Consider the following 60,948-nt stretch of genomic DNA (forward strand, 5'->3'; position numbering starts at 1 on the left):
ACGGAAGACTGGTCACAGCAGAATGTAACCAGTGGTACACAGAGGAAATTCTGCTTCAGTCTGCTTGAATGGACACGCCTGTAAGTGAGGCTTACTGTCATAGTTACAGTGTTCTTCTGCCACAATCTAATAAAATTCTGTAATACCTATGTTACTCTTTAGAGAGCCGTTTAGCTTTATGGGACACGGATACTGTTTACTTGTCATATCAAGGTGTGACAGATGAAACCGCCAGTTGATTGTTGATACGGTTGCTCCCTGCAACTACATGACCAGGTAGAATTAAAGTAATATAACGTTGTATTATTTTAGCCATTTTAGATTTTTGAACTATTTGTATTGTCCTTTTAAAACACTGCTTGCATGCTTATCTACATACATGTGCTTATCCACATACAATTTGCTTATCCATGTAGATTAGAGTTAATGTCATTTCTTACAAAAAAAGCCAATCTATCTGTAGTGGATTTAATAATTTAGGGGTCTGTAATAAATCACCTTCAGAGGTCCTTTGGAGGCCGGGGGCACTTCTAATTTCAAATGGGTGAAATATATCTAGCTGCTCCATAGCAACCAGTCAACCCAGCAGAACCAATGATGTTCTAGCAATCATCTTCTGGCCCACGTGGGTGGCATTTTAAAGAGTCTACCATCACAAAGGTAGGAGGGTACTGGTGAAAGAGGAAACTCTAATGTGGCTCAAAGCAAATGGAGCTCTGACGTAGGGGAGTGTCTGTGAGTCCCCAACTTACCTTTGGTCGTCCTTGAAAGACTGCTGTTGTCAATTCCCCTCCCACCCAACATATTTTCTCTTTGCTCAACTCCCACCTACTTAACACACTCTCACTCCATCTGTCTCACACACACACCCACACACAGCTGTGTTTTCGTGAAATGTCTGGACTTTTTGGAGTGTACAAATGTTTTCACCATTAAAAAATATATTTTCCCTAAACCTAGCTGTCACGCCCTGGCTCTGGGACTCTGTTATGTTGAGCCAGGGTGTGTTGTTTCTTTGTGTTTTGTGTGCTAGGGTGATATTTTAGTGCTTGTGTTTCTATGTTGGCCGGGGTGGTTCTCAATCAGAGGCAACGTGAATCAGCTGTTGCTTGTTGTCTCTGATTGGGAACCAAACCAGTGGTGCGCTTCGTCAGCCCGGTTCGGCCCGTCCCTGCTCCCCGCACCAAGCCAATGGTGCGCGTCGTCAGCCCGGTCCGGCCTGTTCCTGCTTCCCGCACCAAGCCAGTGGTGCGCTTCGTCAGCCCGGTTCGGCCCGTCCCTGCTCCCCGCACCAAGCCAATGGTACGCGTCGTCAGCCCGGTCCGGCCTGTTCCTGCTTCCCGCACCAAGCCAGTGGTGCGCTTCGTCTGCCCGGTTCGGCCCGTCCCTGCTCCCCGCACCAAACCAGTGGTGCGCTTCGTCAGCCCGGTTCGGCCCGTCCCTGCTCCCAGCACCAAACCAGTGGTGCGCTTCGTCAGCCCGGTTCGGCCCGTCCCTGCTCCCCGCACCAAGCCAGTGGTGCGCTTCGTCAGCCCGGTTCGGCCCGTCCCTGCTCCCCGCACCAAACCAGTGGTGCGCTTCGTCAGCCCGGTTCGGCCCATCCCTGCTCCCCGCACCAAGCCAATGGTGCGCGTCGTCAGCCCGGTCCGGCCTGTTCCTGCTCCCCGCACCAAACCAGTGGTGCGCTTCGTCAGCCCGGTTCGGCCCGTCCCTGCTCCCCGCACCAAGCCAATGGTGCGGCGTCGTCAGCCCGGTCCGGCCTGTTCCTGCTCCCCGCACCAAACCAGTGGTGCGCTCGTCAGCCCGGTTCGGCCCGTCCCTGCTCCCGCACCAAGCCAATGGTGCGCCGTCCAGCCCGGTTCGGCCCGTCCCTGCTCCCCGCACCAAGCCAATGGTGCGCGTCGTCAGCCCGGTCCGGCCCGTCCCTGCTCCCCGCACCAAGCCTGTGGTGCGCGTCGTCAGTCCGGCACAGTCCGGATTGCCGGACCGGCACAGACCGGCACAGTCCGGATCGTCAGTCCGGCACAGTCCGGATTGCTCCACTCCGGAGCTAGAGCAATCCGCTCCACCAGTGTTCAGTCCAGCTCCGGCCAGCAGGGCCAGACCGGACCAGGGGCGCTTTGGGGGGTTAGAGAGGGAGTGGGGGTCATGCCCGGAGCCGGAACCACCTCCGAGGAGGAATGTCCACCCGGCCCTCCCCTGTTCGGTTTATGTTTGGCGCGGTCGCAGTCCGCGCCTTTGGGGGGGGGGGGGGTACTGTCATGCCCTGGCTCTGGGACTCTGTTATGTTGAGCCAGGGTGTGTTGTTTCTTTTTGTTTTGTGTGCTAGGGTGATATTTTAGTGCTTATGTTTCTATGTTGGCCGGGGTGGTTCTCAATCAGAGGCAACGTGAATCAGCTGTTGCTTGTTGTCTCTGATTGGGACCATACTTAGGCAGCCGTTTGGGCATTGTCATGTGTGGGATCTTGTTCAGTATGGTTTGTATTGTAACCAAGGACTTCACGTTTCGTATCGTTTGTTGTTTAGTTCGTGTGGTGTTCTCTAAATAATAAAGTATGTTCACATTCCACGCTGCGCATTGGTCCTCTCTTCCCGACGATCGTGACACTAGCCCTAACTCTAAACCTAACCCTAAACCTAACCCCAAAACCCTAAACTTAAAATAGCATTTGAACAAATTCAGGACCAGAAAAAAGTCCATACTTTTCATATAAGTTCTTGTTTTCCTACCTTTTGTCACGCCCTGGCTCTGGGGACTCTGTTATGTTGAGCCAGGGTGTGTAGAGTCTATGTTTTGTGTTTCTATGTTCAGGATCTAGTTGATGTGTTTCTATGTTGGCCGGGGTGGTTCTCAATCAGAGGCAACGTGAATCAGTTGTTGCTTGTTGTCTCTGATTGGGAACCATACTTAGGTAGTCGTTTGGCATTTGTGTGGTGTAGTATCTTGTTCCGTGTTGGTTTGTTTGTTAAACCGAGGACTTCACGTTTCGTTTTGTCGTTTTGTTCGTTGTGTAAGTACTCTAATAAAAGATGTACGCATTCCACGCTGCGCCTTGGCCCGTTTCTTCAAATGACGAGCGTGACAGAAGATACCACCTCGACTGGGTCAAGCAGCGTGAAGAGGAGAGAGGTTGGACTTGGGAGCAGAGGATGGAGAGTCTGGCGAGAGCCATGGAGGCCATATCCACGGGGGAGAGGCACCCCCAAGAAATATTTAGGGGGGGGGGCACATGGCATGGGCGACGGGGCTGCTGGAGGCAGATAAAGGGCGAGTTGGTGGACGAGGAGAGAAGGCCACCGGGTTACGGGAGCCATTGGTGATTAGAGGGAGGGAAAGTGTAGAGGCACGGCGAGAGGTACTGAATTGTGTTGCCAGTCCGGTCCGGCCCGTTCCTGATCCCCGTATAAGGCCAGTGGTGTGTGTTCCCAGTGCGGTCCGGCCTGTTCCTGTCCCTCGCACCAAGCCTGTGATGCGCGTTGCCAGCCCGGCCCGGCCGGTTCCTGCTCCTCGCACCAAGCCAATGGTGCGCGTCGTCAGCCCGGTCCGGCCTGTTCCTGCCTCTCGCACCAAGCCAATGGTGCGCGTCGCCAGCCCGGTCCGGCCTGTTCCTGTCCCTCGCACCAAGCCAGTGGTGCGCGTCGCCAGCCCGGCCCGGCCTGTTCCTGCTCCCCGCACCAAGCCTGTGGGGAGCATCGTCAGTCCGGTCCGGCCTGTTCCTACTCCCCGCACCAAGCCTGTGGTGCGCGTCGCCAGCCCGGTCCGGCCCGTTCCTGCTCCCCGCACCAAGTCTATGGTGCACGTCGTCAGCCCGGCCCGGCCCGTTCCTGCTCCCCGCACCAAGCCAATGGTGCGCGTCGCCAGCCCGGTCCGGCCCATTCCTGCTCCCCGCACCAAGCCAATGGTGCGCGTCATCAGTCCGGTCCGGCCTGTTCCTGCTCCCCGCACCAAGCCTGTGGTGCGCGTTGCCAGCCCGGTCCGGCCCATTCCTGCTTCCCGCACCAAGTCTATGGTGCGCGTCGTCAGTCTGGCACAGCCCGTGCCCGTTTCACCGGTGCCTGGTCAGGTACCGGTCAGCTGCTCCACACCGGAGCCTAAGCAATCCGCTCCACCGATGTCCAGTCCAGCTCCAGCCAGCGGGGCCAGACCAGACCAGGGGCGCTACGGGGGTAGTTGTTAGAGGGTGGTGGTCAAGCCCGGAGCCGGATCCGCCTCCAAGGAGGAATGCCCACCCGGCCCTCCCCTGTTCGGTTTATGTTTGGCGCGGTCGCAGTCCGCGCCTTTGGGGGGGGGTACTGTCACGCCCTGGCTCTGGGGACTCTGTTATGTTGAGCCAGGGTGTGTAGAGTCTATGTTTTGTGTTTCTATGTTCAGGATCTAGTTGATGTGTTTCTATGTTGGCCGGGGTGGTTCTCAATCAGAGGCAACGTGAATCAGCTGTTGCTTGTTGTCTCTGATTGGGAACCATACTTAGGTAGTCGTTTGGCATTTGTGTGGTGTGGTATCTTGTTCCGTGTTGGTTTGTTTGTTAAACCGAGGACTTCACGTTTCGTTTTGTCATTTGGGTCCTGCTAATGTAGGAAAACAAGTACACACACACGTGTAAAGGACATCACGCTGCTTGCTTAGCGAGTACCACCTCCTCCTGATTCAGCTCACACTGAGGCTCGAATCCAGGAACTCTGCCTTGCTAGCACACGTCACCGCCCTCCTGAAGTGTCTTACCGGTCGGAGCCACCTCAGGCTGAGGAGTAAGCTTCACACATCCCCATATGCTACATTCACCTTTCAAACTTACTCAACAGTGACTCCAGCGTTGAGCAGTGCGCAACTGTAAATCTGGGTCACGGCACCACTGTAAAGGACGTCACGCTGCTTGCTTAGCGAGTACCACTTCGTCCTGATTCATCCATGCGCACACACACACAATCTTGTTATTTTCTTCATGGGGCATTAGACCTTTGCTCATAATTATCCACATGATGATTACAGTCAAAATTACCAACACACTTATTTCATCACTTTCCTTTGGAATGTGTTGCTGTGATGAATGCAACAATTACACTGAGGCGTTGTGTCCTTAACACTTTGACATCTGGCATAATATGTGTCTGTATATCCACAGCTTCATTTCATCCAGTTCAATATGGAGATTGCGGCTGTGTTGCTTGGAGGTCGGGATAAAATGACCCATGCAATTTCTATTTGTGCATCCGTATTCACAGATGCACTATTAATTATTGTAACATTTGTGATTATACGTCTGGCACTCATATACAGTATACACATAAAAGTCTGCACATTGTAATTTCATGATAACATTTTTAATTTAACACATTTATGGTATGAAAACATTGGTCTGTTCAGTTGTAGTTCCTAACACCCCCAGATTGAGAGCCACGCAGAGCTGTCCATGCTGCTGAATGCTTTGTAAAGCCGTACAATGATTTTCTTTATTTCTCTTGATTTAAGTGTTTTTTACAAGCTTATTGTATAGGAAATAAAACAAAATGAATAACACATAAATACATGTACCTACAACATTACATATTGTATTACTGCTATTGAGCCGTAAAGTCTGACCTTCAAATCTAACCCCAAGTTGCCACCCTATTCCAACAGTCCTGTCTGCGTGCTAGCCCAGGCATTCCAACCTGATCTGCTGGGTTGAGGCAGTTCCACTCTGGTGACACTATAGCTACTGAGAATGGGTCTGTGCCCATGCTCCCTCTGTCTCTTGTAGAAGACTTAAAGGACACTTGGAAGGAATCAACCAGGGGATCGGGGCAATACCTTACAGCCCTTTGGCCATCCTGTAGATAACACAGCTCATCCACAGCCATTATCTGATGGATCAGATTGGCCATCAGATGTTCACAGGGCCTCATAAATCTACAGGCCCCTTGATCCCTCTGGTATCCATGGTAATGACTGAGAGAGGAACACAGTTGGCCTGTTCTTTTTCCAACCATTTGAGGAAGAGAACACAACTGGAAGAGAGGTATCTAACCTGAAATACTGTACGGTTTTTCTATAGTGGCCCTGGGTTGGATATTGAAGAACAATCTCATTAACATATTCCTGGTGCATGTAGGCTATGGTATATAGATTCCTACAGGGCCCCCAAATATCTAATATGTGCAGGGAAATAGGGGAAGCTGTTGAATGACTGTCTCATACATTGTGCACTGCAGGGATGCTTCTCCATTATTCCATTACCTTCAGCCCAATTCCCAACTTCTCCTCCCAATATCGGCTCACGACACCACCAGGTTAGGAATTCTACTCTAGCCCCAATACTCCTACACCTCCAATATCAGCAGGACGTGAAGGGATTGGGAGTCATTCTAGCTCTCTCTCTCCCTGTGGTACATGGGTATGCCATCTGCATGACAAAGCATTGCTGGGTCTGCCTCCTCTATTTCACCACTGCATGGTTCAGTGGGTGCAGTTATAGGTGATAAATTATTTATTTTGCTCTTCGTTCACCATAGTTGCTCTACTCGATCTGGGCCGTTTCCTCTCATAACACAATGTGATTTGAATGGGACCTTTCAAGTCCCTAACATTGAGCTTCAGCTGCATAGGCCAGAGCGAACCAAGATTCAGATGCATATGCAATATTATTGAATATACTTTGCTGGGGTTATTAGAATCAGTAATATAGCTGAAAATGGTTTGCTTCTGTGCTTTCATTGGAGAACTACCCAAAGCTAAGAATACTTTCTTTTTACTTCCTGACAAAATCTTGACCTTTTAGGGGTGGTTCATCATGAGATGTATATTCATTAAATGCAGAAGAATTAATGAAGCAATCTACATAACAAGAACCGAACTCAGAACATAATTTCTAAATTGAAAACATATAATGTTCACTGGTGACATAGGGCAACCCTTTACACTGATTAGGAGCCATTCTTACTATTGTCTTTGTGCCAGAACTTCCTCAACATAAAATATCAGACAGAACCGTAATGGATTCAGAAAGTAAAAGGAGTCACGCTTCTATTTAATTAGGCATGGTCTCTATTTAATTAGGCTAGTTCATGGCATAAGGATTTGATAGAATGGATCTTAAATTGTATTACCCTTTCACTGTCATGCAATTTTTGTTCATTGAATGAGTTGGCAGGGACAGTAGTCCTTCAAAGTAATTTAAGCGTAATTAGAAAAATAGCACTGCACAACTACTAAAAAAGAACAATTTACAAAGCTACGTTTCAAAGCTGGAATGGCTGAGAATGCTTTTGTCTTTTATCTTTTCAATATAAATCATGACTCTTTCCTTTCATATTGGTGTCACACCAAGATATATGTTATTACTCTGCAATTGAGGAAAGATAATTACAAATAGCCATTTTCTCAGAACCGTAGAATGTTATTTTTTTACCCAGGCTATACTGCCGCATGGAATATAACTTCAAGAAAGTATTTCAAAATGTTCACACTGAGAGTAACCTATACACTCTAAGAAAAAAGGGTTCTAAAAGCGTTTTTGCGACTGTCCCCATAGGAGAACCCTTTTTGGTTCCAGGTAGAACCCTTTTTGGTTCCAGGTAGAACTCTTTTGGGTTCCATGTAGAACCCTCTGTGGAAAGGGTTCTACGTGGAACCCAAAAGGGTTCTACCTGGAACCAAAAGGGTTCTACCTGGAACCAAAAGGGTTCTACCTGGAACCAAAAGGGGTTATTCAAAGGGTTGTCCTATGTGGACAGTCGAAGAACCCTTTTTGGTTCTAGATAGCACCTTTTTTTCTAACAGTGTAGGCCCCAATAATGAGAGGTTCTGAATACCCGTATTCCTCTCATGACTGGAACCAAAAAGTGTAGCCCCTCAACCCACTACTCAACACCTACTGAAAGTTCAGTGTGCAATAACTTCAGCTATGTCCTCCAACCCTCGAGACATCCTCTGTATGTGCTTTCCTTTGTTAGTGGGCGGCATTCATTTATATTATATTTCTCTCATAACAATAATAACCATCTTCCCACCTTGGACATTTCTGTCTCACAGTAGGATGACAGTGGAGTTTTATGTGAACATCTGAAAATCTAATTCCTGTCACCATCACTGTCTCTGTGACAGGCCAGGGGACCAGTCCCCCTCCTCATTATGCCTGACCTCTTCCTGTTTGTGCCCAGCTGTCCTTGCATCCTGCCCGCCACTGTCTGTTACGCACCATAATCATATTCAGCCAGTGGAAATCACATGACATATTAACTGCTACTGCGGAGGAGCCTGGTCAGTGACTGGATCAGCCTAATGAATGAATCAACCATGAAAATGACAGTAATAATGACATGAAAAGAGAGCCCAAAGATATCCCTGTCCTCTCCTCCACCTGTCCCTGTCCCCTCATAACCCCTCAATGCACCAAGTGGAGAACACAGTCACACACACGTCTTATGTTCCTATACGAAGTGAAAGAAACAGCACAAATACATTGTGGTGAAAGAGATCAATGAAGTCAAGAAGTGGAGGATGTGTCTTCTCAGCCGATGTAGAGGGAGGGAAGGAGAAGAGAGAGCAGGGGAAGGGTGAGTCTGACAGGGTCATGTGATAACTAAAGGGAAGGAGAAGAGAGCAGGGGAAGGATGAGTCTGATAGGGTCATGTGATAACTAAAGGGAAGGAGAAGAGAGAGCAGGGGAAGGGTGAGTCTGACAGGGTCATGTGATAACTAAAGGGAAGGAGAAGAGAGAGCAGGGGGAAGGGTGAGTCTGACAGGGTCATGTGATAACTAAAGGGAAGGAGAAGAGAGAGCAGGGGAAGGGTGAGTCTGCCAGGGTCATGTGATAACTAAAGGGAAGGAGAAGAGAGAGCAGGGGGAAGGGTGAGTCTGACAGGGTCATGTGATAACTAAAGGGAAGGAGAAGAGAGAGCAGGGGAAGGGTGAGTCTGACAGGGTCATGTGATAACTAAAGGGAAGGAGAAGAGAGAGCAGAGAAAGGGTGAGTCTGACAGGGTTAATATGATAACTAAAGGGAAGCTCATATCACCCAGACGCTCCGAAGCCTGGTGAATATTCATTAAATCTCCACAATAAGAGAGAATTTAATCTGCCAATTTAATTACGAGGCCGGCGCACAGGAACGCTTTGGTCTAGATTCCGTTTCCCCAGGAGATTCACTCTCTATCCCTCCTCACTCCCACGATGAGCACGAGAGGAGCCATTTGACCAGCAATGAAGGGAGGCTTGGCCTCACAGCTGCCTCGCCACAGAGGGGAAGATAATGAGTGAAGGATGAGGGAGGGAGAGAAGAATGGAACAATAGAGGAGTGTGGCCATTACTTCTCCATGTGTCCCATTATCCAGAGAAAACAAGCAATATCCAGCAGCACAAATTGGGACACTAGAGAAACAAAGATTTATTGGTGAGAGGAAATGGTCTGCCTGTGCAGGAGGACTCAGAGTCTGTAATAGCTTTAGAAAATACTTTTTAACACTGTTATTCCGACATTCTTCCTAGCTCTCTAGGTCCTGGGCCTTGAATGAATGATGGGGGTATAGTATGCTGGTTCTCAGGTCAATTAAGTAAGGCAAGCCAAGAGGGACTACCTATACGCTGGCAAACTGCTTTAGAAAATGTTGAACACAGAAAACAACTTTCACAATGGTCTCCTAACGGTTTGCGAAGATATACAACCTGACACAGTGAGTGGAAACATATCATTTCTTTGCAAGTAGCTATACATGGTCTAATGGGTGTTATGTTGCTGATACTGTAAATATTGCACCGTTAATGTAGCAATTCAGCTCCAATTTCCATTTCTCCTCACAGCAGTCAATGGAATATTAGCAATCTTATACTAAATAGTTTCATTACAAAAGATTTAAATCCATCTGATTTTAAAACTCATTAAAGAGTAATTCACAAAAATAATGAACATAAAGCCATTCTTTCTCAGATAAATTTGATTTCTCTCCTTTATGTAACTGAGAGTGCTTTGCAGAGAGAGACAAATTGACTAAGAGAGTCATCTAAGAGAGTCATCTCTGGAGGAGCAGAAAGTTACAAGTTCCAGTAACTGCATTTCATAATAAAGAAAGCATGTCTCAGCTACTTGCCCCCATATCATGACATCCAATTAGAAAAGGGTAATGCAGCTTTGCCTCCCTACATGAATTTCACCACCAAGAAAATCACACTCATGAAACATGTCCATCAAATTACTTCTACTGGAAATAGCGGATCCTCCTAATCTTGTCAACTCTAACATCTAACTTCAAACATACATAATAACATAGTCATAATGGACGACTAATACTGTACAGCAAAAGGGAGCTGGTAATTGTAAAATATGCATTGAGAATAGTTGCTGAGGTGATTGAGTTTAGTATGCTGCAGTTCGATCCTTGAGTAGGGCTAGTGTGGTACTCCTGCTGCACCTGGTTCACTGCAGTCTACTCTCCTGTGATGAGAGAGACAGGAGCCCTGCTGTAGTCTAGGTACCCTCTAATCACTAACCTACTCTGCTCTGCCTTGCCCATCCACACTAAGGATATGACTAGGGCTACAGCAGGAGATGGGTGTCCACCACAGGAGCTTGGTGGCACTTTAATTGGGGAGGACGGGTAGTGTGGTAATGGCTGGAGCTGAATCAGTGGAATGGTATCAAATACATCAAACACATGGTTTCCATGTGTTTGATGCCATTCCATTTACTCCGTTCCAGCCATTATGATGAGCCGTCCTCCCCTCAGCAGCCTCCACTGGACTGTCTACATACAGTTTCTGTCCTGTCCACGTTTTGAATCCAGGTAGATTATGAAGCTGATTGCCACTAATAGGAAGTAATACCAGACAGTAAATGGGATTCTAAAGCTGACATGCTCTACAGGCACTTATGGTTATACCTGCACTGTGATATGTAATTTTGTTTGCCAGGATAGATTATTTTCAGGACAGCTCTCCTGTTATTTTGGGAGTTAAGAGATTATCAGTGTAGAGAAGTTAACAGCATGTCAGTTTCACACAGGTCTTTACCATTGCAGCAGAGTATACGGGGATAAAATAAACTTCAGATCCCAAGATGCATTGCATCAAACAGTGGGAAAATCAGCATGACATAGTGTTGAGGCTGTTGTGCCTGCTTCTGCCAGGGTTGTCATCTCTTGATTGGTTTGCAATTGATGGCATTCTATTGTGCTGGAGGAATTAACTAATTGTAATCTACCGTTGTGACATCAAATGTAAAGAGATTATTATATGCAGAGCTACCCTGGCGCCTTTAGTAATGGAAATGTCAAGCTTTGTACCTGAGGAAAATGAATGGCCTTGGATAAGCTCAAGTCCAATGGGTCTTCCCCTCATTGCAAAAGACCTGACATACATTATTAAAATATGAATCAATACAGTCTGCTTTTTTTAGATCTTTATTCTGATCTCTAGCCCAGATGGATGTAGGCAGGGAGGCGAGGTGGCTGGAGGCCTGCTCTGGTCCACCCGTTGACCTGCTGTGTGTCCACTAGCCTCCTCCACAGATTACACTGTGAATTTCTCCGGCTTGTCTGTGTTTTTCCTCCCCAACAGTGGGACACCTGTTTCTGTTGCCGGCAGCCCTAGACGGGTCATCTAAAGACGATTATGTCAGGCGGCGGAGAGATAAACTGACTCTGCAGGGGAGAAGTGCGACTGACAGTCAAGATCATTTATTTCTCCCTCCATCTAGCTCATCTCTCTTTCATGTTTTTTTATTATTCCCGTTTCTTTTGAGTGGAGAATATGGGATGTATCCCTCCAGGGGATCAAAGATATTCTGAGCCAAAGTCAAGAAAGAGAGTAAAAACAACAACTGAAAATATAACTGAATATAATAGAAGATTCCATTTGGATTATGACCGGGAGCCAATGAAGCATAATGATCATATTTACACTGTAGGCTATGGGTGCTGGTGATGTAATTTAATTAAATGCTGTATAACCTTTTATATACCCTCCAGTCAGGAAATAGTAAATATTCAAGGAGGAATATAGAATTTCAATTGCAGCTTTCACACCTAGCTCCTCTTTATTGCACCCGAAAGGAGTACAACTACTGTCTGCAGGTATCACTAACAAAAGTGATTATAAACTCTCTTTTGCAAGCAAACAATCTTTTACAAGTATTCAAATTACCTAATTATCCAAAGTGCCAAACATTTGAAAGTGGTTTTGTGTGTATTCCAATTCCACCAACATCGAAGGTTTCTTCTTGCCCCTGAGAAAATCAGAGGAGGAATTTGAAAGCCCATTTTCAAGACCTGCTGATACAAAGTGCATCTGAGGCAATTGACAGGCTGTAAGGACAACCTGCTAATCTGCTGAGAAATATAGTGACAAGGTTGATCAGAGAATTGATTTGGCACAGTTTCGCAATTATTGGGCAGTGCAAATGGCAAGGGCTCAAAGCTTAAGGAATCTTGCATTGTGTTAAAGAAACTCTTCATGCTTCATTTTATAGGAAAATTGTTGGTTTAATATAGTAGTTTATTACTTTAAAGGTCCAATGCAGACATTTTTATCTCAATATCAAATAATTTCTGGGTAGTAATTAAGTACCTTGATTTCAATTCAATTCAGCGTGATTGATTTCAATTCAAATGGTCAAAAAGAAACAAAAATAGCTTCTTAGCTAAATGCAATTTCTCAACCAAAAATGTAGCTAGGACTGTCTGGGAGTGGTCTGAGAGAGAGGCCTAATGGGAGGAGCCTAATGAGAGGGATGTGTAACCTGAAAACGAACTGTTGGCAGAGAGGAGGCTAAACTCTCTTTGTTACTGGTCTATTAACTTTTACCACATGGTGACGTCACCAGGCAGTCCAAAATCCCCAAACATGCTAACATTTCAGGAGGTCTTTTCAAATAGCTCTTACCCCAAAAATGGCATTATCATAATTTTCTCAATTTCACAGCATTATTCCAACCTCATAGTGTGGAAATATATATAAAACACAGGAAACTCACATTTTTGACTTCACTGCCCCTTTAAATGTAAACAGAACATAGAGCATTATCATTATTCTTTGTGTTACTTCTGTGGTGCACAAAATGTCCATATGTTTTTTTGAAATACTTTTTTCTCATCAGCTTCAATTTGAACAGAATTCTTTAGAATCCATAGAAAACCACCAGACCAATTTAAGGCCACATGGCAAACAATAATGCAGGTACTAAGATGGGGGTGTGAGCATGCGGGTCTGGGCAGATGAGATGGAGTCGTTTGTGTGCGTCTGTAAGTTGTTGTTCGTATGTGTATGTTTGTATTTGGTGTGAGAAAAAAAAAAGAAGAAAATAAAAGAAAACCACCAGTCCATCAAATATTTTCTGACTAACATCCAGAATTAATAACACACTTCTAAGACCTGTCGTTCATAGCCATATGTCAGGAACGCTCTGCACTTTAGCGGTATTGTCCATTATGCTCTGGTTTACACTAAGTGATGGGGCATTCCTCAATCATTTACATTTCCTTGAAATATTTCATTATGGTCCCAAAAATAGAATGAGCAATTAAGCCACATTAACAAGCAATGGTTCGGCTATTGTCTCTGACGTCAGCTATTAAGGTTACGATTAAGGTTTGCCTCTCTACTCTCATTTGAGACAGTTAATGGCTTTCTGCGTCTCTGGCAGTAATGTGATTTATATGCTAGGCCATTTTCCTCACTATTAGCAAAGTGCTAGTGAATATACATCAATTCTGTTTTTCCCTGTCAAAGACTCATCACCCTTGGTATTAAGTTATACTTTCCATCAATGGTACAGCTAAAGCCAGTAGCTTGTGTTTTCATCTAATCAGCAATTATATATATATATATTTTTAAATCATGCACTTGCTCCTATTTTGGCCCCATATTTCTAAAAACTGTGTGTTGCATTAGTGAAAAACATTGTTTTCATCTAGGCTTAATGGTTCTCAGCATGACTGAGTCAAGTCAGGGCCTTAGTGAAATCAGTGGTTTCCCAATATAAAAAGTGCCTGCTATAACTCCAGTCCTGGGAAAGTATTTGAGCTGACAGTAAATCAAAACCAAGGACACACTTCCACAGCACCGGGGGACTTAGGAGAGATTGAGATGATATCACCATACAGTACAACGATAATAAGCCTGCACACATTCATCACCCCAGCCAGAAAGCCTTACCTCAGCTAAAGGCTCCATTCATTTCCACTGAATAGCCACAGTCTAACTTCACTATTATTTCTGATGTCCTAATCTTGGAGTTGGCCTGCTACTGGCTTCTTGTTCCTTTGAGAAGTGCTCACTAGCTATTATATTTTCAAACTACCATCATTTCTTTCTCTGCAGAAACAAACAGCTATATTGTTTGTACTTTGTTTCACTTGCAAATATGATCTGTCTTGTGCTGTTATAAAAACATTACCATATGCTGCAATGCCAGTACATGATTTTGTTGATATTGTATTGAGCAGTCTGTGAAGACAGAGGAATTTACATAGAGCTGAGCATGGCTATTCAGACGGAATACAAGTGAAGGTTACTGTCATAAGAATGACTTTGCAAATGTGCTCCTGTACTTTCTCTATGATGATTCATCATTTAATAACTAATGCACAAAATAATGCTAGGATTGCAAATGTGTATCATTTTCTCAGATACCCTTGGTCTGCGTTAGGCATACTAATAATCTGAATAGATATTGTCCTGAATAGTTTCTTCCTAAGGATCATCTCTGGGTCATAAGTTGTTTAACATTGCAATGAGAATCACAATGTATTTTCAAGAAGACAATGCTTCAGAATGTGCTGCACATAAAAAAGGTAATTGTGTAGATAGGCATTATCTTCCATCAGATAGCGCGTTGATTCCGCCTGCAGGGACAAGCGTCGCGTAGGAGTGACGCCATCTGACGTAAGACAATGGTAGCTAGTTTGCCTTCATTTTCATGACCAAGCAGCTTGTCAACTATAAACAGACAGATGCATTCCTTCTTCATCACAATTGAAACATGCTGTTCATCACATGGTCAGCTTGAGGGTGGAACAGAGATTAGGCTCAGAATGTTGGGGTGTATGTGTCTCAAGTTCACAAATGAAAGAATTCTGGAAGTGGAAGAGGCACTGAATTCAGGCTTAATTATCCCAGAACTTCTTAAATCAACCTTTCACATGATGCCAGTGTTTGGGTAGGTAAGACAGATCCATCTTTGTCTACCCCTGGCTGTCTTCCTTCCTCAGGAGCAAGCTTATCTCTTCACACTATCTCTGGACAGATGCCACACCATCTTGTGATTGGCTCCCACTCATTCTGGTGTTTACCATTGAGGGGAAAATATGCATGGGCAATGTAGCAACACATTTTGGCAATGTATCATACAGTATTATATCCACAGTTGAGGAGTAACGGATTACCTGTAAACAGTTGCATGTAATCTGATTACCTTATTATTATTTATTTTGTACTGTAATCAGTTACGTTACCAGCAAAAATATTGTAATCAGATTTCAGATACTTTTGAAAAACTAGATGATTACTTCTTGGATTACTTTTAAATTCAGAAAGGATGTTTGCAAAATAATACGCTATGAAACCTTTCTGTTCTCAATGACATTTCTCCCGAGTGGCGCAGTGGTCTAAGGCACTGTATCGCAGTGCTAGCTGTGCCACTAGAGATCCTGGTTCGAATCCAGGCTCTGTCGTAGCCGGCCGTGACCGGGAGACCCATGGGGCGGCGCACAATTGGCCCAGCGTCGTCCAGGGTAGGGGAGGGAATGGCCGGCAGGGATGTAGCTCAGTTGGTAGAGCATGGTGTTTGCAACGCCAGGGTTGTGGGTTCGATTCCCACGGGGGGCCAGTATGAAAAAATATATATATAATGTATGCACTCACTAACTGTAAGTCGCTCTGGATAAGAGCGTCTGCTAAATGACTAAAAAATGTAAAAAATGTAAAATTAAATTCAGCGTTGAAAAGAGGTGCAAGTTTAAGTTTGTTCCAGCTGAGCTAGTCTTGACCACAAGTCAGAGACCACTATGATGACACCAAATGTGTTTGATCCTTTTAGTCTTCTTCTAAAGCCTCTTAAAGGGAAAGTAATCCGATTACATTACTGAGTTTGGGTAATCCAAGAATTACATTACTGATTACAATTTTGGACAGGTAACTAGTAACTGTAACAGATTACATTTAGAAAGTAACCTACCCAACCCTGATTATATTATAATGAATATACCTGTACATTTCATCATCTTTGTGTAACACCAATTCATCTTGATTCATCTGAACCAAACCAATTCATGATTCATATATTTTTGCTTGAGGAAAAGCTTTTGCTTGAAATTTAAACATTTTTTAGCTGGGTAACAAGACGTCAAAACTTGCAGCCGTGAGTGAGATCATAATGAAGTATGACAGTTTCCTCTTCCCAGTTCCAGGTAGACAGTGTGTGAAGACAAGAGCAAGGACAGCTGTGTCAACTTGAATAGCCTCAGGGGCCCACGCATGTGTCAGGGCTACATGTGGGCCCACAGGGAAATCAAAGCAGGGGAGGGGGACGTGCGAGCGGAAGGCTAGTGAGCTCTAAGTGCTGAGATCTGACACAATGAGATCTGTAGTGCCGGACCACCTGCAGTAATTGTGCCGAAGAAGAGATAGGAGACACTCGTTTGATCTGCTGGATAGAACTTTATGGCTACACTCTTAGAAAAAAGCCCTTTTTGGTTCCAGGTAGAACTGTTTTGGGTTCCATGTAGAACCTTCTGGGGTTCTACATGGAACCCAATAGGGGGAACAAATTCAGTAGAACAACTAGCAGTCTTTAGGAGTTACATTATCTCAGCTTTAAGTGTATGTGCATGTACTAATGTATATGCATGTGATACAGTTATGTGTGTGTTTGCGTCAGGTGCTATCTAGAACCCTTTGAATAACACTTTTTGGTAGAACCTTGAACCAAAAGGGTTATATCTGGAACCAAAAAGGGTTCTTCAAAGGGTTCCCCTATGGTGACAGCTGAAGAACCCTTTTAGGTTCTAGATAGCACCTTTTTTTTCTAAGAGTGTAGCTGTCTGTCCCACAACCACCAGTGAGAGTTCAGCATGCTTACACTACCAGCATGGTACAGCTTATGCTATTTTAGCTGGAGTTGTGTGTATTCTCAGGAAACCCTATTGGACCCAGGTCTGACGCAAACACACACATAACTGTATCACATGCATATAGTACATGCACATAAACTTTAAGCAGAGATAATGTAACTCGTAAAGACTGCCAGTTGTTCTACTGAATCTGTCCCCTCTTTAACTGTTTTTCAGATAAACTCCCCCAGACGTGTCTTCAAATGAGCACTGCTACTACATCTAGAATTAGATCTCCATTCCACAATGTGACACAAATTAACCACTGGTCTTAACACAGAATGCATTGTAAGGCGTTTTCTATGATTCAATATGTATGCCTCTTTCTCCTCTTGAGACTAAACTGTTAGAATCATGCTTTCCTTTTATTAAACAGAAATTAGCCACCTCTCAATAGATTATATGCAGCACACATCCAGACAGACTCAGCATGTGGTAAATCTCCAGTTCAATAGTTGGCATTGAGTGTTGGCCACACATTCTACGAGTCTTCTCCTTCTCCTCTCTCTCGCTCTCTCCTTCTCTCGCTCTCTCGCTCCTTCTCTCTCTCTCTCTTTTTCAATCTCAGCATGAGTCTTTTCATTTTATTTTAGCCCAACAAGCTGTTTTTAAAACAACTTTGCAAGACAGGCAATTTACTGTTAAAGAACTGATACACAGTTCTTCACTGGTGAATCTGGTATTGGCCTGCCGGTATGAAGAGGAAAGATGGATAACGAGGTGTTTTCACAGCATGTAGTCAAAAAACACAAGGCTCTCCCAGGTCATGGCAAGGGTGCAAAAGTGTAGTGCACAAATATGCCTTCTGAATATGCGAGTACCTTATTACACTGTCTTGGAGGCTGGAAGACATATAAAGCAATTAATCATTCAAAAATGAATATGATAAGTTGACAACGGTTTCAGGGTAACCCAAAAAGGTAATGATATCCATGATACTGTAGCAACAGATCCGAGACGAGACTGTGTGTTCTTCCAATAGTTACTGTCCATTATTCATGTCATAATGAATCAATAAACTATGCAAGAGCATAGACCATCAATTTCTGTTAAGTGTCTCTGTAGGCGCGGCACTAATTTATGTGCTGTCTGTCACCAAATGGTCCAACAAAACACAAAAGACAATGCCCAAGGACTAGTCAGCCCTTCCCCTTCTGAGGTGCCAAAATGTGTCTCTCTGTTACAGTTTACAGAGGACTGACTATTGAAATGTGTGTTAGTGATGCTATTGCTTCCATGTCTGGTATCTATCTAAAACTTGTCCCCTGAGGAGAACTCTGATGCTATCTATATGGATATATGATCTCTGCGGTACTCTAACTGCTCTATGCAAAGGGTTTTTAATGTCTTTAGCAATTCTGCCTTATCTGCACTGTCTCATCCCCCACACAAGCCTTTAGATGCTATGACATCCTGTGGAGATTGGGTCTGGGTGATCAGGTTACTGTAACTTGTTATCGTTGAATTGGTCAAAGGTGGTTGGTTTTGGTTTGAAAGAGTCACACCTTCAAATGTTATAAATAGAATTAAATGCATTTGTTCTGCCTCTTATCCTGTATCCTGCACATGGAATAAGGTTGTCTGAAATGCTTCTCTTGAAAGCTACCCAGGCCTTCGGCTTGAGTAGGCCTGTTATGTTCATGCTTTGCTTTGTAACTCTAGGATCTTCATGCCTAGAATAATGCCTTGTAATGCTTGTTAATGCTTTGTAACTTAAGCTTATGCCTTGTATAATGTAATCATTCATTTAAAAATGTTAAATAAATCTATTTGCCTTTGAAAGACAATTCTTAGACCTTTCTTGATTGCCTATTACTGTAACTCAACTATAGTTTGGTGCATATTTCTAAATCATCTTTATGGAGTCTGATAAATACATTGAATAGTCTTATTATGGGTTGCATGTGAGGTGTATATATAATATACACATATCCAATATTACCCCACTACACCTCTCTTACCATTAGGTAGGCATGAGAAATGCATCACAATCACAGTGTGAAAGTATTATCAGGATTATCACTAGCAAGAGAGCCCTCGCTACACTACAGTGTCAACAACGAACTATATCATGTTACAAAACGACACTCAAATATTGATGTAAAACTGGACTGACTGGTATTATTACTGAACAGAGAGGAAGTTTACTTTTGAAGGGCACATTGAAACTTTATCAGGACATTTTGAAAATAGGATTTTATACAGTGGTTATTCACCAAGCATCAACTGAAGTCCATGGCAATGTCATTAGGGACAGAGTGATATGCTGCTGCTTAAGGGATCACTCAAATAGTGAGAAAGCAAGTCAACGTCGGAGCAGCATTAAAAGCTTTCCACTCAATGCAGTGTTTTTGGTTAAAAGCAAAGGATTTGCAAAAAAGTATTAGGCCCCCTTGCAAGATCATTCAAATTAGGCGTCTTTGAATTTCGAAACAATGTTGACAGAGAGAGAGAGAGAAGTGGGAGGAAGGGGGAGAGAGAAAGAGGGAAGGAGGAGAGAGGGAGACAGAATTCAGCCACACAAGGTCTGAATTTTTCTATTTAAAAAACGTAAGTGGCCTCATCTGATCTCTCTGGTCTTTTAATTCATAAAGCTAAAATAAAGTGGAATTTTGGCAAAGGATTTAATAAGTAAATTAAGCGCATGATTTTATTGACTTGTTCAGAATACAGCGTACATTGATAGAAATACATCCTCCATCACTACGTACTGTAATGAACCATTGGTAAAAAGGGGTCGTACCACATGTACTTAGTAACATTCAATTATTCACTTCTCTGCTCTCACTGTTGGCTGATGGCCATTCTTTCATCATATATTCCAAACAGTCTTGGGTTTGAATAAGAAATCAATGCTATAGTCCATCCACCTAAACCCTCTATGGCAGTCAGTCATTTCATGCAAATGTGCTCTCTAAATCTGAAACTTTGTCAAGCCAGCACATCCCCAATCCCATCCTGTCTCTTTAATCTCCTGTGTCTTGCATTTATGCGGCAGGTGCTTTTTGTTGGGCTACTGCTGGTGAATGTAAGAGCACCCCGTCGCTCGTGGCTGCTTGGGAGAATCCAATTTCATTCACGTGCAGGGCCAGGTAAGCACCAGCATTGTTCAAGTCTCCTGAGGTTTCTCCTACAGACAGTCTGTTAATGCAGCTTCGTTGTGAGGAAGACAGGCTGACCCTGGCCCTGCCACGTGGAATACTAATGCCCTCTGTCGTGCAGAGACCCCTTTTACACACCTTCTTTCTCTTGTCTTTTCTTTATGTAGCATTACCAAGTCTAAAGTTCTATGTTCACCATGTTGCAAAGTTATCAAAGATCTGGCTTGGAACTCTGATCTCAATTTCACAGCCTCCCCCTCTCTCTTTCTTCCTTGTAGGGGAGGGTTTTGGATAGGTCCAGGTTGGATCTTCCTCAGGCGTTAGGTTCGACGGAGTAGGACGGAGGGTAATAGATGGATGACAGAGGATGAGGGGTGGGGATGAAGAGCTCGATATGAGGTGACGGCTGAGTGACAGTCATGTGGGGGTCTCAGGCGAGTCGCCAGGGATGGCCGTCTGCCCACAATTACTGACCTGTCCAGGTGAGCCGTGATGAGTTGGCCAGAACTGTAACCTCCAATTGGAGCGGTTCAAAGTCCCGGTCCCACTTCAGTCATCGAATTTCACAGAAGTCCCCTCAGATTATCTCACACTTTGATTCCTTCTGGAGGAGAATAGGGCCCCTCTTTGAATCAGCAGCCAGGCAGAAAATGTGAAGAGAGCAGAGCAGGCTGCATAATTGACTTTGGACTGAGGCGAAATTCAAGTCTGCAGAGGTGTATCTGATTGGAGGCTGCCCCCCTGCCCCGTTCTGTTTACTTCTGCAGTCTCCCCTCCCAGACAAAATAAATGATGACAAACATTAACAATGAAGTGCCTCCCTGTTTGACGATGTTATATTTTAATGACATTCTCTTTATCTATGGCTATGTTGGGTAGATAGTCTCAAGACAAGATAGTTGAATGCAGAGGTGATGGAGAGGCTTCTTTCCTTTATTAGACTTCATTTAGAAAGTATCCCTTGAGGGCCCACATCCACAAATAACCACTATGAAAAAGAAAGGCAAACACAGGACACCTGCCAAAGAAATAACATGCAAATGCTTCTCTCAGAGAAAGCCCAAACTACTTGTGTGGTGAGGGTCAATACCAAAGCCAAACTGGCCCACTTGGGGGCTTTGTCCCTCTAAAATACCTAAATGTACAGACTTATTCAGCCAGACAGAAACAGCCAGACTAGCAAATGAATGATACAATTAAAACTGAAGCTTCATACTGTGTTTTAAATATATGTGCAATGAATGTGAATGTTGACAGCAGATACAGTACTTCTTCACGGTCACTTTCTGTCTGATGAATGCTAGTCACAATAAAAGCTGTGAGAGATTTAGCCTACTCTCTGCCCCACTGCTTGTGATTTAGGTGCCCCCAGATAGATTGGGCCATTGTCACTAGAATGGACACTAATGGACTGGACCTGGAAGCTGTGAGTCTTCAACAGACTGCTTCACACTCCAGAAAATAGGGTAATCACCTGTCCGTTGAGCCCACTAAGCCCAGAAAAACTCTCACGTTACATTCAACTGAGAGTTAAAGAATTTGTCTTATCTACAAAAGGAAGGAGTCTTATTGGTATGTATGCCACACCCTTAGCCATTCAGCAATGCCTTTTATGTTGCTTTTTCAGGAAATGCTGATGGAAAACCTGATAGAAACGTATTGGGAGTACAATTAACAGACACCTATACCAGATTTTCATCTAGAACCTGTTTATTCATCATTCAAAGCCCAAATAATATTCTGATGGAAATCCATGTGATAGAAGGTTGTGTTGGAACAGGTCTACAGTATTCCAACATTGTGTGCCTCTGATATGACATATTGCACAGGGCTAAGTATCCTCTGTTTCCTGTGAGATGTAGGCTACAGTAAGCCTCAGAAGTCCAAAGCTCCCGTTTCAGTTCTCTCTCCAGGTAGACCTTGTCATGTCTCACTTCGGTAACACACACAGACATACTATACTGGGGCTGTGTCATAGGGGGATAACACCGACGGCCTGAAATAGCCTCCTTAAAAACATGAGACAAAATGTATACACACGTCTTATTCAGTAAAGACTTGCATTACAGAGATAGGGTGGCAGGTAGCCTAGCAGTTAAGAGCGTTGGGCCAGTAACCGAAAGGTTGCTGGTTCGAATCCCCGAGCCGACTAGGTGAAAAATCTGTCCATGTGCCCTTGAATAAGGTGCTTAACCCTAACTGCTCCTGTAAGTCTGTCTTGATAGAAGTGTCTGCTAAATAGCTCAAATGTAAATACTAGCTTTCTGGAACCCTAATGACAGACTATTCTGGCTCACCACTGCATCATGTCTGCTATACATAGTGCATCAGAACCTAATGATTTTAGGAGTGTTTTGTAATTATGTGCCATTGGCCCCTCTCATGGGTGAATTCCCTGAGCCTATATGTGCCATTACCTTGTGTTGAGTAGATTTTCATGGTTACCGCTCCCTCAAGCGGTAAATGGAAATAATGACTACATCAATTCAGGCTCGCTCTCACGATGCCACTGCAGGATTAGAGCAGACATTCAACTGCAATGACTTGCAAGTCATATTGGCATTGTGAAGTGAGAGATTCGCCGCAAGACAATTTTGCTACTTCAGTGAAGCACAGGTTAGGAAATCTCATATCCACTCGTATTTTGGGAAGGAGAGTAAAGATGTCATTGTGTAGAGTCTTAAGCGCATAGTATTATACCTCTTCATACAGATTCAGAAATCCAATACTTCAAATGAGCTCAAAATGATATCACAGAGATATTGACTAAGTTCTTACTCCCAGAGTATATTTGATACATCAGTTTTCTAGTTTCGTTAAAAAAGTTCATATGGGGAGACACTACTCTGAGTCATGCCGCATAATGCATCATGATACCAAATACCAATCACCTCAAAGCAATGCCATGAAAGTGAGGTAACAGACTTTGGGCAGTTCCAACATCATGAATTATCACTGGCCCTTCAAATGGCAACACAACAACAAGTCTGTGAGATAACCACCTAGTGCTGGATCTAGTCCTCTAGATGGAGAACGATCAATGTGGAAAGATCAACACCCCATTGAAATGCAAATGTTACCCAATGGACATGCAGACAAAGTGGCTGGCTCTAGGCTAATAACCCTGCCAGCACTGGACTGGACAGCGGATCACGACTGGCCTCAGCTGTTCTCTTTAGGGGTTTTAGTAAACCAATGCACATTCAACCTCTCTCAGTAAACTCTGAAAATATTCACACCAAAGAGCCGGCATTACACTAGTGTTTACAATAGTTATTAGACTGGTTTACCAAAAAGTCTAACAGAAAACAGGAAGAGAACGTACACATTCCTCATAGTTTATGTATTTAGTGTAGGCAGATGATCTCATCCAGAGTGGATTACAGTCAACACTTCATGTCATTTGAGAGACTGGCCAGTAAACGGTCTTTGAAATGGAAGGTGGTGAGGCTGTGGCCCTTCCTCTCTCAGACAGCTTCCAGAAGGTCATCTCTGGCCCATCTAAAGTATAATAAAACAATGACAGCTCACTACAGCCACCATGTGGAGGGACAGTACTGCATCAAAGTAGAGTACAGGCTACTGTGCTCTCTGGTGTAGACAAAGAGCTGTGATAAAGGCATTCAGTTATCCATCAATCTTTGTCCACACTGTATAGGGATCAGAGGCAACTGATGGGAGGAGCTATAGGAGGACAGGCTCATTGTAATGGCTGGAAAGGAATAAATGGAATGGAGCCAAACATGTGGTTTCCATATGTTTGATAGTATTCCATTCCAGCCATTACAATGAGCCCATCCTCCTATAGCTCCTTCCACCAGATCCATTTAGAGTGAACTGTCAGCTGCAAACTCCACCTATCAGTAAAGTTGCAGTAGCCCCATTAATTTGTATTTTAGCTGTCCTAACTTTATTCTGATGACTGCAATAAATATTACATCAAATCAGAGTTCTCACACAGAGAGAGCATGCTGCTGGCACAGTGCTTTAGGGGGTCTTGTCTCATGGAAAGATCAGAGGATTCTTTTTGATGGATATCATTATCAAACAGGAAATACATTGTTTAATTTTTCAGGGCTACATCAATAGCACATAGTGTATTATATAAATTATTTACAAAATAAAACATTGTTCATCTGGTTTAATATCAGAGACAGTGAAATGCATGTGAAGCTTTATATCATATTCATACCATCACAGAGCACTCCTAGACCAGAATCTATGATGAAATGCAACCTCAACTTTTGCCAATACCTGTTATGCAACAAGTGCCCATGGTGCTGTATGACTATTACTTTGTTGAATAAAATACATCTATCAGTTCAATGTAATACTACTCATCTATATGTGACAACTTTACTAAATTAATTTGTTTGGATGCAACTTTTAAAGGTGTAGTTTAATAGGACATAAACTTTATATGAGTTGTTCTTCACAATATGTTGCTGGAAAACAACAGGCCAATACCATGGAGCATGATTGACTTTCCTTTACTTTTAAATGCAAAATCAAAGACCATGTTAATTACATGTTCTATACACACAGCAATGGTAATGACAGGAAAAATAGATATGCTTTATTCACATGCGATGAAGGCAGCCAGTTCAGCCAAATGAAAAACTCTTATTTTACAGTGTATCCCTCATGCAAGTTTGTCAAGTAATTAATTTAAATAAAGCAAACTCAGATTTGTTTCAGTAAAAGAACAGTCATTTTATTTCCACTAATCTCTGGTGTAACCCAAAGCTATGGTCAGGGTCTTAGTTTGTTTTGAGTCTCTTACTTCCCACGTCCTGTGTTGGGTCCTCTGGCTCTCGTTTGGCACCTTTGCCCGTCTTGCCTGCATTGGGTGTTCTCTGCTCTTCGTTGCTTTCAGCAATGACTCCTTTCATCTGTTTAAGCTCCCTCCTCCCTCTCCTCTCCTCCATCTCTCCGATCTCCTCGGCAAACAGGGCTTTGAGGGGCGGGATAAGTCTGGGGAGGATTCTAAAGTCTCCAAACCGGATCTGAGGAGAGACAGGGAAGAGAGATCACCAGGGCTGCCTGAAAACGGTCCCTCACTCACTCAAGAGTGGGTCTTTCAAAATACCCAGCCTCCTCTGAGGCAGCTGGAGATGTATCTCTAATGGGAGTCTAACACATTCTGAATGTTACCTTAAAATGGTACATCTAGATTTAAATCGAAGTTGTCCGAGGCATTTTGTCCGAGAGTATTCTACCTGGACTAGGGGCACTGGTCTGCTCATACTGTAGTGAATAATGGTCCTAATTCATTCTGAGGTTACACATATACATTTCAGATGTGCAGAACCCGCATAATCATTTCAATGTTGCTATGCATAACAAGTGGACTAAAGTACATAATTCAACACTCACTTACCCTCATGTGGTCAAAAGATATCCCCACTCTGTCGTTGAAGTCCTCACTGAAGAGGGGGATCTTGGCATAGCGCTGGCTGAAGTGGTTCAGCATGATGAACTCGGCATTCATCTTCATGCCAATACCAATGGCCTGGGAGGTGGTACTGTCATTTTGGGAGGCAAGCAGAGAAGCATGATGCTACTCTGCTACTATTTTAACAGTGATTACCAGACTTAACCCCATGGTAAGCTATACAGAGTTCGTTCAGTTCAATAGTTCAGCTCAATTACTTTCTCTAAAGTCATTCTTTCTTTCAAGTAGTTTTCAATGTGAGAGGGAGCTCTTTAACCAAAGTCACTGAAATTCCAGCTAGAAGGCAGTAGCACCCATTGCCTCCAATAAAGAGTTCCAAAAACCAATGCCAATCTCAGAGAAGAATGCAGCCAGTTACAATGCCCTCTAAAAATGACTGGCTTTTCAAGAGCTCATTGAGTTTCTTTGTCAGTAGAAAAATGGCACTTGTCTATTTCTGTTTACCTCCTTCAATGCATGTCATATTTCCACACTTCGGGCTGGATTCAATCCATATCACAGAAGATATGCATTATATCTCGATTGAAATTTAAAGGCAATATCTCCATGTTCGCGGAGACTGCATTCATGGTAAACGCTGCATATGTCGGCTCAATCGGAAATTACCTTTACATTTTTTACGCGGATCTTCCGCGATACGGATTGAATCCAGCCCAAGAAAGCTAGTTTCCTAATAGAATAACGAAGGACACCTCTGAAGAGAAGCACCGTACTAGATCCATCTACTAACCTATGTCTCTTCTCCACAGCCTCGTCCTCCAATCCGTCTTCCAACGTCGCTTCATGAATAAGTAAAGTTGCGTTCTTTCCTTTGAAAACACAATGACAAACATGAATCGCGCAGCACTTCCAGCCTCTCTTCCTCTCCCAGAGGAAATCAATCACACAGCTCTGTGTAATAAACCATCAGCCAGCCCTGTTTGTCTGGCACACCCAGGCCTCTATAATGAACAGGCATGGGATATACCCCGGCTCTCTCTGGGAAGCTTCAACTGGATCATATCAAGTCGAACAATTTAAAAAGAGTCAATGAAGTGGGAGACCTTGTGATTCATAGCGAACTTTGGAACCGATCGATAACATTAAGAAATATCTGGTAAATGATGCCAGACAGCTAGTGCGGAATACAGCATGGATGACAGGTTCAGATCAGACTGGCTACTGTAGATGGACCCATTAACACTGATCTATATGTATATCATACCACCAGCAACTGTGTAGAAGTTATAGAATACATTCTGGGTCCAAAATTCCAGCATGGTTCTGTGGAATGCACGTAACGGCAAATCAAATAGCATTTGTGAGCATTTACCATTTGATCCGGACGTCACAAGTGTGGTTCACAGAGTGTGTAAATCTTTTCACATCACACAAATTCTGGGAGCTGTACAAACATCACAATTGGAGTCGAGAACTGTTGGTACTAACCCATATGTGCGAGGGCATCGCAGGGCATTGTGTCCCCAGAGAAGACCAGCTGCCAGCCAGACTGGTGAGTGATGCTGCAGGCAAAGGCATTCTTACAGTGACGCACCGGACAAGTCTGGAACTATGAGAGAAACAGAATATACAGTATGTATTTAAGCTTTGATGACAGCCTCAATAAACAGTCATTGAACCTAACAAGAGTGTTTTGAGTCTTATTGAACCACGAAGCAGCCTGTTCAAGTCTCTACATACCTTTTCTAAATCAGATTTCTTCAGCAGTGCTTGGATGAATGACTTGGTTTTGAACTTGGACACCTCAGCCCCCTCACACATGACTTTGCTAGGGACAATGCTGAAACATAGTAAAGAATACATCAATATTAGAGACAATGGACATCATATCATCAAGTCTGAAAGCATCAATTCAATAGAGTAAGACGTGTCTTTCCTGACATACTTGACATGGCTGAGGATCTCCTCACAGTGGTCATGGTACTGGTTGAGCCAGGTCATCATCTGGACAGGGGCTACCAGATAGATGGGGCTGAAGGCTTTCCCAAGAGTTGTCTGAACAGTAAAGAGATAAGGACAGATATTCATTAAAGTATTCCATTTTGCATGACTCATCTTAAAATCTGAAAAAGGGAAACTCTTTACTGACCAAGGCTCTCTCCCTTTGAAACAGCAAACTCAACAATCCCTGGAAAATAAAGTGAAATTATTATTAAATTCTTTGAAAATAAAATGAATGCCAGAATATATGCTATAACTCTATAATAAACATACACTGCTCAAAAAAATAAAGGGAACACTTAAACAACACAATGTAACTCCAAGTCAATCACACTTCTGTGAAATCAATCTGTCCACTTAGGAAGCAACACTGATTGACAATACATTTCTGGCTGATGTTTTGGTCACTTTTGAATGCTGGCGGTGCTTTCACTCTAGTGGTAGCATGAGACGGAATCTACAACCCACACAAGTGGCTCAGGTAGTGCAGCTCATCCAGGATGGCACATCAATGCGAGCTGTGGCAAGAAGGTTTGTTGTGTCTGTCAGCGTAGTGTCCACAGCATGGAGGCGCTACCAGGAGACAGGCCAGTACATCAGGAGACGTGGAGGAGGCCGTAGGAGGGCAAAAACCCACCAGCAGGACTGCTACCTCCGCCTTTGTGCAAGGAGGAGCAGGAGGAGCACTGCCAGAGCCCTGCAAAATGACCTCCAGCAGGCCACAAATGTGCTTGTGTCTGCTCAAACGGTCAGAAACAGACTCCATGAGGGTGGTATGAGGGCCCGACGTCCACAGGTGGGGGTTGTGCTTACAGCCCAACACAGTGCAGGACGTTTGGCATTTGCCAGAGAACACCAAGATTGGCAAATTCGCCACTGGCGCACTGTGCTCTTCACAGATGAAAGCAGGTTCACACTGAGCACGTGACAGATGTGACAGAGTCTGGAGACGCCGTGGAGAACGTTCTGCTGCCTGCAACATCCTCCAGCATGACCGGTTTGGCGGTGGGTCAGTCATGGTGTGGGGTGGCATTTATTTGGGGGGACGCACAGCCCTCCATGTGCTCGCCAGAGGTAGCCTGACTGCCATTAGGTACCGAGATGAGATCCTCAGACCCCTTGTGAGACAATATGCTGGTGCGGTTGGCCCTGGGTTCCTCCTAATGCAAGACAATGCTAGACCTCATGTGGCTGGAGTATGTCAGCAGTTCCTGCAAGAGGAAGGCATTGATGCTATGGACTGGCCCGCCCGTTCCCCAGACCTGATTCCAATTGAGCACATCTGGGACATCATGTCTCGCTCCATCCACCAACGCCACGTTGCACCACAGACTGTCCAGGAGTTGGCGGATGCTTTAGTCCAGGTCTGGGAGGAGATCCTTCAGGAGACCATCCGTCACCTCATCAGGAACATGCCCAGGCGTTGTAGGGAGGTCATACAGGCACGTGGAGGCCACACACACTACTGAGCCTCATTTTGACTTGTTTTAAGGACATTACATCAAAGTTGGATCAGCCTGTAGCGTGGTTTTCCACTTTAATTTTGAGGGTGACTCCAAATCCAGACCTCCATGGGTTGATAAATTTGATTTCCATTGATAATTTTTGTGTGATTTTGTTGTCAGCACATTCAACTATGTAAAGAAAAAAGTATTTAATAAGATTATTTCATTCATTCAGATCTAGGATGTGTTATTTTAGTGTTCCCTTTATTTTTTTGAGCAGTGTATATTTCTGGGAAAAATAACCCTTACTGTGTGATGGTCCGCGTGCATGTGAGAGATGAAGACTGTTGAGATCTTTGCAAGAGTCTCGTCCACACTGTCCCCATAGTGTCGGCACAGCTGGCCAAAGGTGCCCTCTCCACAGTCCAGCAGCACTGACTGAGTAGCACTGAAGGAAATGGGATATATCATAAACACAGAGACAGACAGACAGTTATACTGGCTACCTCACACAGAAATATCTTTAAGGGAATTATTTTATTTTTATATGAGCCTAACTGAGGGCCATTACCTAATGTTGACCAAGTTGCCACTGACATTCCTGATCTTCATTGGAAGAGCCGATCCAGTTCCTAAAAAGACCACCTCTGGGTATTTTTCTGCCCGCCCTGCAAGAAACAACACATTATCATACTGTACAACATAATTTTTCTATGCCACTGAAATTTGAGATGTAAAACTATGATACTCTATAAGACAAAAGTACTACAAGAAACTAAACTCAGTTACTTTTTTTTTTTTTTTTTTAAACGCCCAGTGTGAAATGTTTGCAACTCCTCTCAAGAGGAGTAAAGAGAAATCGATGGAGCTTTGTTGGACTGAGTAACATCTCCTCCTGGGCTTCTAGTCTGACCTGTCCCAGAGCAGGGCTCACCAGACAGCACTGCAGCATCAGTCGCACGGAACCGCTTGCACTCCTCCACTTCTTGGAGGAAGTTAGGGGCCTCCGCAGCCTCTTTCACAAACTCTTCAGTGTCACAAGAGGGGATTGCATCTCTAATGAATAAGAACAGTAGAACACACACACCACTCATCACATACTGCTGAGAGGGGCAGGGACGCTCTCATTTGACTTAGACTGTTTTGGCATTTACAAGATCAGAGAAGAAATAGTAAGCCATGCTTGAAAGTAGCGTTTCATCTGAAATGGTTTTCTTTGACAAAGCAGCCCTTTGTAAGTGCAGACTAATGCCTGAAGGACAGACTCACCTTTGCCATTCAATCTTGGGTCTGAGTTGGAACTTCAGCAGACACTCGGCTCTGACATTGGGGACATGCAGGGCAGCCTGAGTCTCCTTGAGAAGATCAACAACAGTCAGAAGTTTTACAAAAACAAGAGTAGAAACAGATTAGCACAACACAATGCAAGCTACAAAAGGTTTCCAAATGAACACGCTTATCTCTGTGTAGCAGCAGGTTACAATGTTGAATAATTAAAGTTCTAGCACTTCACAACTTACCTTTGTTTTATAGTGCTTGAGCTCTGGAAATATCTCTGGATGAATCAGATTGAGCTGAGTCTGAATCTTGTGGCTCCTAACGTTGTGAACAGTGCAAACTTGTTCATTCAGGATCAGGTGCTCAGTGGTGGATGGAAACCTAAAATACAAAAACACACAAAAACATTAAACTTGTAGAAAGACCAACATAAAACAGAGAGAGAAGACAATAGCAGAATATGGAATATGTAAACAGTCTGAACCTGAGTATTACATATGGCTGATTTTGTACCTTTCCATCCATTGCTTGTATTCATCTGTTTTCAGCACAGACTCTGGGGTCATGTGGACCACTAAGGCAGCAGGGTCCTCTGTTCCTCCACTTTGGTATCTGCAGATGAGACAAATAACTCAGAACTTAACTAACTACAATCTCCTAAAGAAGGCCTGGGGAGTAATGACGCAGGATGCAGAAGCAGCCTTCGAACACATTTGGCCAACTTCGCTCAGGCCATTACCTCCTCAGCTGCTGATTGATGCAGATTGGTTGAACAAACTCCTCAGAGGGACACTCCACAACAATGAAGGCTGGTCCTGGATCAGTGGGAGTGCACACCTCTTCAGGATGGATCTGTAGGACAACCATCAGGATATCTTCAGACAACAAGATGAAATGTATCTAACATTTACAATAGCTAATCCAAAATTCCAGAGCCCTAACGATCAACCAAATATATTTGAAGTACCTCTCTTCCTTCGTAGGTCACACTTTTCCCATCCTTCAGAGCTGCAATGAGAGGACCAATAGCTGCAGTGCCTCTGTGGAGAAAGTATATGAAAAAAATTATTATCGGCTCAAGTTTGTTGAGCAGGCAAAACTGAATTTGTATTGAAATATCAACTTACACTGGTAATCCAAGGTCTTTTGCTTGAGCAACCAAGAAATTCCCCTTCTTAGGATGAAGCTGCAAGTCAAGGATAAAATTTGACAAACTGCAATCATTCAGTATGTCACTGAGACAATGAGATTGTGTTTCTTACCTTACAAACGAATGCCACAACTAAAGACGGATCCCTTGTTGCTCTTGCTTTTCCACCTGAGAGGAAAATGCAATGTGAGAAATGCTGCCCTTTGGAGCTCAACATCCTTGAACTAGGGCAGCGATGCCCCTGATAGCGCTGCATGCTCCTTTAGTGTCGTGGGTCATCCTTCCCAATCTCTTCCCGTTGACTTGACTATTGGAAGTCTGGATAACTTTAGTATTGAATTTTGCTTTTGAACAGGAGTGCTGGCTGGGTTAACACCTGCATTTGATTGGCTCAGAGTATAAATTATATTTTCATTTAGGAGAGGCATTTCCTTGTGTTTATTTCTTATTTTTCCTTGTTTGTTCGTCCATATATATATATATCTCTTTTCCTACCGTGTCGTACAAAGTTTTAGCAGCCTATGGGGCGTTAGTGTTTTGTATTTTATGCTAGCTAGCTTTTTGCAAGTCAGATACATTTTCAGAAATAAAACCTGTTTGGAGCTCCATCCTTGCGAAATACTTGATTGGTTTGATAAGTGTCACTAGTTTCCATCTAGAGTCCACCGTACTTCACCCCTTTTTATCGTCTTCATGAGAACTTCCTCAGGCTTTATAACAGTCAGAGCGTGAGAAGCCTGGGCTTCCGAGCCTACATGCTCCTAGTCTTACCTGGGCTGGTTGCTCTCTCCCTCCTGCTGTCTGTGCTGGTGTCCTCAGAGTCCTCTGGCCTCCACAGCTCCCTCCTCTGGGGACTACTGGAGGGGCTGCTCCTCCCTGAGTTAGGGGAGCACTTTGGCCCGTCCTCTCTGAGCTGGGCTGGTACAATTGGGGTTAAGAGAGTGTCAACTACCAACTCTACAGCATGAGAACACAAATATTCACTATTTTACCCGTCATAAACTAATATGCTTTAAGATAAAGAGTATGAGTAACAGTAAATTACTCAATGATTTTTTTTAAAACACAAAAGGTGTTTTCTAGTACTCACCAAATATTGGTATTTGACTAACTGTCATTGTGTCATCTGTGTGTTGTTTCTCAGTGTATGGTCGAACAGCTAGCTTGATTTCTTCCAGTGGTCCAGAAAATACTCTGATGGCATTCACATATTTCTCCTAGATCAAGAGGAGGCAATGACATACAGTGGGAAAAAAAATTATTTAGTCAGCCACCAATTGTGCAAGTTCTCCCACTTAAAAAGATGAGAGGCCTGTAATTTTCATCATAGGTACACGTCAACTATGACAGACAAATTGAGGAGAAAAAATCCTGAAAATCACATTGTAGGAATTTTAATGAATTTATTTGCAAATTATGGTGGAAAATAAGTATTTGGTCACCTACAAACAAGCAAGATTTCTGTCTCTCACAGACCTGTAACTTCATCTTTAAGAGGCTTCTCTGTCCTCCACTCGTTACCTGTATTAATGGCACCTGTTTGAACTTGTTATCAGTATAAAAGACACCTGTACACAACCTCAAACAGTCACACTCCAAACTCCACTATGGCCAAGACCAAAGAGCTGTCAAAGGACACCAGAAACAAAATTGTAGACCTGCACCAGGCTGGGAAGACTGAATCTGCAATAGGTAAGCAGCTTGGTTTGAAGAAATCAACTGTGGGAGCAATTATTAGGAAATGGAAGACATACAAGACCACTGATAATCTCCCTCGATCTGGGGCTCCGCGCAAGATCTCACCCCGTGGGGTCAAAATGATCACAAGAACGGTGAGCAAAAATCCCAGAACCACACGGGGGGACCTAGTGAATGACCTGCAGAGAGCTGGGACCAAAGTAACAAAGCCTACCATCAGTAACACACTACGCCGCCAGGGACTCAAATTCTGCAGTGCCAGACGTGTCCCCCTGCTTAAGCCAGTATATGTCCAGGCCCGTCTGAAGTTTGCTAGAGTGCATTTGGATGATCCAGAAGAGGATTGGGAGAATGTCATATAGTCAGATGAAACCAAAATATAACTTTTTGGTAAAAACTCAACTCGCCGTGTTTGGAGGACAAAGAATGCTGAGTTGCATCCAAAGAACACCATACCTACTGTGAAGCATGGGGGTGGAAACATCATGCTTTGGGGCTGTTTTTCTGCAAAGGGACCATGACGACTGATCCGTGTAAAGGAAAGAATGAATGGGGCCATGTATCGTGAGATTTGGAGTGAAAACCTCCTTCCATCAGCAAGGGCATTGAAGATGAAACGTGGCTGGGTCTTTCAGCATGACAATGATCCCAAACACACCACCCGGGCAACGAAGGAGTGGCTTCGTAAGAAGCATTTCAAGGTCCTGGAGTGGCCTAGCCAGTCTCCAGATCTCAACCCCATAGAAAATCTTTGGAGGGAGTTGAAAGTCCGTGTTGCCCAGCGACAACCCCAAAACATCACTGCTCTAGAGGAGATCTGCATGGAGGAATGGGCCAAAATACCAGCAACAGTGTATGAAAACCTTGTGAAGACTTACAGAAAACATTTGACCTGTGTCATTGCCAACAAAGGGTATATAACAAAGTAATGAGAAACTTTTGTTATTGACCAAATACTTATTTTCCACCATCATTTGCAAATAAATTCATTAAAAATCCTACAATGTGATTTTCTGGATTTTTTTTCTCATTTTGTCTGTCATAGCTGACGTGTACCTATGAGGAAAATTACAGGCCTCTCTCATCTTTTTAAGTGGGAGAACTTACACAATTGGTGGCTGACTAAATACTTTTTTCCCCCACTATATTAGACTCAGGATACCACAAAAACAGTTGACTCATTACAGACAATATTTTCTACTGCTACAATGTTCACTCACCAGTTGTGGTGGTCCAGAGAGAACAACCTCAGGGACACCAGTGTCTTTTAGTGTCAATATCATCCCTAAACCAGAGAGTACACAGTTTACCACACCTAAGGACATACGCGGAGACATAGGCTAATCATGCAATAAGCTTTGACCTCTGTCTATCTACAGTCATGTGGAAAAGTAAGTACACCCCCTGGAAAGTGGACTTTTATTTTTGTACATATTTGGACAGATGGACATGTAATCTTCACTTCAACACTATTGACATATAAAGGTAACCTAATTTAACAAATTACACTGAAAGATTATACTTTGCAATCATTTATTCATCAAAAATCAACAGAAATGCAATTTCATAGTGCTGAAAAAATAAGTACACCCCTAGCTTCAATTGCCCATTTTGGCTGAAATAACTTCCAAGTAGCCGTTTCTTGTAACTGTCTATCAGTCTCTTACATCGACTGGGAGGAGGAATTTTTGCCCACTCTTCTTTACAGTACTGCTTCAACTGTGTCATGTTCGAGGGTTTTCTTGCATGCACAGCCCGCTTCAAGTCCCCCCACTGCATTTTGACAGGATTGAGATCTGGGCTTTGACTCTGCCATTCCATAACCCTCCATTTCTTATTTTTGAGCCATTCTGTTGAAACTTTGCTTGTGTGTTTTGGATCATTGTCCTGTTGCAAGATCCATGTTCGGTTTAGCTTCAGCTTTTTGACAGATGGCCTCACATTCTCCTCAAGAATTCTCTGGTACAATATTGAATTAATGGTTGACTCAATAATGGCAAATTGGCTAGGCACTGAGGCTTTACGGTTGGTATGAGGTTCTTCTGTTCAAAGGCAGTGTTTTGTTTTAGCCAAACATGGCGTCTGGCATTGCGGCCAAACAACTCCACCTTTGACTCATCTGTCCAGAGCACATTGTTCCAGTAGTTTTGGTCTTTACCCAGGTGTTGTCTGGCAAACGTCAGCCGTGTCTTGATATTCTTTTTTGAAAGCAGAGGCTTCTTCCTTCCTGACCTCCCATGTAGGCCAAGTTTGTGCAGTCTCTTTCTGACAGTTGACTCATGCACTTCGACATTGATTGTGGCAAGAGTGGCCTGTAGACCCCTTGATGTTACCCTGGTTCATAGAGACTTCTGTGAGCATCTTTCAGTCAGCTCTTGGCCTGATTTTGGAGGGACAACCTGTCCTAGGTAGATTGCCAGTGGTCTGGAATTTTCTCCATTTGTAGATGATCCGTCGGACAGTGGAATGATGTACTTCGAATTGCTTGGAATTGGATTTGTAACCCCTCCCAGACTCATGGGCATCAATAATATTTATTCTGAGGGCCTCGGATAGGCCTTTTGATCTTGGCATGATGTTTTACCACACACCCATATGGTTAAGGCCAAACCAGACCAAGTGTCTAATCTTTATGGAAGGCTGGACCCTCCCAAGTTACTCTCTAATCATTTGCACCTGCTTTGGTGTACCTGATTCTAATTTTAGCCATTTTATGTGATGGTAGGGGTGTACTAAATTTCTGCATAAGGAAATTGAAATGTAAAAAAAAAAGTGGAGTGGATGTGTTGACTCATGCAGTGTAAAATAATTTGATTTGTTAAATTGGGTTACCTTTATCAATGAATGTGGTTGGAATTTAGCTCAAATATCTGTGTCCAAATATGTAAAAAATAAAAATAAAGACCACTTTCCATGGTGTACTTACTTTTTCACATGACTGTACACAGAGACATCGGCTAATAAGCTTTGATCTATGTCTATTATCTATGTACAGTTGTTTCCAGGTTGACAGATGACTGACTTGATGTAAAGTGGATAGAATAACAAGCAACTTACCTGATAGACCACCAACATTCTCCCAGCTCATTCTAGTGAGGAAAATATTGTCCAAGCGAGCAGCTTTTAACCTGACAAGAGGAACATTGTTGAGATTTATAGAGCTGAGACTGAATGATGGATTTTAGTGGAACATTGACAGGAGGCAATTCAACTTACTTGTGCTCTTGCATCAGCCTCTGTGTTCCCTCACCACAGTTGAATAGGTACCTTCCAGAGAGGAAAAAGGGTAAACAAATATGCTGCAGCCAACTGCCTTTCTGATACCCACTATGCAAATATATTTGGCAACGTTACAACAAATTGTCAGACACTCATGTTCTCTGGTTTAGTTACCTATTGAACTCAGAGAAGACATAAAGTGATGCGCCATTATCTCGGCTCCCTGCCCCGACGACCTGCGCGTAGACAGTGGCTGGTCCATGCACATCCACTCCACGTTTCCTCTGTTCTCTAGACTTCACATGTCGCAATGTTTCTTTGGGTGCTCTGGGTTTCTTTGGTCCCCAATTTTGGTTGTCTGTTGTGTTCGTAGACATTGCCCGCAGAAACTGGAAAATAGTCCGGGGAAAACGATGTTCACTACATGCGATGCTTTGTAGGCGACCCGTAGATGTGTGTCTCACAAATAGCCACCCAATAAACTTACAGTGTAGAGACACTTTAGTCATACTAAACATTCGGTTTAATGGAAGCTAGTTCTGCTCGTCGTACAAGACAGCACACTTATCAATAATCATTGCTTAATATTTATGAAAATATAATTTTACCTATCAGCACACATATCATTGAAATATAAACATTCAGTCAGGACTTCAGAGGTTGAGACATGTGATTTGACGCTCAACTTTGTTTCTTCCGGCGTAGAATGATGACGTCTTCATCACACTCTCGATCATTGGTGTGTTAACTCATCTGTTCTTATGCATTGATATGCAATAAAGCAATAAAACAACCAATAAATAAACTGGAGCATTTTTTATAAAAGCAAATAATATCTGACAATGTTCCCTTCAGTAATATAACAGAGCTTATCAATAGCCTCATATGTAGCAGGCCAGGTAGCCCTATAAATTGTATGGCAAATTCATGATGTTAATACTAAAAATGTATATCCGGATAGTTATATATATATATATATATATATATATATATATATATATATATATATATATATATATATATATATATATATATATATATATATATATATATATAATGAATTTAAAATACAATATCCAAATGTTTATTATTGATATCATGAATTTGGAGTCGTATTTCTAGGGCTACAGACTCTTCACGCTGGCTTGTGAAAAGAGAGGGACACCATTTTGGGCTATTTGTCTTATTTGACCATTTATCCTGCTAGCTCGTACCCCATGACCCCTGAAATAAGCTATTAATTAATGCGATATTGACATTGATATTTCTTTGCATATCAATCTTTTTCATATTTTAATGTTTCTTCATATTCTGCTTTCAGACTTACAGGCTATCACTTTCCCTTATTGTGCAGCAATCATCCTGACCTGAAGGAATGGACTAAATCATTGATTACAAAAGCGATAGAGCAAACTAGTAAATAAGGTCTTACATAATGTGTTTCAAAATGCTCCATTGCCACTTGCCAGAGTTACTCTGCATGAACACCAATAAGGCAAATCCCTGTACATGTTTTATTTGTTGGATAGTTCTTACATTTTTCTGTGACACCAAGCTCAAAATGTACACTATTATTTTCAGTCAGATGAAAGATAAAATAAAAAATGTGATACATCATTAAAATTAAATCATCCTTATATTTCATAAGCTTATTTTAATATCCTCAGGTCATTAAATATTTTACATATTCTGCCCAGCAAGATATTCTAATTTTAATGTTCTACAGTAAAACTGCAAACATTTGAATGCATGTTGTAGGCAATGATATCCAGCCAATGTAATAATAAATAAATAGTTTACTACTGTACCAGTATTTTACCAGCAGTCAACTAAGTTTCCATTATATCCAGTAAAAAAAAAAAAAAGTGAACTACACTGTGTACTAAACCTCTAGATTGTGTACATTGTGAATATTATAGGAATCAATCAATCAATCACAGTCAGAACACCGTTCAGGTGCCATGCATTTAAGAAACAAATACTGGCATATCAGCTGAAATCATTAGGGGCCGGTCAGGTGCATTAGAACGGTAGCAACATCCAGCTGTAATCAGAACAGTAGGCAATTTCATTACAGATAAATGTGTGGCTCTATACAGGGATACAAGATGGCATTATGAATAATTACAGATCAACAGCACCATACATACATACAGCTTAGCTTTTAAAGAGAAAGTGTTGCATATGCCATGGCTGAGAGAGCCAGTGAGTGTGTTTGTTTGTGTGGATGCTTGCCTTCCTACATCAGAATGGATTAACCTGAGCTCACATAGATGCAGAGTAACTAAATGTCTCTCAAAGCACAATTATTTATTTCTCTCTTTTTATTTATATATCAGCACAAATTCCATTGCACAGTGACGGCAGCACCCTCACAACATTGGATGGAGGCCACATGATCCTGTCCATCAATGCTGTTACCTTTTAAATTGCTTTACACCCTAAGAAGCAATGTTTCATTTAAGATACCAAACACAATGCTTAAAGTCACATACATGGAAGAGGTGGGAAGATTCACAAAGAGCATGATTCCAGTATCTCCAAATCATATGTTCCACAAGTGATTAAACACTATAAATACATTTCCAGATTTTAAATCACCGCACTGTATCCACATTAGAGATGACGTCTCACATCGAGATGAACCAAGACCATGGTATATTCATTCAGTTACTAGTGTACTTACATGTAAGTGTGTTTGTGTAGGAGAGCTAGAGAAGTGTGTGAATGTTGATATCATACAGACGTGACTGAACACCAGTCTTAGTACACGTGGTGTTTTAGTTTGTACATTTCCTGTCTTAGTTTAACACTGCAGTATGGGATGAAGCAACTCTTTAGGCCATTGTTTTGTTGTTGTTGTTCCAGGCTTCCGTTTCTTCTTGTTCTACAGTCAGTCGACGTACATGGGGGAGCTGGGAGAAGTAGGCATCTGATCCAGGATTCTGCAGACGTAACTGGCAACATCCACTGAGCGCTCCTCATACATCAGTATGAAAGCATGTTTCTGTATTGAAGAAACAGAAGGAGCATGTTTTAACATGTAATAATATGTAGAGGTGATAAGTATATCTCTGCATGTAATAGAATTACAATAATTAATATTTAGTCATTTAGCAGACGCTCGTATGCATACATTTTCATACCTTCCCCCCGTACCGTGGGAATCGAACCTAAAACTGCAAGTGCCATTCTCTACCAACCGAGCCACACGGGACGTACATACTTACCAGAAGCTCTTTGTACTTTGGCCTTTTTGACTCATCCTTTGTAAGGCTAAAGGGGGGAAAGCAAATAAATAATTACAATTCTGCTCTGCAAAATAACTAAACTACATCATGGTTCTCCTTGAGACGCTTAAAACTGAGACATTACATGTTTTGTCCACCAGGGGGACATCAAATCCAGAGGATTTCTCATGCAAAAAATGCAGAGGTATTACCTTGTGAAATGCACATATTTTTGTTATTTGTTGGTGAATACTGCGAAAGCATACAGTAGTTTACATTGACAATATTGCTCTGCAGTGATTCAATATACTTCAATTTATATTATATCACAGTGAAAATAACATTGAAGCTGTGCCAGCAGAAGCTGTCACTTTGTCCTTTACCACAGATTGACAAAGTTGATGAATTTTGGGGAGAACTGCCTGTCTTCTGAGTTGGTAAGCTGTGGAGGTTCTCCCTTCACCACCTGTGTCAACTGGTCAAACACACTGTTCCACTTTGGGTAGGGAAACCGACCGGTCGCCAGCTCATACTGCAAAAAAAAACAAAAACAACATGGTGAGTCTACAGTTACTTTGAAAGATTTACAATATTACAAAAACACTTTAAGAAGAATATACTATCTTGTGGTTTTAACATTCAGTGTATCTTCAAATAGCTTTTTGAATGTTAAAGACAAAGTGGACAAGAGGGTTGAGGACCCACCAGTGTGATCCCCAAACTCCATACGTCTGATCGGACGTCATAGCCTTGTCTGGAGGCACTGGGGTCTATTCTCTCAGGCTGTGGACGAGACATGGAAAACATGTTACAATTCATCATAGTGATATCATAGATGGGCCTATAAAGAGAAAAACTAAAATTAAGTACAAATAAAATAATGTTCAAAATAGACAACTTGGCAAAACAATCCAAATGGAGACTTGTGAGACACTCAAGTGTGTATACAGTCCTCACCATATGCATTTGGACAGCGAAGCTCATCTTATTTTGGCTCTATACTCCAGTATTTTGGATTTGAATCAAATTATGACTATGAAGCGAGGGTATAAAATAACACCATATATGAGTGTATTTTCATACTTATCTGTTTTATCCTTTAGAAATAAAAGCACTTTATGTATCTAGTTCCCCCATTTGAAGAAATCACAAGTCTTTGGACAAATTCACAGTAACCTAAAAAAGTTCGTTTTTGGTTCCATTTCATTTTCACACAATAACTGCATCAAGCTAGTAACTTTATAAACGCTTTGGATGCATTTGCAGCTTGTTTTGGTTGTGTTTTAACTTTTAGGTCAGGTCTTGTTCAATTGTAAGTGAATGGTGAATAGTAGTGATGGGAAACCAAGGCTTTCTGAAGGCTTCGGTGCCCTCACCAAATTGTGCCGAAAAACTGTTCATTACTCAGAGCTTCATTATCTGTTCACAATGTTCATTAGTGACATCTGCTGGTCAGCAATAAATAGCAGTGTGATTATCAGATAATATTTTCTCCACTGTTTTCATAAAAATTCTGTGCAGCAACGGTAAATCGTTGGATTTAGTAGCCTATGATCAGTTGGAATACCAGGTTCAAATCTTACATCATACTTCCCTTTGTTGCCCTTCAAGTTTACTATTTTTCAAGAACGGAATCTATGGCATTATTTAGGATGCTTAAGACAGAAACTTATGCTATACAAAATAAAACAAATTAATTGAACAACAGTGCAGAAAGTGTGATTTCACATAAAACAATTTTCTAAATAGTGTGTCTTCAATGGTATTCGACCTCATACCCTCCCGTCACTGTATGTTCCATATTTCCCTACTCTACCTCCTAAGCTACTTTAAGGTGAAACTACATGTACAAAACTACAGTTGGAAGTACGATGTACAGTAGAAGTCGGTGTTTGAAAGCAACTTGGATTTGAAGAAAGCAGCACTGGAACCACGAAATCAGTGGGATCTCGCATTTTGCGACACACAGTTTGAAAAAGCACATGATCAAACGATGTTCGGACATCATGGATGACATACTTCTCGCATCCGCACACTGCTTCGAAGTTAGCTACTTAGCGATTTGCCTCGGAGCTCCGGTATCTAACCTAAACATCACTAGAATAGATTCACTGTCCAAATACATATGGTGAGGACTGTATTATTGAGTGCATTAATTATCATAGGCACTCAATTCTGTCAATTCAACAGAATAAAACATACACCTAAGGGCTGACCCCATTTAGTCAACTGGTCGATTGTTTAGTTGATAGGCTGTTGGTGGACCAAGATGTTTTTAGTAGAGCAGTCGCAAATACGTATTTATTTATTTTATGGCACACCTGTCTGATTTGCGCCTGTCTGAGTGGACTAATTAATTGAGGAGGACGCGGGGCTGACACGGTCCTAGAAGAAGGGGAGTGTGGTTACGATCAGAGAGGAAGAGAGGCCCAACTCGGCGGAAAATCTGTCTCCCGCCAGCAGGTGCAGTTTTTTTGTACCTTGTCAGTATATCCATAATCTTTAGTAAGATGCACAAGGCACGTCTCTCTCCAGAATGCGCGCCCTCCTACCATTTCGTGCGTGTTCATTGTTTCATAATTAAATTGTGTGAATTGTTAACCCTTTAATTATTAGTGTCTATCAATTCCCCATTACATATCACCAGTAGTAGCCTACATTTACCATTAATTCCCATAATGTCTCATCTACAATGTTTGGTTACGGTAATTTCTGTTAATGCATTCAATATATTATTATAATTATAGTTGTTTAACATTCTCATTGTCAGTGGACACGTTTGCAGAGCTCATCACCTATGCTATTTATTTCATGTCATTTACAAGTTGTCAATTTATTAATTGTTTGTTGTTTGGAGTGCACCCGATTAAGCATATAGAAGTTGGCCTAGGCTACCTGGACTGCGCGCAAATGTATGCCTATAAATGTGCCCATTTGGAGCTGTCTGATAGTATTTCTGAATGTCTTAACTCACCATCACTAATGAGCTGTGGAGCTTCTCAAAAAAAAAAATTATTGACCTCAAACAGCAAGTAAACAAAGTCTGTTTTTAGAATCCATTGAGAATGACAGTAGGTACTCAAAGTATTAGAAAAATATTTCCAGCTCTCTCCCTTCCAATAACCACTTGGCATGAAAGGAAACAATGTAATGCTCTGATCCAGTGGAAACGTCATAAAATACCCGATTACTTCTTATCCCACAGCCTACAGCTGTGTATGTCCCTTTTGTGGGAAACTGAGGGCTCAGAATATTTGATACAATGTTGCAAGTTGGCTAGCGCTAGCTTCGGGCAGGACAGTTGTTACATTTCAAGTTTGTTGAAGACAGGCCATGCTTAAAAAATTTGATTTATAGGATATTTATTTTAAATCATGATATTTTCTACCTGCAAGCTGCAACATTTTTATTTGTTGGCTTTATGTAGGCTATTCTTACATAGTTGGCAATGGCAATAGAAGTTACTTTTAGATTTGTAGTATTGTTTTCATTTAGATTTAGATATAATTTAGATTAACCACATGACAAAGATTGAGATACAAAGACCATTATAAATTAAATGAAACTGTTCCACGAAAATGTGCATATGAAAATCATAACTGGCACGCAGATCGGTAGAAATGGTCAGATAAATTGGCACACCAAATGGAAAATGTTGTCGACCCCTGGTGTAGCCCATTAATGGCAACTTCAGGAGCGTAACGCAGAATCCACGAAAGCCAGCAGCAGCGGGAGGAGGGTCGGGAACAGGTTTTGTTCTTCTGGTTAGGCCATCTTGATCACTGGCTCCCTCTAGTCATTTGTGTGTCTTAATTATTTAATCAAACTGTGCTTAAAGCACCAGACAAGCTCAGTACATATACCGTATTTTCCGCACTATAAGGCGCACTTAAAAGCCTTTAATTTTCTCCAAAAACGACAGTGCGCCTTATAATCCGGAGCGCCTTATATATGGATCAATTGGTTAATTGGTTGATCCATGCTGGTTGTACACGCCGCTCAAGGCGCTCTGTCAAAATGTTTCAGTATGAAAAAACAATAAAAACAATTTAATAATAATGAAATGTTTCAGTACGACTGGTAAACTACAAAGCCGCACCGCTTGCAGCATTACGGCTACCGTTGTCAGTAAACACTGGTACTGTGCTTACTCACAGTCCCACACCACTTGTCTGTGTATAAAGACCCCAAAATGGCAGCTTTCAAGAGACACGCTTACGACGCAGAGTTCAAGCTCAAGGCTGTCGGTCACGCAGTAGAATATGGGAATAGAGCAGCAGCGAGAGAATTCAACATTAATGAATCAATGGGCTGATATATAAGTCTCAACTGTGGTCCAAGCTTTCACGAAGGCAGGAATAATCTCTAAACTGCCAGGCAACAGCAGCGACACTGACTCGGATAATGACGAGAGGGAGCCGGGCAGGTTGGATGCCGTAGTCGCCCAACTGTTCAATTCGGACACTGAAGAAGAAGAATTCGAGGGATTCGTGGACGGGGAATGTACTGAAAAAGTGAGCTTTACGTGTTATACGTAACTGAACAATGTTGAGTTATGCACTAACGTTTGATTTAGTGGTATCAGACTGTTTCTTTTACTACGTGTTTACTGAATCAGGGAAAAGTTCCCCTCCACGTTTGGGAGAAGAGTGAGCAAGGCTGGGAGATATTGTTAATATGCACATTAACGTTTGAACAACGTTACCATGGGAGTGAACGGAGTTGTCAGAACGCTTAATCCAGGCTCTGTCGTAGCTGGCCGCGACCGGGAGACCCATGGGGCGGCGCACAATTGGCCCAGCGTCGTCCAGGGTAGGGGAGGGAATTGCTGGCAGGGATGTAGCTCAGTTGGTAGAGCATGGTGTTTGCAACACCAGGGCTGTGGGTTCAATTCCCACGGGGGGTATAAAAAATAATGTATGCACTAACTGTAAGTCGCTCTGGATAAGAGCGTCTGCTAAATGACTAAAATGTAAAATGTAAATGTTAATAAAGTTTGACTTTATCTGACTGTTTTGTTGACATTCCCTTTAGCACAGCTCCATCTAGTGGATGCATAACGCAACCCCAGTCAATCGTTTGACTATCTTCTATTCTATGCGCCTTATAATCCGGTGCGCCCTATATATGAAAACAGTTCTAAAATAAGCCAGTCATTGAAGGTGCGCCTTATAATCCGGTGTGCCTTATAGTGCGGAAAATACGGTAGTTGATTTTAATAAAACTAATTTAGTCCAATAGAATGGTCGAAAGAAAATACTACTCTTGGTCGACCGATCCTCATTGCCTGGTTCTACATGCCTTACATACTAACCACCTCAGCCAGTTACTTCATGTATGACCTCACCTCCAGACATAAAAAAGACATGGCAATGCAGTGGTTCCAAACAGTGCCAAGGTCATCAGCAGCAGACTTCTACCAGCCATGCTGCTGAGTGGAGGGAGCACCTCCTCCCATTCATTCATGCACCAGAATTAGATAATGATGTCACCCACACAGCAGTGGGACTGACTGCTCTGACTGCAGCACTGATGTGTTTTATGGCATAGTGGCTACAGCACCAGCTCACATCTGCCAAGACTGAAAAAGATCTGGCTGCCCAGCTCTCACCTAGGACACAGTTCACAGCTCCTCAGACCTGTTATTAACTCAAAACAACACAGCTACTCAGACCTACTACACTGAGTGCACAAAATATTAAGAACACCTGCTCTTTCCATGACAGACTGAACAGGTGAAAGCAATGATCCCTTATTGATGTCACTTGTTAAATCCACTTCAATCAGTGTAGGTTAAGGGGAGGAGACAGGTTAAAGAAGGATTTTAAAGCCTTGAGACAAATGAGACATGGATTGTGTATGTGTGCCGTTCAGAGGGTGAATGGGTAAAACAAAATATTTAAGTGTCTTTGAACGGGGTATGGTAGTAGGTGGCAGGCACACCGGTTTGTGTCAAGAATTGCAACGCTGCTGGGTTTTTCACGCTCAACAGTTTCCAGTGTGTATCAAGAATGGTCCACCACCCAAAGGTCATCCAGCCAACTTGACAACTGTGAGAAGCATTGGAGTCAACATGGGCAAACCCAGCATCCCTGTGGAATGCTTTTGACACCTTGTAGAGTCCATGCCCTGACAAACTGAGGCTGTTATGAGGGCAAAAGGTGGGGGGGTGCAACTCAATATTAGGAAGGTGTTCTTAATGTTTTGTACACTCAGTGTATATTATCAACTCAAAACAACATCGGTGCAGATTTCATTTAATTTGGATGTGTAATTGCTTTCAATTATGTAAAGTATTTCCTAATTTAAAAAACTGAACTGCTGATTTAAGAGACAGTTTGCTTTGGTACATAATGGTAGTAGCAACAGTAAGCTGACACTACAGTGTATTAGTGAGCATATTCCAATATAATAAATATTCCAGACATGTGGCCACTTGCCAGCTAAATGAACTAAATCATAACAACCAGAGAGGAACAGAGCTAGACTGTCACCTAAACCACATACCATGAACCAAATCTAGCCTACTTAATTGTAGTGTAGTACATAATATTCTATTGAAGTGAAATCAATCCCTCTCTAATACCTAGACCAAACAGAGACAAAAATTGTGCTAAAGCAATTAGCAGTGGGGTGGCCAAGAAGCACCCGGCAGGGCTGCCATTTTTCTATTGGAAACAGGAAACTGGAGCCATGTGGCTTGGATTCCTGCACTGTGAGCTCACAGCTGTGGGAGCACCAACCCAAACTGCTTTATTCTGACAGACATGAATGAAGTAACCCAGCCCTTCCTTGGCCTTCCGGTAGACACGTGGCAGAGGTGTGCCAAATTTAGAATGGAAACTGGAGGGGCCGGGGCTCCCTTCTCCCATCAGCAATACCCCCACCCCCGGCAGAAAATAAACCCTGTGATGATGACACGATAAGCTCATTCCACTGGACGACTTCAACTATGTCACACACACACACACGGCATGAGGTTACTCTGCAGCTAGTCCAGAATAGGAACAAGACAACAAGCATCAGCAAGCACAGATATCAGTAGCGACCATAATTATATCATTAACAATGCCACTATCAACAATAGGGAAAGGGGAATCAGAGAGGTGCGGGGGCTGCCTTAAATTGGTGTCCACGTCATCGGCGTCCGGGGAGCAGTTGTTGTTGTGGGTTAACTGCCTTGCTCAAGGGCAGAATGACAGATTTTTCCATCTTGCCGGCTCAGGAATTCAAACCAGCGACCTTTCGGTTACTGGCCCAACACTCTTAACTGCTAGACTACCTGCCTCCCCTCAATAACAACACTACTGTCTCCTTACAACTGGCGATCACCACCAACAGTTACTCCAAGTACGAAAACATTTGAATGCTAATTATGTCCTGGATCGTGTGAAAGTTAAATGTATTCTTAGAAAGAGCCTTAGTTGTACATCTTGTACTTGTCTTTCAGCCATTAATGAAATTGCACTGAAATCCCCATATCACTTACTGCCATGTATGGTCTGCACCCTGCATCTCTGGTTTTGGCGATGGAGTCCACCAGCTGGCCACTGATGCCAAAATCACAAAGCTTAATGTTGCCATTCCTGTCCAGGAGGATGTTGGATGGCTTGATGTCTGAGAGGAGAAACGTATAGAAGAGATAACAAAGCTAGGCTAAGAGTTCTGGATAAAGGAAGTGCCACTTCTGTTGTGGTATAGTAAATAGAGCATTGTGAGGTAATAACGGAAATACACATCTCAAATGAGGAAGTAAAGAACAAGGCCTCCATTCTGGAGTCGTCTTACCTCTGTGAATTATTTTCAAGTATTCTTTTAAGTGGTTAAGTGCTTTCACAGTCTGTAATGATAACACATAGCAACTAAATGAATACATATAAATATGTACCCTTCCTGTCAAATAAATCTGTGTAAATTATGTAAGGAGATAATGCATGAAAACTTACAGCTAATGTTATTTTGCCTAATATTTCCTCTGGAATCACATCATCCAAAGCACAATATACATATTTGTAGAATTTGTCGAATGAGGTAGACATAAGTTCCATACATATCCAACAGTCCCCCTGAAAAAGAAAAGAATCACAAGACATAACATACCCACGTGAAGACAATACACTGCTTATTGCTAACTATACAGAACGACTGATTTACATCCAATGCATTTACTGTATAGAGAAATCAATCAACAAAACAAAGAAGTGAAAAACTTGCATGGTCACCTCTCTGAAAAGAGCCCCGTAAAACTGGACTATGTAGAGACAGTCACTACTCCTCATGACCACATCCAGGTCCATCAGCAGCTGCTTCTGTTCTTTCTCATCAACCGTTGACCTAATCCTCTGTGGGAGACACACATGGCAATCAGATGCATGTTGCTTTCAATTGTGACCATGGTTGGAAGTCACAGGAGGTTGGTGGCACCTTAATTGGGGAGGACGGGCACATGGTAATGGCTGGGGTGGAATAAGTGGAAAGGTATCAACAACATCAAACACATTGTTTCCATTTACTCTGTTCCAGCCATTATTACGAGCCTTTCTCCCCTCAAAAGCCTTCACTGTTGGAAGTTTACCATGAGCAGCATGTTACAATATCCTGCAATTGGAGTCAGTTACCCTTTGGTGATTATGACGATTACTCAGTGTTCATTTCACAATATAGCCTAAGACTCAGCCAGACAACTTCACTGGACATAGGATAAATGTCCCGTCCACTTTAGTAGTGATGAGCCGGTATAAATCTTGCCCTGAACACTTCCTGTAGTTTAGTCAATAAGAGGTCAGTGAGGGCAGTGACCTTGACAGCCATTATCTGGTTGCTGGGCTTGTGCACCATCTTGTTGACAGAGCCGTAAGCGCCCCGCCCAATCTCCCCCAGGTCCTTGAGGTCCTCAGCCGTGAAGTCACAATCACCGCCGGCGGTCTTCAACTTCCCTGACGACTCGATACTATGTGTCCGCAGCCTCTCTCTGGCCACAGAAATAGGTGGGAGACAGATAAGAAACACAATCTTTGTTAGTTTAGCTAATTTCACCTCAATCATATACTGAACAAAAATGTTACCGCAACATGCAACAATTTCAAAGATTTAGCTGAGTTACAGTTCATGTAAGGAAATCAGTCAATTTAAATAAATAAATGAGGCCCTAATCTATGGATTTCCCATGACTGGGCAGGGGCACAGCCATGGGTGGGCCTGGGAGGGAGCCAGGCCCACCCACTGAGTAGCCAGGCCCAGCCAATCACAATGAGTTTTTCCCCACAAAAGGGCTTTATTACAGACAGAAATACTCCTTATTTCAGCTCATGAAACATGGGACCAACACTTTACATATTGCGTTTATATTTTTTGTTCAGTATATCTAATACTGCACCTGAAAAAGGATGGTTAGCTGGCATCCGTTTGATCAGTTTGCATTATCCAGCATCAGTCATTTGCTTGTCCAGGGTAACTTAGCAGGCTCATGTTTTATTTATCATCTAATTACACAGCAAAGACACAGGGCTTATTCACATTCACTACAATGGTGTTGCCCAAACAGGTACTTGAGGTTACATTCAGTTACTCTCTGTTTTCCATGAGCAGGTGGAGATAGAAATACAACAGCAAATCATTCCAACCTCACTTAGCCTGTCTTTGACAGATTGCCTGGGTACCTATACAGTACTGAATGTTACATTGACAATGTGTGGCTTTTGGAGATGAAGAGTCTCAGCAGACTGTAGACTAGAGTGCAGAGTCATATAACAATTCATTATGCAGGAGTTTGCATTGTGGCTAATGCAAATTCCGCTTCATGTACATCTTGTACATCTTCAGAAAACCACATCCATTGCAAAGTTTGGAGGTCAACTTACATGTGGGGGTTCTGGAATGGGGGTCCTGCTGTATTCAGAGTGAATCTGGTTGTTGGTTTGATCGGGGGATTGGCAAAATTTAACTTCAGTGCTTTGCGTTTACCTGATCGGAAGAGGCAGAGTTTATGGCAGATTGCACACAAGACATCTATGGCAGGGGTAGAGCCAGACAAGGACCAGAAAAAAACACCAACACACTCAAAAACAACATGAAAACAAACAGATACCATACCACAGAATGAGAGACCAGTAAAGCAATGGGGAGACAGGTGAATTTATCAAGAGTATTCAAGTAAATTTACTGAAGTCATGCAATCCAAATCTAGGGACAAAGCCTGTAAGAGTAATGACCTGCTTCTTACCAAAGGCATCCCTCTTTATATTTCTCTGTGAGAATATAGATTTCTTCTATAGATGCTGAGTTTGGGATTTTAGCTGATACTAACCTATACTGAACTATATGGGATAGTCAACAAAACAATCGGGTCTTGACCGAATTCAAATGAATCACAAGCAGATCTAATAACAGGTTCTCAATCAAACCATGTTTATGCTAAGCCTCAGTGGCCAGGAACAGAAATCCCCTGGAGGTATTTTTTACAAGGCATGTCCTGGTTATACATGTGACTCACTGCAGATGGTAGGTATAATTTGACCGGTTCACTGGAGTTGATGCAGAGGCATACACTTCTCAGTAGACACCTGCTCTAAACCATAGCCTAGTACTAGCTCACATCCCATACCATGGCTATTCAGGATGGAGGCTTAGCTACAATCCAACACTCACCTATCATGTTTTAGTAGATTTTGCTTGGTAATTTAAGCAATAACGAGGGAGTAGGTGAGAATTTCAATTAACCAGACAATTTCTTGCTTCGTTTTTTTATTTCAACTAGGCTACTACCCAGAGTCAGACTGTGAAACAGGACAACATTGTGTAATGAGATTCTGACTCAACAAAAGCATGGATCTGACAGAACTGGATCTTTGATAATACAAAATGTGACTTGTGGCTCTGAACCATACATAAGAGTAAAATAGCCTACACTGCAGTTTGGAAAATCTATCTTGCCAGAGGAGAAGGAGCTTCCCAAGGAAAACTGCTCTGAGTTCACCTTGAAATGAAGGATGCATTCTGTTCTCTCCACCCAAAACACCACACGAATGTGTTTACTCAAACTCCAATAAAATGGCATACGCCACTGGAAATTATACTAGAGTCTCCATGTCTCAACGGGCAAGTGTATGTTTAAGCACAGCTCATGCCAAAAATCACTGGCGTGTTCAAAAACAAAACTGGTTTGAAAAACAATGTGACAAAACCACAAGCATTACTAGCTAGTTTTGCTTGTTAGTAGCAAGCTGACTAAAAGTGCAAAAACTAAAAATGTAGAGCTTCCATTACAATGTTTATTAAAAACACACCTAATTAATAAATACAAGCAAAAGGACTACACTTCTGTCAAGATAAAATAAAGTTCCAGCATAGTGCTATTTTGTGTAGAAGGTAATCGGTTCAGGCCGAACCGAACAGTGGTGAAGACCAGTTGAAAGCCAAAGTGTGAATCTATACACACCAATGCTAATGGAAGCTCTTAGCCCTAGGCTTGTGCCGATGATGGATGATCCGAATATGGATTGGAACGTCTTGGTAAATGAAAATGATGAAACTAAATTGTTTGGTGATAACTAATAGTAAGATAAAAACATATAGGATGGTTACCGCCAACTATTGTTTTTTTGGAAACAACTGAAAACTGAAATCAATACGACTCACAGTTGGACAAGTCTCATTTACTTGCTTTGCATCACTAAAATATTATGACCAAGTGTCTTAAAAACACAGACCAACACAAGCTGCACTCTTTAACTCAGCTAGGATAATCAATGTTTAGCCTCAACTATTAGCCTAAACTGTCAAAACCGGCACAAGCCTACTAGACCCCAACAACTCTTTACTTGGATTAGTTGAGAAAAGAGGACAGACTCCCCCATATCAGACCGTCAGGTGGAAACAAAGGGTTGAGAACTGTTGGTACTGTAGCAAAAGAGGTTTGGCTTACTTGGGGGAGCTCCAGACAGGTTTATCTGAAACCCTAGAGGTGAGAAGAGAACATATCTTTTTCATATTTCACCTTTATTTAGGCTACTGTTTGACCGACTTAATATATTCAGTTGGATAAACAAAAAACAACAACGTTCTATCAAGAAACCTGGTGAACAAATACTGTTCTTCTCTGCTTCGGTTTTTAGACCAGGAAACGATGCAGCACTGTTTCCCAACACCCGTCACCACCTTGACTGACAACTATTTTAAGTCTCAATCAACTTGATTTTGCTAAATGAGGATTCCACCCTTGGAATCACAGTTTGATACCAAGGGTGGACAACAACTACACACACTAAAACATGACCAACTAGGCCAATTCAATAAATATTTGATCTAGGCCTAACCTACATGCAATACTTAACTAAAGAATTAGGCTACTTATCAGATGTTATCAGCTGAAATGGCAGCAGCATTGTTATCAATATTGCATGTTAAGAGTTAATAATCATAAATGTACTTAGTTTGAAGAAGTAAAAGCTCCTTTGCGTAAGCCCCCCAAATTATGCAATTTGAACAGACAACTGGCTGAATAGTCCCTGGTGCTAACTACCTCACTTGCACTTGTCTTATCTATGCTTTAGGCTATGATGGTACATTCCACAGACCCAACTGCATTCATGTTGTATGCACTTTTACAAGAGAAACCAACCAATAACTGAAAAGTTAAAAACATATTTATCACTAAAATCTGGAAGGTCGTGTTCTGTTATACTTTTTAAAAAACTGCCAAATGTAACACTGCACTTTGAAATGTCAGTGTAAACAAGTGTGGCTATGGCCTCATGACAGACTAAAATTATTTTCTGCTGAGTGAACCACTGAACTTTTATAACTTGGCCTCGCATCAGTGAACTGGTAAACATTTACTCTGAGCACACACATATAGCCAGAAACAACCAAGAGAACTTTGGTATGACTTGGCCTAGATCAGTTAGATTCAGCGGAGCTAATCGTGGTAGACCTATAAGAATAACAACCTACAAATGAGAAAAATAATAGAGGGGTGCGAGATAGAAAATTAAATGCATCCACAAAATGATCCTGGCAGGGAGAGACAATGACAATTGAAGAAATTATTATTGGGACAGCTCACCGTCGATCAGCATCAAGTCAGGAGGGTTATGGGAAGTTAGTAGCATTATGGAAAAAGAAGAAAAATATCACAAATGTAGTTTCAATACTTTGACACTGACAGAAGAGGACCATAACAGATGTTTCTTTCATTTATTACCTGGATTCAGAGTGGCATGCAAAAGTATAGAACCAGATCCAAAAGTAACTAACGAGCTATGACAGTTATTGGTAAAGCATCAACAAAAATGTATATATATATATATATTATCTTTATAAAATCTGTAATATTGACAGTAACGTTAGCTACCTGTTTCACTCTGACATCTCCAGCAGGTGTTGGATTCTGTAAATTAAAACAAAATATATTGTTTGTAAAAACATAGCTAGCTAATTATGCATTGGGTGGAAATTGTTGAACAGATTTCTGCTGGTGGATGTATTTGAAATGTAAGAGATGCTCAGGCACAAGTTTCACTGAGCTAACATTACTGTAGCTGCCTGGCCTAGGAAACGTCGGGATTCTGGTAATGAAGCCATGTATCTACTTCCCCAGAGTCAGATCAACTCATGGATACCATTTGTAAATGTATGTCTCTGCATCCAATGATAACTAGCGTTAGTCCCATGTAGCTCAGTTGGTAGAGCATGGCGCTTGCAACGCCAGGGTTGTGGATTCGTTTCCCACGGGGGGCCAGTATGAAAAGTAAAAAATGTATGCACTCACTAACTGTAAGTCGCTCTGGATAAGAGCGTCTGCTAAATGACTAAAATGTCAATGTAAAATGTTAGCGCAATGACTGGAATTCTATGCGGTAACTGCTACAGTAGCATGCTAGTAGATACCATGCATTTCCTGTCATTGCGACTAACGCTAGTTAGCATTGCCTCGCGAAACTACCTCAATTTCATACTGGATGCAGAGACAAAAATGGTATTCATTAGTTGATTTGACTCTGGGGAAGTAGATAAAGGGATTGATTACCAAAATCCTTAAGTATCCCTTTAACAGTGAGCTACATGAACAGTCTGGAGGGGGAAAAAACATCCCAACATGATCTTGTTTTTAGAACTGCAACATATTATAGCTAGCTAATATTAGCTAGTTAGAGGTAACCTGACTTTACATTGAAAGACAGTAAGCAACACATTACCACATCCAGATCAATCATGACAAGCCTTCCTATATTCTAGCTCGTTATTTAAGAAGGCTAGCTAGCAATGCCGCTTGTTAGCCAACCTTAGCTCGCTAGTTAGGTAACGTTAACTAACAACTATTCACTAGCTAACATAAGCTAGCTATGTGGCAAGTTAACGTTGTTTTGGTGTTACTTCTTTCAACAACAACAAAATCAGAACCCGTTATTTGACTAGAAGACAATGTTTTGGGTGTGGGGGCAACTGATTTTGACGGTAGTTAGTTAACTGTAAACACCAAGCTAGTTAACTGTCTTGTAGTAGTGTGTGAATAAAACTGAAGCAAGTTATCTGTTAGTTAGTAGATAGCTAGCTAGCCAATATAGCTAGTTAGTAAGCATAGTCATTAGGTTGCTCCCGTTAACACCACTCACAAAAAAAGATCTAGCGCTAACGTTAGCTAACAAGCTGGTATTTTACAATCCTTACCTTGCATACTGCTCATTGTTGTTATGTGTTGCGATTGGGATTGATGGTGATGTGTGCCTGTAGATCCTGCGTTATTGCTGTTGTGGCTGGTAGATGTTGTGTTGTTGGGGCTGGAAGTCGCCATTGTTATGTGTTTGAATTCTATCAGCAGCAATGCAGAGAGCAACTTCACCCTTATCAAACTAGGCTAGAGAATAATCAAACTGGCTACTTCGACTCAAAGGCGCGTGGTGGATGTAGAGCGCTACCGGACAAGACTGTAACTACCAACAGACAGCAATAAATTGGGAGAGTGTTTGACAGTCCAGTAACCACCTTTCCATTACACACCTAGAGTCTAGACCAAAGATGGTGGATAAATGAAGACCGTCCAGTCTGGCATTTTACCATTGAGAAAAAAAAAGGTAAGTTCCGGCTTACTTAACTGGGTGTGTCATAGACACCAATGCAATAGCAGCTTGGCCTGGTCTACTTAGTTTAATTGAACCAGAAAAAAAAACAGACAAAACAGCAAGTGGGGTGTCTCGCTTCCTCTTCAGTCTCTGGTCAAGACTCAGTCAGCTGACCAAATGTCACTTGCGAACGTGAACACCCACAGCTTCCAACGCGAAGCTGCTGCGTGTGTGTGGACTGAGTTCGAGGAACACAAACTAGGCTCAGATTTCCATACCGCAAGTTTTAACCTAAAGCACTAGGGGGAAGACAAATATCTGACCGTGTATCAGTGGGTTGGGGCGATTTCTAGCCTAATTGTATTAGGCTATAAATGACCATACAGTAAACAGTAATATGTCAGATTAAAATCAGTTTAAGTAGTGTGTAATACTGTCCATAGTTTATTTTATTTTAAAGTAGCCAAATTAGTATTTAATGTCACAGTAACACATAGGTAGCTTGCAATCGTTTTCCCTATTCATCTATATTCAGAAAGCAGTCTTCAGAAAGAAAGGAAGAAAACAACGAGTCTTGTCGATTTCGCAATCGGGCCTATAAATGTTCACTTGTCGAAACTTCATATCCCAAACCTCACACTAAAAATTAACGGTAAAGGATTCAACGCAGAGTTTATGGTTCAACGTCAATGAGGAAAGTTTGCTGTTGAACTGCTGATTACGAGAAACTGGTTCTGTAATTATAGACCGTGACAATGGACGAACCTAGTGAAATTGAGTACACAAAAACAAACTTTTCTCTGATAATTTGGAGAGTTTGCAATGTATGCATGTCATTGTTCTTTGCTCTAGCAAGTTATGTGCAGGCAAGTGATTCCCTTATTTCGTTACATTGTTTGAGATACTTTGTATCTATAGCCTACTGTATTTGGCATGACCTGTAGGCATATCTGCTTCTGTTGATAACTCATGGATTTAGTAGAGTAATTTAATGAGATAACATGGTGTATGTCTCTGAATGTTGGGCCCAACTGAGTAAATCCCATGTTTTATCCTTTGTGTTTTTTATTGGCACAGATTAACGATCCGGATGCAGTATTATGGATGGTAGGATCACGCTTTTTTTTTTTTCGGTTCATCGTTTAATGTTTTTAATGAATTACTATTATCAAAGGGCTTTTTTAAATTATTTTTTTTATACAATAATCCACTTTTCTATCTCCAGGTTGCCTATGCTATTCCAGCAAATCTGTGTTTATTGGTTGGCATTAAACCACATGTAACAGGTATGTGGACATTATGGATTAATAGAGATCCATCAATTACTTTTGACTACTTTTCCTATTAAATAACATTTCAATTTTAACATTTTGGCCAGTGAAAAAGGCCATTGACTGTTTAGTGTATTGTGGCTATATCAAGACAGTGTAGTTAAAAGCTAGAAATATTCATGCATGAGCCTGCATGCACTGCCCTCTGAATGTTTAAATGGTTGAGAGACTGTTTTTCAGAGACAGTACTTTGGAGGAGAATTGCTCAACTTCATGTGCTTATTTCGACTGCTGTTGTTTCATGATGGGATGGACTCTGTATAAAGAGGGCATCACAAATATCTTCCAGCAAGAGGAGGGAAGGTATAGTCTCACAATCACAATCGTTTTCTGTTTAGATGAGCATTGTGTTCAATTATTATTTTTGGTCACACCTGTTTCTCTCTATCCCCAGGGAATTCTCTGGTCTCATGTTGATACTTGTCTGGCTTCTCCTGTGTCAACACTCTGGAAGGTAAGGACTTTCGACATAGATTTGGACCTTATCCCAACATGCAATACCTTCTTTAAAAAAAGTATCAAACTCTGTTGTACATCACTGATATCTGTACTGCTGTAACTATTTTCTTTTAGTTCTATTGGGGCTTTCAGACTGTCTGCTGCTGTTGCCATCACAATCTTCCCCTTTGTGGCTGGCTGTACTACTACATTAACAAGGAGCTGAGGACCAGCTGGCCCTCGCATTGTAAAACTGCACTGTAGATATCCATTCATTAAGATAGTCCAGTGACGAGTGAGCAACATCTCATGCGTGATGGATCATTTACAAGAGGATATGACCTAGCTACAGAGGCTTCTACAGTATGGAATACTACTAATGTGTACATTTGTAAATAAAAAGCCAATGACGGCAGTCAGTGAAATCATGGATGCATTGTTTAAAAAGACACGTATGGTTTAGCAGCAGTGTTTTTGACATCCAAATAAGTGACGAAATGTCATCAATTATAATATATATTGTATATGATTGACAAATTTTTCTTTTTTACTGGAATCATATGTTTCTCTTTCTGACCATTTTGTTGTTGTAGGCAACCCATTGCACTTGTGGTGATATCTGGTGGAATCACAGTAAAATAAAGCAATTTAATAAGAAATATAAATTGAATTTTTGTATTATTTTTTATTTTTGCATCAGAAATCTAAATTGAAAGAAATGCATGTACTGTAGCCTACTCAAGGCTCCAAATAATTTGGTATTTTGATTTATCACCACTGGGCCTCGATAGATACAGGAGATATGCCTTAAAAGTAATGTAGGCTATAGCTAAATCAAACTCCTTTTGTGTTTGGTGCTCCTAACTTGTTAAAGTTGGCAGCAGAAGTAGGCTACTGCCAATTAAAAAAGTAAATGTACTTTACTGTATTTTACGATAGCTAGATGTCAATAGCGCCCAGAGACCACAGCACAAAAAAAGGACTTAGGTGCGTAATTTCCGGTTCTAACAGCCAGAAATAACTGTTCGCCGGCAGGTCCAGGGTCAGCTTAAATGGTTGCTATTGCGAGCCACTCGGTCAATGAGCATCGTTGTACATAGTATACTGATCCAAGATCAGGAATTTGTATGCGTTTTTACCTTCATGATTAACGTTGTGTAAAATTCTGCCACCACTTCCGCATTGAGTTCTTGACAAACTAGCTCAACATCATGGCAGTGGGCTTAATATCGTATCAGACTTTGAGATGTCGATTGTTAAATCGTATGATTTCGCACCAAGTTGTGAGCACAATATGCAGCTTTACACGCGCGTTATCGAGAATGACTGTTTCTCCGTACACAGATCTCTCACCACGGACAGTACACGGGCTGGTAGGTCATGCATGGCTCACAACACTCAGACTATGATCAAATGTGTTCGCGGAATGACTAACAGCTTGAAGACAGATATCGTTGTACCTATCCATCATGTTAACATATTGTGTGTATTCATGCACTACACAGGTAAACCTAGGCGGGAGTTGGACTTGTAGGACATCACGGTGGTTGTCTTTTCACGACTCAAGATCATTCTCCTCTTTACCTCCACCGCCCCCTTCTGGTGATAAAACCAAAAAGACAGGGGTATGTAATGTACCAATTAACTTCTGATTGATATGTAAAATAATCTGGGGGACCTGATAAAACCTGGATAAAACAAAGCACACAGCCTTTTGCTTTGTCTTTAACCTTGTTGCTTTGCCTGTCTCCATCCATCTATCCTCTGCAGCCAGTGACTTGGAAATCATTAGCAATAACATTTGCATTTGGGGGTGTTCTCCTTGCCGGAATGAAATATTTCAAGAAGGAAAAAGAAGAATGTAAGGACATTTCACCTCTCGGTGCACTCACCATCATGCAGTAGGCTACATCCAACAGTGGATTTACACACATTAATTAATGTTCCGAACTGAAGTTCTCCTGGAGATAATCATCAGTGTCTGTACATGTTGGTAACAATCTGTTTTACATGTTGTCTTTTTTACACGTGCACTGCAGTGATTGAAAGAGAAAGGACAAAGTCAATGGGGAAACCAGCGCTTGGGGGTCCATTCTCTCTTGTGGATCAGAATAATAAATCCTGTAAAAGTGAGGATTTCCTCGGCCAGTGGGTCCTTATCTACTTTGGCTTTACACACTGCCCTGACATCTGTCCTGATGAAATCGAGAAAATGATTGAGGTGGTGGATGAAATAGGTAAAGTGTTTTATTTTAAACATCTTTTATGATGCATCATATGTCATGTGAATTATTATGAATGTCATGGCAATTAGATGGTTGAGTGAGTAGCCAGTCAGTCACTCATATCAAATGTCTTCACAAAGCATAATGTTAATGCTAGAACCCAGGGATGCACTGAAGATATGTTGTGATTAACACCATGTCTTTCCATGTTTCCCAGACAGGATACAGTCTCTTCCAAACCTGACCCCCATCCTCATCACTATTGATCCTGACAGGGACACACCTGAGGCCATGGGGACATATGTGAAAGGTAAAGAGAACAAGCCATTAACTACTGTTGCTTCCATGTTATGGTAAAAGGGGGACTTAGACTCACATTGGTGGAACAATAACATTCCCCCTCTGTCCTCTATCCCCAGAGTTCTCCCCTAAGCTCATTGGGCTGACTGGGACAATGCCCCAAATTGAGCAGGTCTCTCGAGCCTACAGAGTCTACTACAGCCAGGGACCAAAGGATGAAGACAACGACTACATTGTGAGTTCATCGTCTGATCCTGCCCTTATTCATAACTCTCATTGGTTCATAGTAAAGTAGGAATTCCCACTTTTCCCAGCTGAATTGATATCTAAACGAAACCTCCTTTATTCTTGATTGCAGGTTGATCACACAATCATCATGTACCTAGTTGGTCCAGACGGAGAATTCAAGGAGTATTTTGGACAGAACAAGAGGAGCGCTGAGATTTCCTCTTCCATTGCATCACACATGAGGAAGTACAAGAAGTTGAATTAAGAGGTGAGATGAAGGAGAACTTGTGTGCCTCTCTCAAAGCCTTCAGACTGTCAGCAGCCTCTGGCCCAGCAGCCCCTGACCCAGCAGGACTGAACACTGCCATGTTATGTCAATGACATGGAATATTATCTGGAGTACAGCTTTTCATGGACTTCAGATGTCTACGACTTACCATTCAATTTTTGCTGTTCACCATTTAACATGGTCTCTAATATCATATTTAAGTCTAAGATTATTTAAAGTGATTTTTTGCAAATAGGTTTGGACAACGCTTCAGTGTTAATTTTTTCTGCTTTGCCCATTATTTCAATCAGTGTGAAATACAATTGTTTCGATGTAAAATATGAGAGCCAAACAGAAATACCGGTACTTGATTTCAAGTCCCTCAACAAATGTAACTATGCTAAAATGGAGGTGGAAAGTATTCCTTGGAAATCAAATCACATTTTATTGGTCACATACACATCTTCCTTGGAAATCAATACTGAGGAACTGAAGGTTTCCAGTGTTTACCCTTGGGCACTCCTAATGGAAAACGAACAGGAATAGTTGTCGTTGTGCAGTTACAGCTCTGCTTTACTTTGTTTACACTAATTCTCCTTTTTAGCCTCGCTATTAAGTCTGGCCCAATACCTGGACTCTTCTCAGTGACACCAGAAACATTTATGCACTGTAATAACTATTTGGTTACTCAATTTGTACTATCCATAAATCAAAGTCATATTTCAACAGAATTTCCAAAGTAACTAATTTATTAAACTTGAACTTGCAGTTATGTACTGTATGTCTGTTCATATTTTTTTTGCTTCCCATGTAGTCGTAGGCTACCATGCAGGTATCAGGGCTTCACTTTGTTCAGCCATATTGTAGACTAGCCTATTCCTAGTAGAAAACACATGGTGGTCAAAGTTTGAGCTTATTCATATGGTGCCATTTGAGTTGTCAAGAGTAGAGCACTGTCGTAAATAATTAATTTAAACAGCTTTATTTGTAATCATGTTGCTATTGATATGCCAGCCAGACCAGTGTCTTGACTGGGCCCATTGTTCTGCAAATAAATGGTCATCAGCGGAGCCTCTATATCTGGTCATAGCCATAGATGCATGATTAGCTCATAGTAGCATGTCATTTTCAATGAATTTACACACACACACTCATAATATATTATATTTGTTTTTATAATACATACAAATGAATTCTCAATATCCTTGCAAACTGACCGTCTCTTTGGCCAGAACACCTGTTGAGTTCCCCCTTGGTAACCTGATTACTAGAGAGAGCACAGAAGTTGTTCAGCACTCTTTGGCAAAGCTCCCGACTCATTCCTGGACGGTTGGTGGTTTGTGATGACTGGGAAGAAATACTCTTCTAGATGAGAGATCACCTTTCACCTGTCAGAGTAGCAAATGATCCTTTATGAGAATTCGGTTACGCCGATTTTTATGTTGTATGCTCATGAATTCACCCACTGAACCATTCCATATCTTGATTTGTTGTGTCCCAC

At 42.1% G+C, this 60,948-nt stretch overlaps 4 protein-coding genes across 10 annotated transcripts; 2 read left to right on the forward strand and 2 right to left on the reverse strand.

Moving 5' to 3' along the window:
- Positions 1 to 24,306: 24,306 nt before the first annotated feature.
- On the reverse strand, positions 24,307 to 37,058 carry elac2 (elaC ribonuclease Z 2). Of its 3 annotated transcripts, XM_045216343.1 has the most exons (24): positions 36,977 to 37,058; positions 36,543 to 36,757; positions 36,366 to 36,416; positions 36,207 to 36,277; positions 34,370 to 34,434; positions 32,542 to 32,668; positions 32,223 to 32,369; positions 31,564 to 31,619; positions 31,429 to 31,487; positions 31,269 to 31,341; positions 31,041 to 31,153; positions 30,815 to 30,913; positions 30,544 to 30,682; positions 30,293 to 30,378; positions 29,937 to 30,079; positions 29,595 to 29,691; positions 29,333 to 29,471; positions 27,727 to 27,765; positions 27,523 to 27,632; positions 27,318 to 27,417; positions 27,066 to 27,186; positions 26,368 to 26,446; positions 25,563 to 25,707; positions 24,307 to 25,188 (listed from the first exon to the last, which is right to left on the reverse strand). In XM_045216343.1, exons 2-24 carry the CDS (start codon positions 36,743 to 36,745, stop codon positions 24,943 to 24,945), a joined length of 2,508 nt encoding a protein of 835 aa, XP_045072278.1. In that variant the 5' UTR covers positions 36,746 to 36,757; positions 36,977 to 37,058; the 3' UTR covers positions 24,307 to 24,942. The 3 variants fall into 3 exon arrangements, with proteins under 3 accessions (XP_045072278.1, XP_045072277.1, XP_045072276.1); XM_045216342.1 differs by having other exon boundaries at positions 29,958 to 30,079; positions 36,543 to 37,054; XM_045216341.1 differs by having other exon boundaries at positions 36,543 to 37,054.
- An 801-nt stretch (positions 37,059 to 37,859) lies between these two features.
- LOC121560426 (dual specificity mitogen-activated protein kinase kinase 4) lies at positions 37,860 to 54,580 on the reverse strand. 5 transcript variants are annotated; one of them, XM_041873415.2, is made up of 13 exons: positions 54,266 to 54,580; positions 52,950 to 52,985; positions 51,522 to 51,554; positions 49,459 to 49,561; positions 48,398 to 48,569; positions 47,821 to 47,940; positions 47,545 to 47,664; positions 47,387 to 47,438; positions 47,088 to 47,215; positions 40,304 to 40,381; positions 39,982 to 40,130; positions 39,599 to 39,644; positions 37,860 to 39,375 (listed from the first exon to the last, which is right to left on the reverse strand). In XM_041873415.2, exons 1-13 carry the CDS (start codon positions 54,387 to 54,389, stop codon positions 39,262 to 39,264), a joined length of 1,275 nt encoding a protein of 424 aa, XP_041729349.1. In that variant the 5' UTR covers positions 54,390 to 54,580; the 3' UTR covers positions 37,860 to 39,261. The 5 variants fall into 5 exon arrangements, with proteins under 5 accessions (XP_041729349.1, XP_041729351.1, XP_041729350.1 ...); XM_041873417.2 differs by lacking the exon at positions 51,522 to 51,554 and having other exon boundaries at positions 49,459 to 49,549; XM_041873416.2 differs by lacking the exon at positions 51,522 to 51,554.
- A 337-nt stretch (positions 54,581 to 54,917) lies between these two features.
- Positions 54,918 to 57,079, forward strand: tmem220 (transmembrane protein 220). Its single transcript, XM_045216348.1, is given in 8 exon segments — positions 54,918 to 55,523; positions 55,735 to 55,764; positions 55,883 to 55,943; positions 56,169 to 56,222; positions 56,225 to 56,291; positions 56,383 to 56,442; positions 56,562 to 56,617; positions 56,620 to 57,079. Coding segments are annotated over 8 exon segments (510 nt in total). The 5' UTR covers positions 54,918 to 55,412; the 3' UTR covers positions 56,691 to 57,079.
- Positions 57,080 to 57,550: 471 nt separating this feature from the next.
- On the forward strand, positions 57,551 to 60,219 carry LOC121560417 (protein SCO1 homolog, mitochondrial-like). The gene is made up of 7 exons (XM_041873401.2): positions 57,551 to 57,799; positions 57,932 to 58,051; positions 58,197 to 58,287; positions 58,466 to 58,663; positions 58,869 to 58,961; positions 59,071 to 59,186; positions 59,310 to 60,219. Exons 1-7 carry the CDS (start codon positions 57,638 to 57,640, stop codon positions 59,442 to 59,444), a joined length of 915 nt encoding a protein of 304 aa, XP_041729335.1. The 5' UTR covers positions 57,551 to 57,637; the 3' UTR covers positions 59,445 to 60,219.
- Positions 60,220 to 60,948: the final 729 nt, after the last annotated feature.

The sequence above is a fragment of the Coregonus clupeaformis genome, unplaced genomic scaffold (genome assembly GCF_020615455.1).
Source record: "Coregonus clupeaformis isolate EN_2021a unplaced genomic scaffold, ASM2061545v1 scaf0688, whole genome shotgun sequence".
In the NCBI taxonomy this organism is placed as follows: Eukaryota; Metazoa; Chordata; class Actinopteri; order Salmoniformes; family Salmonidae; genus Coregonus; species Coregonus clupeaformis.

What these genes read in the sequence shown, in the direction of transcription:
- elac2 (XM_045216341.1), bottom strand. Translation starts at nt 36,886, where the DNA reads ATGTTTAGTATGACTAAAGTGTCTCTACACTGTAAGTTTATTGGGTGG. An exon ending in AGGCTGATGCAAGAGCACAA is followed by an intron (nt 36,278 to 36,365) that starts GTAAGTTGAATT and finishes TCCTCTTGTCAG; the next exon opens with GTTAAAAGCTGCTCGCTTGG. An exon ending in TTCAAAGGGAGAGAGCCTTG is followed by an intron (nt 27,633 to 27,726) that starts GTCAGTAAAGAG and finishes TTTACTGTTCAG; the next exon opens with ACAACTCTTGGGAAAGCCTT.
- LOC121560426 (XM_041873415.2), bottom strand. Translation starts at nt 54,389, where the DNA reads ATGGCGACTTCCAGCCCCAACAACACAACATCTACCAGCCACAACAGC. An exon ending in GAGATGTCAGAGTGAAACAG is followed by an intron (nt 51,555 to 52,949) that starts GTAGCTAACGTT and finishes TCTCACCTCTAG; the next exon opens with GGTTTCAGATAAACCTGTCT. An exon ending in TAGGCAAAATAACATTAGCT is followed by an intron (nt 47,439 to 47,544) that starts GTAAGTTTTCAT and finishes TTATCATTACAG; the next exon opens with ACTGTGAAAGCACTTAACCA.
- LOC121560417 (XM_041873401.2), top strand. Translation starts at nt 57,638, where the DNA reads ATGGCAGTGGGCTTAATATCGTATCAGACTTTGAGATGTCGATTGTTA. An exon ending in CACGGACAGTACACGGGCTG is followed by an intron (nt 57,800 to 57,931) that starts GTAGGTCATGCA and finishes TGCACTACACAG; the next exon opens with GTAAACCTAGGCGGGAGTTG. An exon ending in ATAAAACCAAAAAGACAGGG is followed by an intron (nt 58,052 to 58,196) that starts GTATGTAATGTA and finishes TATCCTCTGCAG; the next exon opens with CCAGTGACTTGGAAATCATT.